Source organism: Ursus maritimus, unplaced genomic scaffold (genome assembly GCF_017311325.1).
Source record: "Ursus maritimus isolate PB19 unplaced genomic scaffold, ASM1731132v1 scaffold_3, whole genome shotgun sequence".
Lineage (NCBI taxonomy): Eukaryota > Metazoa > Chordata > Mammalia > Carnivora > Ursidae > Ursus > Ursus maritimus.
The window spans coordinates 57,592,485-57,664,573 of NW_024425563.1; the positions used below are offsets into that span (position 1 = coordinate 57,592,485).

General features: G+C 35.3%; 2 long non-coding RNA genes and 1 pseudogene across 2 annotated transcripts; 2 read left to right on the top strand and 1 right to left on the bottom strand.

Annotated features, from left to right (window-relative positions):
• The first annotated feature begins 10,242 nt into the window (after positions 1-10,242).
• Positions 10,243-36,753, top strand: LOC103658835. Its single transcript, XR_567288.1, has 4 exons — positions 10,243-10,850; positions 14,989-15,160; positions 19,347-19,486; positions 35,677-36,753. It is a non-coding gene; the product is annotated as an uncharacterized LOC103658835 (long non-coding RNA).
• Positions 36,754-55,965: 19,212 nt separating this feature from the next.
• Positions 55,966-56,662, bottom strand: LOC121105904 (annotated as a pseudogene).
• An 8,272-nt stretch (positions 56,663-64,934) lies between these two features.
• LOC121105837 lies at positions 64,935-69,423 on the top strand. The gene is made up of 3 exons (XR_005838583.1): positions 64,935-66,228; positions 67,747-67,818; positions 68,627-69,423. It is a non-coding gene; the product is annotated as an uncharacterized LOC121105837 (long non-coding RNA).
• Positions 69,424-72,089: the final 2,666 nt, after the last annotated feature.

A 72,089-nucleotide genomic window follows, 5' to 3' on the forward strand; every position in this document is an offset into this window, starting at 1 on the left:
ATATAAATATTCAAGGGCTATTGGATTTTTGTAAAGGGGAAGAGACTATTATTCATTGAACATCTTCTATCTGTCTAATGCTAACCTACTTAACCAATATATTTTTTTCACTTTTTTCCTCTTTTTCTTTTTTTTAGATCTTTATTTATTTATTTGACAGAGATAGAGACAGCCAGCCAGAGAGGGAACACAAGCAGGGGGAGTGGGAGAGGAAGAAGCAGGCTCACAGCAGAGGAGCCTGATGTGGGCCTCGATCCCATAATACCGGGATCACGCCCTGAGCTGAAGGCAGACGCTTAACGACTGCGCCACCCAGGCGCCCCTTTCCTCTTTTTTATACCATATGTGTCTATGCTCACTATTTGTAAAGAAAAATGTCATTATTGAAAGGTGTTAAAATGTAAGAATGGCCTCACAAGTGAAAATTGTGATATATCTCTTTGCATTGAGGAAGTTGACTGGCAACCATCCTGAATTATTTTCTTATCATTGGCTATATGACAGTATCATAAGACTTGATCCAAATGAGGATTTAAGGCCACTGTAGTTCTATTTTTATAACGTGTTATCTCCTTACCTCAGTTGCAGGATATGTAAATAACTGATATGCAAACCAGAAGAATGATCATCTGCACAAGGATTAACTCCATATTTTGAGGCTTTTTTCCATGAGTTGGTCTGGTTTTCCAAAAGAAAGTTGGATTCCAGTGTTTTCCTACTGCTTCCTGGTGCCTGTAACAGCACCAGGAACAGGGAGCTCATCTTTCATACACACAACATGGCTTTGGCAACAGAGGAAAAACGTCTGTCCAGCCAGGAAAAAACATTGACACACTCCCACATGTTCACGCTACCCACATCCAAAAGTCTGATCCTGGGAGCTGCCTTTAGAATTGTCATCATGCTCTGATATGGATTCTGAGGCTAAGAAATAGACATATTCTGCAGTGTCTCAAGCCTACTCAGCTGCTCTTCTATTGGTATCCTGTCACTTCCTTCTTCTTTCCTTCCCTGTTACTGTTTCTGTATCTCTCAATATGTCTGTGCTAGAGATGTTCGAAGATGATCATTTAATTACTTTAAAATGTGCAGAATGTGTTAAAGCCACAAAAGGCTTTGAAAATGAGATGTTTTAAATTTTGTTGGAGTACATTTCTCTCATTAACTGTAAAAGGGTATGGTTTCATTTAAATTTATATGTAATAATTTTTAATTTTTTCCAAAAAATATAAATACAAATAGAATTTTTATTTTAAGAATTTAAAATTTAAAAAATTTTTCGATTTAAAATTTTCAATTGATTTAAAATTTTTAATTTAAATATATCAATTCTTATCATATGAAGGGAAACTTATCTGTATCATACATCAATGGGTTTAGAAAATCAAATTATATGAATATAGGGCTCAAAGGGAACTGTGAAATGTAAATTTCATCCAGAAATACCTTAACCATTCCAAATAATATTGTTGAAAATCTGCAGAAAAGAGATATTTATGACTTTCTGTAGTAATGTGATATTTTCTTAAATCCCTCCTATTTCACGGGAAATAGAGGATTATCATTTCCCATTAATATCCCAAAAACCTTACACTAGCTCTGCAAAGAGGGCAGGTATCTTACATGAGATCTGACTGGCATTGTGAGTGAAGATGAATAAGAATAGAGATCAATAATCCCTGTCCATCTGGGTGTCGGTACAGTTTAGTAGCCAAGAGTGTGGGCTCTGGCCATATACAATATGAATTGTCTGGTGCTGCTTTGTTTTCTGTTTTTGTTTTTTTTAACTAAATGGTCTTGAAAAATTACTTATCTGTCTGTTTCCTATCTGTATTTGGGTAGTGATATTACTCAACTCATCAGATGAGTGAGAATTGATTAAATGAATTAATATATTTTAAGGAGATAGAAATATAATAAATAGCATTTTTATTATTTTCTGTGTAATAGACACTGCACTTCTAGAGAAATTTTAAATATTTAGTCTCCATTCAATTCTTGATATTAATGATATAATGGGCCATTATTATTTCCATTTGTGGATGAAGAAATGGGGTAAAGTGGAATTAGAAACCTACCCAAGAGGACAGTGGCAAAATGAGAGTTGAACCCAGAATTAATTTACTTCAAAGCCCACTTGACTGTTTTGTTTCCATGAGGAGGCAGTTATCTCTCCCTAAAAATGATACCATTGAAGGTCATTCTAAATACCCCGTGAATGTGTTCTAATTTTCTTTTATAACATTTTTAACTTTATTATGAAAACTATTGATTAAAATCTCTTTAACTCACTTGAACTTTTCAATGAGAATTTTAGGCTTTTTTCCAAGAATGTGTAAAGTACCTTAAAATGAAAGCAAATTACTAGGTTTTTTGTTTTGTTTTCTCTCTTTATTCATATATTTATACAGCAAGCACTTGGTAAGTACTGCAATATTAATGATGTTGGAGGTAAAATGAAGATTAAAAGTATTAATGCTAATGCCACTTATCCAGGTATTATCTAAGTGGAAGAGGTGAGACAACTCCTCATTGAAGGTATGATAAAATATTCAACATCATGTAATTACTAACATGAGTCACACAGGAAAGAAAATGCTATATAAGCTTGTGAAGGTTTTAGATAACTCAATAAAAGAAGTAATTCTTGAGCTAGGAATAAAATAGTGGAGAGAATTTACCTACAACATACAAGGCATTCCAGACCAATGATATAGTGTGAGGGAAAGTGTGCAGGTAGAATTGAGTATGGCTTATTTGGAAAAAATGAGGAAATAATCTCATTGGAGCAAAAAGCGAGTTGAGGAGATATACGAGCTGAGACTGGAAAAACTATTTAAAAAGCATACTATGACCAACCTTGGATGAGAAATTGCAGTGTTTCCATTTTATTCCATAGGCATTCTGGGTCCACTGACAGTTTTTGAGTCAGGAGAGATGTATGATGAAATCAATATTTAGAGAGATTTCAAAATGATTTGGATTTAATATTGAATTATTTTAATTCCTTTCCTTCCATCTAAACATAGTGGAGGAAGGAAAATAGGGATAGGATTATGCAAATGCCACCAGTCTCAGTGATGTAAGAGCATGTCAACATTCAGTCTGAAATATCTGTACATTGTGATACAGAGAAAGAGATATTGGAGACCACTAAAGTATCCCTGGTGACAGGTGATGGAAGACTAATCCATTGCGGGGGGATGGATAGAAATATCCTGAAGGAATAACAAGGACTTTAGAGGAAAGTGTCAAAAACAGTCACACAAATGTCTCCAAAAGACTACTTTCTGTACAGATGAGATTATTAGAAAAGAAGAGTCAGCTCATAGATGGGGCATTGGAAGGAAGCATAAATACAGAGAAATACTTTTGCCCATGCTAGAAAGTGGAGAATGGCAAGGCCCTTCTAGCAGAAACTGAAGAATTCCTTCTAAATTATTGAAACTATTACTAGTCTATTTCAAACATCATAGAAGCTGGGGCCAGTTGGTTAAGCATTCACCTCTTGATCTCAGCTCAGGTCTTGATCTCAAGGTCGTATGTTCAAGCCCAGCATGGAGCCTACTTAAGAGAGAGAGAGAGAGAGAGATTTTAAAAAATCACAGAAGCCACCACTTGATTTCCCTTTCTTCCTCCTCTCACAGTAATATTCTGCATACAAAGGAGAATTATGTGAAACTCAGCAGTATCTTATTAATAGTCTCTATTTTAGAAGAGTGAGATCCTCTCAGGCAAATTTGAGGAAGGTATAACTATGTAACTAGAGCTCGCAGACGTGAAGATAAAAATCCAATGTCAGAGAAAGATGTGTGGAAATGAAAAACATGGTCGCTGACTTTAACACTGTAAACACAATGGTGGATAACCTCTGACATTTTAGAAAATAGGATACATGAAATAGAAGTCAAACTCCAGTCTCTCACAACACAGAAGCAGAGGAATAAAATGTAGAAAATTAAGATAGACGGATGACAGACCAAAGAATTTGCATATAAAACAGAAATTAAGAAAATATAACAGAATTGATAAATCAGAAGTAAATGTTAAAGAGACAAAGATTTTTTGCATTGTAGAAAAAATATACTAAGGATATAGGAGATTGTCCAGTTTCAGGGAAAATAGAACTAGTAAGTTGTCATCTATACATAACCTCATGAGTTTTGAATTATAAGACCAACTGTTAAAAATTCCACAAGCATCAGACACAAAAATAGTTTAACTGCCAGAAAACAATGGAGTCATGTTTTCAAATGGTTGGCACAGTTCTATGGCCAGCCAAATTCATTGTGAAAGACAAGCTGGTGGACGTTTTTGGACATGCAAAGCTTAGGAGGGATGCTACCCACATACTTTTCTGGGAATGATGACTCAAATACATGCTGTAATAGATTGGAGAATAATCCAAATGCATATGGAAAATAATCGAATGAAAGAAAATTGTAGTGTACCAAAAAACCAAGAAACATAGAATTAAGTCTAAATAATTGTTTTTGGAGATTATACTATTTATGTCCAAAAGATGCTTACATTATTTTATGTATAATATAAATACAATAACTTAATATTAATATGCATACATTGGCAAAAACTTGGAAAAATAAGAGGGAGATAAGAAAGAAAATAAAACTGGGCAAAAATTGTCATTTTACAGAAGATATTATATGGTTTATTTTTCATTATTGACACAACATTAAAAAAACATCGGTTTAAAATATTTTTTCAGTAAAAAAGGTTAGGTGCCACAGCTATAAGCAGTCTTACTTGAATCTCGATGATGTGTATATAGGGCTTCCTTGAGCTCTTTTAATTTTGACTCTTGTGTTTGAAATTGTCATGCTAACCTAACACAGAAATGATCGCCAAAAACTCACCCAAGGAGTTCTTTCCTGATGGAATGCAACAACTGGATTGGTAATGCAACAGAGAAAAATTCAAGTGTTATAACTCGAATTAGGAAACAGATGCAAAGTAGATATTTTTGTGGTGATTGAAATGTATTTTAATATCTAAAAAATAACCACAACTTCTATAAGAAGCAAATCTTAAGTATCCATATTGTAGAACCACAAAAGACCCCAAATAGTCAAAAGAGTCTCAAGCAAGAAGAACAAAGCGAGAAGCATCACAACTTCCCGATTTCAAACTATTATGAAACCGTAGTAACAAAAACAGTATGGTTTGAGGGTCAAAACAGACACCAAGAGCAATGGAACAGAATAGTGAGCCCGGAAATAAATCCATACGTGTATGTTCAATTATTTTTGACAAAGGAATCAAGAATATACAACGAAGAAAAGATAGTCTCTTCATTAAATGGCAATAGGAAAACTGGACAGCCACATGCAAAAAGAATGAAACTGGATCCCTATCTTACACCACACACAAAAATCAACTCAAAATAGATTAAAGACTTGAAATTAAGTCCTGAAACCCTAAAACTTCCAGAAGAAAACATAAGGAGTAAGCTCCTTGACATTGGTCTTGGCAAGATTTTTTTTTTTTTAATTTGTCACCAAAAGCAAAATCAACAAAAGCAAAAACAAACAAGTGGGACTACAGCAAACCAAAAAGCTTCTGCACAGCAAAGGGAACCATCAATAAAATGAAAAGGCAGCTTATGAAATGGGAGAAAATATTTGCAAACCACATATTTGATAAGGAGTTAATATCCAAAATATACAAATAACTCATACAATTCAATAACAAAAAACCCCAAGTAATCCCATTAAAAACTGTGCAAAGGATAAGGAAGACACATGTAATGATGAGCACTGGATGTTGTATGCAAGTGATGAATCACTAAATTCTACTCCTGAAACTAATACTACACTATATGCTAAGCAACTGGAATTTAAATAAAAACTTGAAAAAAATTGGACAAAACACCCGAATAGACATTTTTCCAAGGAAGACATACAAATGGCTAATAGGTACATGAAAAAATGTTCAACATCACTAATCATCAGGGAAATACAAATCAAAACCACCATGAGATATTACCTCATATTCGTGTGGCTGTTTCCAAAAAGAAAAGAGATAAAAAATGCTGGTGAGGATGTGGGGGAAAAAAACCCGTGTGCACTTCTGGCGAGAATGTAAACTGGTACAGCCACTATGGAAAACAGTACAGAGGTTCCTCAAGAAATTAAAAATAAAACTACCATATGATCCAGCAATCCCATTTCTGGGTATATATCCAAAGGAAACAAAGCCATTATCTCAAAAAGATACCTGTAGTGCCATGTTCATTGCAGCACTGTTCACAATAGCCAATTTATGGAATTGATCTAAATGTACATCAGTGGATCAATCGATCAAGAAAACGAGGTGGATATATACAATAAAATATTATTCAGCCTTAAAAAAGAAGGAAATTCTGTCATTTGAGATGACATAGATGAACCCCAGAGGGCATTATGCAAGGTGAAATAAGCCAGGCAGAGAAAGACAAATGCTGTGTGATATCATTTGTGTGTGGAATCTGAAAAAAAAAAAAAAAAAAGGCTGACATAGAAGTAGAGTAGAAAAGTGGGTACCAAGAGCTGGGGGTGAAAGAAATAAAAAGAGGCTAGTGAAAGGATAAAAGTTTCGGTTAGAAAACGAATAAGGTGTAAGGATGTAATGTAGAGCACGGAGACTATAGTTGATACACTGAAGTGTATAATTGAAATCTGTTATGAGTAGAATCTAAACATCCTCACCAAAAAAAAAACACAAAAAAATAAAAGGTAAATACATGAAGTGATGGATTTGTTAGTTAACTCAATGGGAGGAACCATTTCACAGTGTAAACATAGGTCAAGTCATTGGATGGTACACTTTAAATACCTTACAATTCTGTTTGTCAATTAAACCTCAGTATGTCCAAGAAAAATAAAGTATCCATAATACTAAAGAAAAGTGCAAAAAAAAACCATGGTCTAAATAGGAAAAGACAGCAAGGGGAAAAGCTTACTAAAAAAATTAGAAACAGAAACTAAAGAGGATATGAGTTGTAAAAAAACTAGATACTAGTCGTAAAAATATGTGATTGGATTAAATATCTCTATTGAGATTTGACAAAAAATAAAAATCTGGCATCTGCTATTTTAAAAGACAGTCATAAAAGATTTATAGACAAAGTTTAAAAATAATTAAATGCAACCAAAAGCGAGAACAAGTAGGCATTATTAACGTTACTGAATTATAGTACAAATAATTAAAACAATGACAAGAGCCTTAACATGCAAATAATAAAATGGACAATAAACCTATATAGGATATTCACAGAAGATATCTAAATGACCATTTCATATGTGAAATAATGTTCACTCCAGCAGTTCTTGGAATGTCAATTTGTACAACTATTCTAGGAAATAACTTTGTGGGGGAGAAATCCCAAAACTTTAATAACATAGATCATCTTTAAGTCAAGAGTTTCCTTATAAGGAATTTGTTCTAAGGAAATAATCATGAATGGATACAAATACTTGGGTGAACAGGTGAAAAGATGTTCACTTAAGCTTATTGTTTATAACAATAAATTGGAAACATTTAAATGTTCAACAAGAGACTTTTTTTTTTTAAAGATTTTATTTATTTATTTGACAGAGACAGCCAGCGAGAGAGGGAACACAAGCAGGGGGAGTGGAAGAGGAAGAAGCAGGCTCCTAGCCGAGGAACCTGATGTGGGGCTCGATCCCAGAACGCCGGGATCATGCCCTGAGCCGAAGGCAGACGCTTAACGACTGTGCCACCCAGGCGCCCCTCAACAAGAGACTTCTTAAAGCAAGTATAATATGTCCTCAGGATGAAATATGATGAAATATTATTCAACCTTTAAAAATTATAATTTAGAGGAATATTTAATGACAAGAGAACATGTCTCCAACATATTAAGTTTATAAAACAGAGGTGGGGAAAAAGAAGATGGAGAGTTTATACATAAAACAATGTGGTGATGATAATATTTCAAAATTCTAATGCATATGCCTTTCATTTCTCTTTTCACATCATATTACAGTACTTGTTTCCCAGCACCCACCACGCACTTTTCAGGGAACCTCAAGTCCCAGCTATGCAGAACATCAGATGACACAGTACTGCATATGGGGTGCAGGAAGTGGCCTAAGTCTGAGGTCAAGGTTGAGAAGTTAACATTCCCTTGTGCCCCTGAGAGTTGTAGTGCTTGCACAGCCCATTTCCACTCTCCCTCTTTTCACCAAATTTAGGTGGGAAGAAAGGGAGTAAAATAATTTGAATTAGAGCTATAATCATAAAGAAATCCTTGAATTTAAATGAGATTATCAAGAATATATATACATTTCTTCGTCAGGCAAATAATTTACTTGGATTTGGAAAATAAATTTAAAGTTTATAAAGTTGTATTTCTTAGACACTCAGATTTTTCACGAAGAAATTTCTACTTGCTACATCAAAACATAATTACTGGCAGTTATTCTAAAAAATAACCATATATTCAAAAATTTGGTGACAAGAGTGGCACTGTTTTACTCTTGGAAATCTCTTTGATGTCTTAATTGAAGACAGTTGGATTCTTACATTTTTCTTCCTGCAATCTGTAGCATTATTTTGTCATTGAAGTGTATAGAGAAAAACTGTTTTTCCACAGACATGTAATTAGTAAGGGAAGGGAGATTTTTTTAAGATAATTGTAAATATTTCTTGATCCTACACCAAAACCTGACAAGAAGAAGTTAAAAGTTAGTTGAAATGTAGAATCTGAAATCATATTAATCAACTTTCTTTATCCTGTTATATTAAAATCCACTAGTTATTCTTACACTTTAAATGGCTATTTTACTCATGTAATTTTGTAACTTCATACATTCCTCATTTGGAAAACAGATCACTGATTTATGCAGTTCTTCCAAACGTTGACATATTTCTGTATACATTATCAAAAAGTCACAAACGTAAATGTCTTCACCAATTTCATCAGAAAAGTGTTTAAAGGATCAGGAAACTGCAAAACTAATGGTAGATAAAATTTTTTCCAAAATTGTCATTTTCTTTTGACAGCTCTAATTTTATCACAATTACTGTCAGTCGTTTTTCTCAAAGTGCCAGGTTCATTTTATTCCTTTTTGAGGAAATTTCTGCCCGGTACCCATCTGAAGAATCATAATTTGTCAGTCAATTTTTATTTCAAGTAAAGATAATGTTCCATGGTGGTATTTGAGGTCATTCTAGAAGGAATAATTGGATTACAATCAGCTTTAAAGAACGAAAAGAGCATTCTAAGTAGCAGGCTGAGAAAAGACACAAATGCATTGAAGTGTATGGCTTGCTAGGGACCCTGTAAGTACACTATTTTATCCAGAGCGTAAAACAAATAAGAGCAAAGCTGGTAGGAGCTGAAGGCAGAGGAGATTTTGTGAGCTGTTGTACAATCTTCAATATGTTAAAAATTTGATCTGCTAATTGATTTAGTTATGGATCACAATTACTCTATTAAAATCTGGATTATAGGTCATTAAAGATTGTAATACGTTTTTTACGTACTCAGCAGTATATCTCACTAGATCTGTATTTAGGATTACAACATATTTTCTTGAAAAAGTTTGCACAGAAATGTAAAACAAGGCATTATAACATTACGTCTGATCTACAAGCCTAGAAGTCTTTTTGATAATTAGAAACTTTTTTTTCACTTTTTGGCTAAGCTCTTAGATTCTCTAGAGATAAGTAAATCAGCACTCATTTCACCCAAAGTCTGAAAAGGATATTCTTGGAAATAACTATTAGACTCAACTTCTTTTAGTTACTTAAATGGAGCACTGAGTTTGGGCCTTTTCTGCCTATAGCTTGTTCTCAAAATCAGTGCTTGCATTTTCACTTAGATTCTAAAAAGCTTATTCAGTGGTTATTCAACAGTAATGTTTAGCCCTGCCGTTGTCTTAACAAGATGAGTTAAAGATAAAGAAAATATCAAAGTGTACCAAAAATTCTTTGCTGTTTAAAGTATTTCTAACTCAATTTAAACTTCAGCAATAGCTAAATGTTTTCTTTTTGTGATTGTTGGATCAGATAGGAGTTTTATCCAAACTATTTATCCTAATCAGCAGTTGGAGGAGAAGAATGTTAAATAAACGATCTTATTTTGATTCTTTCTCTGGATGTTTACCAGGCTGTTGACAAAACCCAGAGAATGTTTAATGACTTGGTGGGGAAACTTGAAACAGAAGTGGGAACTGCTCTCAAGGAGACTCATTTGCTTTTTTTTTTTTTTTTTTCAGTGCAACAAAAGGAAAATGATGACAGGCCACCTCTTGGTACCCAGTTTGAATTAGAAAATTCATCATGCTCCTTGTCGAGAGTTCAATTCTCTCACATTGAATTGAATAAACATTCTCAATGAAAGCCAGAAAGACACAGATAAAATTCAGATGTCTTTAAAAAGAAACTTTACACAGGGGATCGAAGAGGATAGGCTCTCCAAAGTCTCACACATTGACTTATGCAAGGTTGTTTGTGTTGTGCCAAGAAATAAGGCGTGTGGCCTCAGCGCCGCATGATGACTGAAGCCCTATGGTCACAAACTTAAGAGAGTTATCTCTTAGGAATGTGGTGATAAATAAGCCGTTATGATATTAACCAAGGAAACAGTTTGTATGCACATCCATTAAAGGAATTACTAGAGTTATTCAATTTTAAATCCTTATTAATCTTTTTATATCTTGGGTAATACCAATTCCCTAAAGTATGCTATTTAAAGCTAAGGGAAAATGCATCCTCAAGGACCTATTGCCAGCAAAGAAGCTGTTTTCAACATCTGGGAATAAAAATCACCACCAAATATAGATCATTGGGTCAACTTGCTTTGGGAAATGGTGAAATTCAAAAACGTGAGTTACAACATTTGCATGAACTTACTAGCTTCACGGTAACTAATTTAGAGTCTGTTCCCAGATCTGTATGCTGACTGAGAAAGTACAGATGTGATGGGAGCATCATTTTCCTAACTGCCAGCAGAAGTCTGGTAATGTATTAGTGGGCCAATCGTTTGCTTCAGTGTCTTCTTGATTTAATTCATTAATTTTTGGGTGATATCAGAATCCAGCCGAAGTAACTTATTTATTATTTTCTGTCTATATAACTTCAACGATTACTAGACAGAACTTGAAATTTGTATTTAGTTACTGCTCCCTCTTTAGAACAATTAAAGCCAAGATAAAATTTCTCAGGACCTAGGATGTGCTATCATCATTTTGGTACAGGTGTTAACTCTAAACTTCTTAGTCAATTATTTGATAATGACACTTTAATCCTCTTATTTTTTTTTCAGCTCTCACCATTTTCTTATCAAATTTTGCTGTCAATATTACTGAATGTTGCCTTTTACTTTCCATCTGAGCTTCTCTAAAGAATAGTCAACTATCATCACTTAACCATTCACTCCTAACTTCCTGTAGTATTTCCAGAACCAAGCAACTCAACCCACATCATTCCCATTTACAGTAATGACTTCCTCATTGCCCCTTCCAGTGGTAGTCTGCTCCACCGAGCACATTCTAGTATTCACTCTATCTTCAAATGACATTTCTTGGAATGATTCTTGAATATCTTTGTTCCTCACTCCCTTTTTCTTATCTGTCTCCTTTGGACACCTGTTTTCTTCCACCAAACCCTAAATTTTGAGGTTCCCCAGAACTTTATTATCTCTTCACTAATTTCTCCACTCTATCCTCTCTCTGGTTGATAATATTCTTTCTTAGCACACAACACAACACACACACACACCAGAATTCCTCTGGTAAGCAACAACAAGTCTTTTTATCCAGCTGCATCCTGCACATGTCCATTTGGATCTCACATAAATAACTCAAGCTCAAGATGTGCAAAGTTGAACTTTCCCACTGACATTTCTCCTCTCAGTGTTCACTAACGCTAATGGTTGCACCACCAGTTTTACAAACTGGAGAGTTTCTCGTACTTGCCCATTCCCTCCCCATCATCCCACTTCCAATCAATCTTTTAGTCTTGACAGTTTTATATCTGAAGTATTTATTCTCTTCATTTTCCCCCCATCCCAACCACAATTTTCCTAGATTGACTGAAGTCATCTTTTTCTTAGATGATTATAACCATCTCCAATATGGTGTTTGCCTCCAGTATTGTTCTTTTTTTCTATTTACCCTCAAATTGTAGTCAGAACAATCTGAAACAAAAAAATTGGATCCCATTCTACCCTGTTTAATAGCCATTAATGTCTCTGTAGAGCTTATGCTGAAACAAGGTACAAGCACCTAAATATATAGCATATTTATGTACTTACAGTTAGGAGCCTGGTTTAATTTCTATATAAGAGAAAAACCAAATGTGATATTAAAGTGGCTTATAAAAGAGAGAATTGTATTTCTATCTCATATAAAAACATTCTGAAGGTAGGCAGAGTGAGGATGATATGGAAGTTTCACAATGTATCAAGGACCAAGGATCTTTTTTCCCTTGCCTTGCCATGTTTAACACAAGATTTCCAGTCTCAGTATGACTTTATGATTCAAGATGGTTGCTGGAGCTCCAGCCATACTACCTGTTCCGGGCAGCAGAAAGAGAAGATACAGAGTGAGAGTCAAGAATGAAAAGCATCTCAACTTCTGAGGAATTTTTTCTCAAAGTCATATGAAATAGTAATAGGAAAAAAAAATGAGTATTTTATAAGATGGACCCCCAATAGAGAATCATTCTGTTTTATTAATTATTTTATATTATTTATATTCTATTACCTTATTATGTTTTGTATTCTAATCTCTTATATCCTAATCTATAATATTTATATTCTAGTCACAGATATTTTTAAGTTTTTATTTAAATTTTAGTTAGCTTATAGTGTAATATTGGTTTCAGGAGTAGAATTTCATGATTCATCACTTACGTATAACACCTAGTGCTCATCACAACAAGTACACTCCTTAATACACATCACCCACTCAGCCCATCCCCCACCTACCTCCCCTCCACCAACCCTCAATTTGTTCTCTATAGTTAACACTCTATAGTTTTGCATGGTTTACTTCCCTCTCTTATTTTCCCCCTTCCCCTAATCCACATATGAGTAAAATCATATGGTGGTTGTCTTTCTCTGACTGACTTATTTCACTTAGCGTAATAGACTCTAGTTCCATCCATGTCATTGCAAATGGTAAGATTTCATTCTTTTTTTATGGTTGAGTATATATGGACTATCACTCAGCCATAAAAAAGAATTATATATATAATTATATATATAGAATTATATAGATCTCTATATATAATGCTGCTATAAATATTAGGCTGCATGTGTCCCTTCCGATCAGTGTTTTTATATCCTTTGGGTAAATACCTAGAAGTGCAATTGCTGGGTCACAGGGTAGTTCTATTTTTAACTTTTTGAGGAACCTCCATTCTGTTTTCCAGAGTGGCTGCTTTAGTTTGTATTCCCACCAACAACATAAGAGGGCTCCCCTTTCTTGGCATCCTCGCCAACATCTGTTGTTTCGTGTTGTTAGTTTAGCCATTCTGACACTGTGAGGTAATAGTTCATTGTAGTTTGGATTTGTATTTCCCTCATGATGAGTGGTATTGAGCATCTTTTCATGTGTCTGTTGGCCATCTGGATGTCTTTGGAAAAATGTCTATTCATGTCTTCTGCCCATTTCTTAACTGGATTATTTGGTTTTTGGGTGTTGAGTTTGATAAGTTCTTTATAGATTTTAGATACTAGCTTTTTATTAGATATGTCACTTCCATTCTGTAGGTTGCCTTTTAATTTTGTTGATTCTTTCCTTCACAGTGCAGAAAATTTTATCTTGATGAAGTACCGGTGGTTTATTTTTGCTTTTGTTTCCCTTGCCTCTGGAGATGTGTCTAGTAAGACATTGCTATGACCAATGTCAAAGAGGTTACTACCTGTGTTTTACTCCTGGATTTTGATGGTTTCTTGTCTCACATTTAGGTCTTTCATCCATTTTGAATTTATTTTTGTGTATGGTGTAAGAAAGTGGTCCAGTTTCATTCTTTTGCAGGTAGCTGTCCAGTTTTCCTGAAACCATTTGTTGAAGAGATTGTCTTTTTTTCCATTGGACATTCTTTCCTGCTTTGTCAAAGATTAGTTGACCATGTAGTTGTGGGTCCATTTCTGGATTTTCTGCTCTGTTCCATTGATCTATGTGTCTGTGTTAGTGTCAATACTATACTGCCTTGATGACCACAGCTTTGTAATATAGCTTGAAGTCTGGAATTGTGATGCCTCCAAGTTTGCTTTTCTTTTTCAAGACTTTTTTGCTATTCAGGGTCTTTTGTGGTTCCATACAAATTTTAGGTTTGTTTGTTCTAGCTCTGTGAAAAATGCTAGTGGTATTTTGATAGGGATTGTATTAAATGTATATATTGCTTTGGTCAGTATAGACATTTTAACAATATTTGTTCTTCCAATCCATGAACATGGAATGTTTTTTCCATTCTTTGTGTCATCCTCAGTTTTTTTCATCAGTATTCTGTAATTTTCAGAGTACAGATCTTTACCTCTTTGGTTAGATTTATTCCTAGGTATCTTATGGTTTTTGGTACAATTATAAATTGGACCAATTCCTTGATTTCTTTTTCTCCTGTTTCATAATTGGTGTTTAGAAATGCAACAGATTTCTGTATGTTGATTTTGTACCCTGTGACTTTGCTGAATTCATTAATCAGCTCAAACAATTTTTTAGTGGACCTAGTCACAGATTTTTGAATAGAAATCTTTTCTTGGTTATTGATTACATTGCTCCTCGGAGCATGATTTTAAAGATTAAATTGCATTTTGCATAAAATAACAGAGCAGTTCATGGTACATAGAAGATGCTAAATGAACCATTTTATTTCTTACATTAATGACACTTAAAGGTGAGAAAAGAACTGGAAGGATTAAAGTTATTCTAAGAAGGATTTACCCTAGGCTATTTAAAAGATCTAATAATTTTGTAGCTATTTGACCCTGTATTGTTCTTTCTTCTCCTATCCTAGCTAGAACCAAAGACCTTCAGGCCTTCCCTGAGTAGGAAAAGAAAAACTACAGAAGAAAGGAATGAAAAGGAACATAAGGCCATCAGGAGAGAATTGAATAAGTAGTCAACTCTAAGGTCAAGAATAATGAACTACTCTGCTACCCCCTGAAGAAGGGTAGAATAAAGTAAAGGTAATATAAAATCAAAGCCACCCAAACTCCCTGCCCTAAGCTTTTTTAATAAGAGCTTAAAGGTCTATTTTGTACAGTCTTCTACAATTTGTGCATGTTCTTAGCACTTGATGTCATAATAGGATATAACATTCCTTTGTCTTAACAGATTATAACATTCATCCTTTCTGATATAAAGGGACATACATTAATAATTAGTCAAATATTAACTACTAAGAGTTTCTAGGTTTCCTTAGCTAATTAATATTTTGTGGCTATTTTTTTCAAATAGAAGCTACATTATAAGTTTATTGTGAAGAATAGCATGATTTTAAAAGCATGATGAGAACAGTAAATTATATATAAAATGACTAATTTTGTTGAGTGTATTTTGAAATCCTAATAAGCAGTTGTTATTATATAATGATGATGAATCTGTGTCCTGTTAATATTTATCAGTTTGCTTTCTAGGAAACTATGTTTCACGGAATGCTTTTTATAATAGAATATTAAGTGGTACTTTTTAGTTGCTCTGGATTTTGTCACTAGAATGGAAAATTAGGGACAAATTGCTGGTCCTGAAACATTCCAAAAAGAACCAGAGGTCTTAAAAAATACCCAGTGTAGTATTTATGGGTAAAGGGATTCACTGTCTCCAACTTTCAGATGATAGATGAGGTAGGTAGGTAGGTAGGTAGGTAGGTAGATAGATAGGAAGAATGATGAAATAAAATGCAAAACATAATGGTAAATGTGAACAGGTGGAGTTTTCTTCTGATATTCTTTAAAGTTTTCAGAAAGTTTGAAATTAAACCTAAATAAAAAGTCACCGGAAATTTAAAAAAGCATTACAATTTTAGGGATCATATCTCTTTACAACCTTCTTAGGAAGATAATCAAATTAGCTCTGCTACTCCCAAACAACCTTCATCACTACCTCCCCCACATGGGTAGGGGGTAGGAGTAGAAAGAGGAAAAAATCAGTGAAGTAATGATTCATTGGATCAGTGGGGAATTTTCAACAGTTCCTTCCTTTCTCTAGGGTGTAGGAGGTGAATAATGTGCTCCCTCCCTCCAATTTTGTGAGGAGACTACTATGCCATTCATGTTAGGTATCTGCTTCTGGAGAGGATTAGCCAGTCTTCAGACTGTACGTTTGTAGTTGGGGGGAAAGGAACTGGATGAAAAAGAGAGAGAGAGAGAATGAGTGAGGGTGAGAAGGGGTGGGAGAGGGAAAGAGAAAGCAGTCCATATGCTTAGCTTGAATTTTCTAAGTCAAATGGACACTGAAGAAGGCAGACAGTCTTGTACAATCTTTCCAGGACCACCCTTCCTTGAAATTCTGATTCTCTCATGAGACTTATAGATAAATTCTTTCCAAATCTTGCTGAAAGTCTCCTCTTGTACTTTCCCTGACCTGCGAGATATACTTCCAATTCTCTTCCAATACTCTTGTCAGCCTCTGTTCCTGGTGGTAAGGACTATCACCAGCAGCCAGCCCTCCTAGGCATGGTGTGTGGTGATGGTGGGAATAGCAGCCCTTCTTTAAACAACCTTCACTGTCTGGAGAGGCTGTCTCTGTCCCACATTGTGTACATCCTCTTTGTCTCCTGAGAGAAGCCAATTCCAGACAATCCAAAAATCTCACTAAATTTCTACTTTAACTTTCTTTTAAACATTATAAAGTAGGAACAAGCTAATCTGGCTGTAATCTAGTATGACAAATAAGTAACTTCACATTATCCTTGAGGAACAGAATTCCTAATTTATGGACTTAAGACTTCAGATCTTTAGGTTTTTATAATTATAACCTAGTGTTTTTGCTACAGAATGAGATAAGATATTTATTTCACTATTAATATTCTTCAAACATTCTTACTCTCATGCTCAAAAACATTCTTGGCTCTTCACTGCCTATAATATCCAAGACCCTGGGCTTGCGTTAAGAGCTCTGTGCAACCCAAGGCAGTCGTTCTTGCCTGATATTTCACTATTCCCCACATGAATTATCTACCCCAGCCTGTGATTTCCTTCTTCATACTGTCTCTGGTATTCGTTTTCTCCTTTACATTCCCACAGCTAACACTGTAGTCTATTCCATTATAAACTCACATCTGGATTATTACAACAGCTTACTTAGGTAGTCTTGTCAAAGCCATTTTCAAACTATGCTGAGGCTGCTACTGGATAATTCTTCCTCAAACATGACTTTTACCATGTCCCCAGTTCAAAACTCATCAGTGACTCCTAATTCTCAAGGATAGAATCATCATTTTAAGATTTTTCCATGCCTGACTCCAAAGCAACTTATAACTTTCTGTTTTCCAAGTAGACTCACTAGCTTTTGTTTCCCCTTTCACTTACAATGTACCTTACATATTCTCGACTGCTTTGTACTATTCCCCAGCTTACCTGACTCTTTGTTTTTACCTATATATATCCTCATTCTTCAAGGCCATTTCCCCCCGCTTTCTCTTTCTTTATGAAGACTTCTGAAGGAGAGATATTTACCTAGTAGCTTCTTTTTATGGAGTTGGTTAAATTTTATTATTTTTCTGGTCATTTTGAAGGTAGTACTTGTAAAAGGAATGTGGACTTTGGGATAACAGGAGTCCAGGTTTGAGTTCCAAGTCCACCACCTTACTAGTACCTGTGAAACTGGACATATTACCTCACCATTCTGAGGTTCATTTGCCTCTTATGTAAAAACAGAGTAGTGTATTTATATAGAGGTTAAGTATGTAATCTTGTATTTCCAAATTAAGTGTTGTTTTACAGAAAACAGAATTTTACATCTTATACTCTATATTGCACAATGACTAGAACTAGGCACAGTATATAGCCACGAGCAGTCTTCTATGGCTGTGATCCTCCAACCTGGACCAGTGACCCCAGGGTACACAAAGATTTTCCAAGAAATACATGGACATGGATAGCTTAAAAAACACGGCAAATTTCCAGATCTTTAATTTCTATCTACGTTCTTTCCTTAAGAGTCAACTACCTAAGAAAGTGCCTATAGCCAACAAATTGATAACTATTTTTCTGCTTTATGAAGAAAGTTTGAATCTTTCTTTTATTCATAACCCATGGTGTTCAAAACTTCGGAGAGCTAGAAAAAGGAATAATTCAAAATATTCTAAATGTTGTATTATGATATTAATGAAAATGATTAACACTTTTATTTTGTACATCAGTTGGCTTCAGATTCTTTGAAATAAGTAACATTGGAGTAGCCTGTCATTGATGTATGAATCATCAAAAATAGCTTTTAATGATAAATCACCATGTCATTTTTGGCATGTAACTCAGAGGGTTTACAAGGAATTGAATGACATGAGGAAAATAAAACTCCCTTCATTCCATTTTTCTTATTTATGAGTACATTATTCCTTAGGGCTTAGATCTATAAAAATGAAAAGTGGATAGCTAATAGGTGTTGAAACCTATCTTATTCTAGCAATAAAACATATTCATCTAAGGATACAAGGATGAACTAACTAAAAAAAGAAAAAAGAAAGAAAAGGAAAAGGCCCTATCCATCTCATTATGAAATGCATTTCATGAAAATCTTCAATTTAAAAGTTTAATAATTACCTAACAAAATGTGTAATATATGCTTCTAGGGTTGATATTTAAAATAATAACAATAATCACAATAATATGTAGAAGAAAACACTTTTTGAAATTTTGAACTTTGTGTTCTAGTAAATGAAGAAGAAACAACTTGTGATTTCAATGCCTATTATTGTGGCAGAGAAGTATAATACAGAAGCCAATAAAATACGGATTATAGATGACATCAAATAGCCATGACATTTATTAAGATATTAAACATTTAAAATAGTGGGGAGATTGCTTTAATGTCAATTTTTACAATATACTAGATATTATATCTCTCACAAAAAAGTATTTGAACATTTGAAAGCATATTTACATGTTAACTTGAGAATGTGCAAATATATGTATATATTATATATACTTTCACAAAATTATTTTAGAAGGTATTAAAGCAAAAATGTTTAAGGAGCACCATTTAATCAAGCATAGTATTTCTCACATATTAATCCTTGCAATTAGATGAGAATCTAGTATAGTCCTAAAAGAACAGACAAAAAAGAAAATAGCTTTTTTTGGTAAATCATATTGGTAATCTTTCAACATATAAATTATCACTAAAAACTAAAGAAAACAATATGCTTCCCAGGAAAACCAAGATGAGACTTATCTTCCTGCCATAAACAACTAGGAAACTGGACAAAATATTTGAAACAACTGTTTGCAGATATTGGACAACCATCATTCCAGGACTATTATCTTGATATTCAGAGAAGGTCAACAAATGTGGTGAGTTATGTCATCTTTGTGGCTTTCTCTCTAGAGGCACTTTCTAGCCCATGGTACAGGGAGGAGAATCCCAACTACAGAATGGTGCTCTATTTAAAGAGGCAGATATCAAATTTCAGGGAGGTGGAGGCAACTGGAAACTGAGGAGAGTAATATAATAAAAGAAGACAGCCATACAGGGAAATAGTCCCAGAAATCTGCATAGAATACCCTGGAATCTGTTGCTGAATTCTAAGTTCCCCATGCATAGAAAAAAATCCACTGGCCCAGGAAAAGAAAGACCAGAGACGTGTAACAAAAAATATGTAGAGTTTGCACAATTCTGGGAGACTTTTCAATTCGAGCCAGCCAGAATAGAGGAATTACACTGAATAGTGAGGACATTCAGGGGAGGTAGAAGGACCTAAGAGTAGGACCACAGGAAGAACAACAACAAAAAAACCTCCCTAGAATAAAAACTACCCTGGACTTGCACTAATAGCATTTGAAAGCAAGCCTCAAAATAAGTAACTTAACTATATGCCAGACCAAAATCCAACAGCCTTTAAAAGAATTTTAGAACTATGTTACTCAACAATATAAAATTAACAAATGTCCAACATCCAGTAAAAATGAGTAGACATATGAAGAAATGGGAAAATGTTACCTAGAACCAGTAATATAATAATATGTATTATTGATTTTAACACTTATAATCAATTTAATTCAGCACATTCACAAATTAAAAGAATACTACGTGACTACCTTCATAGATGAAACAATTCAACACGCATCTGTAGTGAAACATAGAATTTCCCTCACTCCTTATGTATTTGTTATTTAGAAATCTACTGAATGGAAGAGTTCTTTCTCCCCCATATATTTATTTTTAAAAATCATTTATTTATATTAGTGTGAATGTATAAATATTTATTCTATTTTGTGGATTAAAATTCAATATTATGATTATTTAATTTTTTCTCAAATTTTTCCTTGTTGGTCATTGAACATGACTTTCGGTTTGATCCTGTGTATTTCTTATCAAACCATAATTTTATAAAAGAAAAAAGTTGGAGGACTTATTCTACATGATTTCAAATATAAATAAATATATAAATAAAGGAAGAAAAAATAGAGTGCCCCCAAATGAACACACACATATACATGGTTAATCAATGTTAATAAATATGCCAAGGTAGTTAAATGGGAAAAGATTTTCTTTCCAACAAATAGTGCTGGTACAACTAGATATCCATTTGTAAAAATATACACCTCAATCCTTACCTTACACTATACATGCAAAATTAATTTTAGGTGGATCCTAGACATAGTGTAGATGCTAAAACTATAAGTGTTAGAAAAAAATAAGAAGAAAATCTCTGACCTTCAGTAGGCAAAGGTCAAATAGTATGACTCCTAAAAGAAAAAAATCAATAATTGGACTTTATTAAAAGTAAAAATTATGCCCTACAAAGACATGAATAAGAAAGACACAGACCTGGAGGGATGCCTGGGTGGTTCAGTCCCAGTCTTGATTTTGGCTCAGGTCATGATCTCAGGGTCCTGGGATCAAGCCCCCAATTGGGATCCCGCCTCAGTGGAGAGTCAGCTTGTCTCCCTCTCCCTCTGCCCCTCCCCCTGCACTCTCTCTCCCTGTCTCTCTCTCTCTAATAAATAAATAAATCTGAAAGAAAGAAGGAAAGAAAGAAAGAAAGAAAGAAAGAAAGAAAGAAAGAAAGAAAGAAAGAAAGAAAAGGGGAGGGGAGGGGAAGAGAGGAGAGGAGAGGAGAGAAGAAAGAAAATCAAAGACCTGGAGAAAATATTCACAATACATATTTCTTTTTTTTTTTTTTAAGATTTTATTTATTTATTTTATTACTTATTTTAGAGAGAGAATACAAACACATGCACACAAGCTGGGGGGAGGTGCAGAGAGGGAGGATGAGGGAGAGAGAATTTTGAGCCTACTTCACACTGAGCACAGAGCCCCACCCAGAGTTTGATCTCACCACTCTGAGATCATGACCTGAGCTAAAACCAAGAGCCGGATGATTAACCAACTGAGCCACCCAGGTGCCCCCATAATACATATTTCTGATAAAGGACTGGTTTCTAGAATATATGAGAATTCCTACAACTTAAAACAAACAACCTCATTTCAATGAACAATATATTTGATAAGGTTTTCGTAAGTAAAGGTATATGAAAGACTGAGAAGCCCATGACAAGTTGCTCAAAATCATGAGTCATTAAAAACACCATAAGACACACCGCACATCAACTAGAAGGACTACAATTAAAACGCCTGTCAGGAATTCTGCTTCTGCCCAGGAAGGATTAACTGCCACAGGCATTGGTTTCTCAATGTAAACATCAAACTGGACAAAATATTTGCAACAACTATTTCCAGACAAGGGCAGAGGCCTGGGATCACTGAGAGAAGGGAAACAAACAAGGTCAGTCCTATAAATGCTCCAGTGAACTTCCTGGAAGCAATTTCCAGGCCGCAGGGAAGGGAGGATGAGTCCAAAAGAAGCCGGTAGCGTCATGGAGTTGTGGATTTAAAGACAGACATTGGAGTTTGGGGAAGACAAGGTGGCTGGAATCTGAGTCAGAATAAGAAAGGAAAGGGAACTGTGTAAAGGGAGAGTCTTTTCTTTAGAAAGACTGTACAAGCTGCTCTAAAACTTACACGGCAATTCAAAGGACACAGAGGATGCTGATCAAATTTGAAATAGGTATAATAGCTCAAGTTAACATATTCCCAGAATTCAAGAATTTAATAAAGCTACAATAATCCAGTTACTGTGGTATTGGTATTAAGGATATCCAAATAGATCAGTGAAACAGAAGAGGAAGTCTAGACATACATATATAAACAATTAATGTATGTCAAAGTATTAAAATAAGTCAAAAGTTGAAGGACAGACTTTTCAACAACAAGTGCTGAAACAACTGAATATCCATGCAGATTACATAAATAAATAAACCTGAACCCTTACTTCACCCTTCAAAAAGAATAGAGACCTAGATCTGAGAGGTGAAACTCTACAACTTCTGAAAGCATAGTAGAAAATCATAATCTTGGGTTAAGCAAAGATTTCTTAGGATATGTAAAGCCAATCTTAGAGAAAAAAAAATCACCGAAGAATATCAAAGTAAAAGCTTTTACTTTTAGAAGAACACTATTTTAAAAAATGAAAAGGCAAGCCACATGCTGGAAAAAAATATTTGCAAAACAATGATCTGATAAATGTCTTGAATCTAGAATAAATAACATATAACTCAATAAGACAAAATGAAACATTAAAAATGGACTGAGGATTTGAACAGACACTTCACAGAATTTCTAAAAATAACAAGCCCAAGAAAAGATACTGAACCTCATAAGTCATTAGGGAAATGAAAATTAAAATCACAATGAAATACTATTAGCCATCCGATATAGCAGTGTCATATCTAAGACATCTTCGCCTAACCCTACGTCATAAATCTCTTCTGTTTTCTTCTCATATATGATTCTATATTTTTGGGTCCACATCCAGGTCCATGATCCATATAGTGTTAATTCATATATGTGAGGCAACATACGGAACGACATTTACATTTTGCATAATGATAGCCAATATTCCAGCACCACTTGTGTTTCCTTTTCCCATTGACTTGCTTTTGCATATTTGCCAAAAATCAATTGTCCCTGTACGTGTGGTTCTACCTCTGGACTCCATATTATATTTAGTTAATCTATTTGCTTATTTTGATGCCAGTGCCATACTGTCTTGATTAGTATAACTTTAAAAAGCCTTGAAATCAAGCGTTAGTCCTCCAACTATTTCATTCTTTTCAAAAGTTGTTTTGGCTATTCTAGATCATTTCCATATAAATTTTTTAATCAGTTTGACACTTTTCACAAAAATAGCCTCCTGAGATTTTGGTTGTAACGTTTTTGAATCTATAAATTAATGTGAGGAAAATTTACATATTATAATATGAGTTCTCCAACCACTGTTCAATGTAGGTCTCTTCATTTATTTAGGTCTTCTTTGTTTCCAGTACTATTTTATAGTTTTTGAACAGGTAGAGTATATCTTTTGTCTGATTTATCTCTAATCCTTTCATATCCTCTTGGTGTATATGGAGCATCATCAGTCTAAAATCCACACTAAATTTTGTTGAAGGTGCACCTGTTTCTGTGGGTGGCCACAACTGCAAGGAATGGGACCACTTTCTTCAGATAAAACATTAAAAAGAGTATCACCTTTCTAGCTCAAGTGAAAAAAACCTTGAGAAAGGATTTTAATTGGCCTGGCTTCTTTTTTTTTTTTTTTTTAAGATAGATAGATAGATAGATAGATAGATAGATAGATGATAGATAGATAGATAGATAGATAGATAGATAGATGTAACAGAAAGAGAGAGGGAGAGAGAGCACAAGCGGGGCTAACAGGAGAGGGAGAAGCAGGCTCCTCGCTGAGCAGGGAGCCCCATGTGGGACTCCATGCCAGGACCCCATCATGACCTGAGTGGCAGGCAGACACTTAACCAACTGAGCCACCCAGGTGCCCCATCCTGGCTTCTTTATATATGTGACTCTGACTTTATCTCTCAGGAGTGCTTTGTTAGTAAAACAGAAGGTAATAGTGGCTTCATTATAGTGGCTTAAACAATTGGAAGATTATTTTTCCTCCAATAGCAAAACTAAGGGAAACAGCAGAGTAGCTCGAAATCCAAGCTCTTTCCATTTTTCTGTTCCAACATCTTTGCTGTTGGCTATGTCCTCATGCTTACTGCATTACGGTTACTGAATGGGTACTGCATCTGTAGGTACTACATCTGAATTTCAGCTGGAAAGAGAACTGGCAAAAAGACAAGCCAACTGTGTCTGTTCATTCTTATCATGGAAGCAAAACCTATCCCAGAAGTACTATTCAGCAAACTTACATCTCATTGACCAGAAAAGGGCCACATGGCCACTCTTAGCCACATGGGATCTGGGAAATGGATTATTTTATCTTTTCCAACCTCTGTGATGGAGGCGAAGGATTATAGTTGAGCACTGGGTAAACCAAGCTATAATGTGTGCTGCACTGACAAACACTATGACTGGAAGCGAGAAAGGCATTATTATTCCAGCCTGGGTTATGAGCCTGTCTCTGCAGTTAGGGAAGGACGCAATCTATTTTAACAGGAGTAAGTTCAGGGTATGACTAGGTTGACAGAAATGATGGTTATCAATGACACTACGAGTTAAGGCAGAACTCTCTGGAATTTCTGTCTTGGGATAATAATGCAATTGGGTTGAATTCTCAGGAGCATTCTCTTTTATTTAAATTGGATTAAAAGCAGAGCTTGGATGGACACAACCTGTCTACTCCTAAGGCCTAGTAAGATTTCTCTAGAGAAGAAACACTGTAAATGAAAAAAAAAAAAAAATAAGAGCATGGGTCTGAAGCGAGAGTCCTGTGTTCAAATCCTAGCAAATTAGCTAGATTTGTCATAGTCAGTAAATTACTCAATTCCTGGAAGCCTCAGTTTCCACTTCTATCAAATGGAGATAACTATTCTGAATGGCCATAGTATTGGGGGGAAATTAAATGAGATAACTTATATTCTGCATCTAGTTTCTACTTGGCACTTAAAAATGTCCATTTTCTTCCCTATTGCTTCTTTCCTCTATTTTCCCCTTTTATTTCTTCTGATTAGATTTAAACCATCTCCAAAGCTCCTATTTGTGCTGTTCCCCAAAGGATTCCTTAAATGCCAAGTGAGGTCCAAATTTTGAGAAGTTTGCATAATATTTGTAAAAGAGCCATGGAAACATATATGTCTGGCCAAATGACCCTAACATTCCCAGGTCTAACCAGATGATAGTGTTGGGAAGCCCTTCTGTGCCTGGCTGTGTTCAGGATATGAACTTCCCTCATGATTCTGAGATTGATCTGCAGACAGTGTAGGTCAATTCCATCATATTTCTTTGGGAAAGCCTCCCCTGCTTTTCTAGTCAATTCATACATTTTCTGTGCCCCCATGTTAACATGTATCTCTTTGTTCTGGTACTCACAGCAATTCTAATCTTAGATCTGTGAGGCTGTTTTCAAATTTAGATTTGTATTTCTGAAGGAAGGGATAGTATTTTCTTCTGTTCTCTACTGTATCCTAAGTGCCTAGGCTAGAGATAAGAGATGGAGAACATTCCAGAGGGAATCAGTACCTTTCCTGAGTTTTCCCTGAAACACATCTTCACCCCTCCCCTTCCCACAGTTTATCAACTCGTACTTAGATTCTAGGATTTAGATGTTGCTTTGTGCCTAAGAGAGTATGTTATGTTTCTCTGTCACTAACAACTTAAGGTCTTCTTGCCGATGATTCACTCCCTAATTTATTCATTCACTTGCTGAAATAGTTTTATGGAAGAAAATAGTTCATTCAGCTCTCATTTTTATTTTCATAAATGACAGGATCCATTTGCAGAAAGTGGGGATTGGGATAAAAGGCTCTAAAAATGCATTTCCACTCAAACTGATGGGACTAGTACAATGTGCAGTTGAATGGACATTTCCTGTCCTACAGCCACAGAAGAATGGGAATGCAAGTTCATGATTGCATGTCAGGGCCTCAGATTCAGAGTTTAGCCCTTTTAAGAGTTGTGCTAAGAGGTTTCTTCACTGTCTACCACCTCCTATTTGGAAACCCATTCGACTTTTTCCATTAGTGTTTTTCTTCTTTTTGAAGTGTTGTAATTCAGTCTCAGTGTGTGGTCTGGCTTCATTCTCACAAGAGCAGAGACTAGAAGACCTGAGCCAAACTGTGGTGGGCCAATGATACAAATTGCCTCTATTTTCCATTTTAACAACAATTGTTTTTACTTTAACAACTCTGAGGCTGGAACTTTCCTTGTGGGGGGGGGGGTAAAGAGTGGAATTTTGAATATCCATGAATAAAAAAATAAAAATAAAGGGATAAATCTATGAAAAATAACCCACAAGAAGAAAAATGATTATATATCACTAATATTATTTATAAATCTTGAATTTTTTAAAAAAAATGCTTATATGTGATTTGTCAGGAGTCACCAAATTGGTATGTGCTACAACTTTGCCACCACAAACCCACTTTCTCTGTATCATAGTGTATTATACTTCCTTTAAGATCCTAATTTGGGCTGGAATCCATGTGTTTCCATAAGCCAGCCACTCTTGAACCTGAACCAACTCCTAACCTCACTTTTTTAATAAATTAGTAGGGGATATGTCCACATTTAATATCCAGTGCTGTATTCATTGCCTTTCTGGTTACCCATAATTGGATGATTACAGAAGAGCAATCTATTGTAGAGTACACAGTGTGATGCTTCTCTCACTATGTTGAAATTTATGTTCATAACATAAATTATGTAATAAATTATACAGGAAATGCAGGAACAAACACGTGGCTATGAACTCAAATCCAACATGACACTCTCAAATAAATGTTGAAACAGTAGACAAACCATTTGTTTTACTACCTCAACTTTTAAAGTCTGCTAAATGGGATAATGATTCCTGTCTCCACCTATATTGAAGCATTAAAGAGTTCTTGTCTATAATGTAATTCTAAAGTCATCTGGTTCCCAGATGCACTGGTTTTTATAATAAGATCAGACATAGATAATCAGCTTTATTCATTATTTACTGTATAGCTCAGTATTCGACTTAGCCTAAACTCAGAAGTTTTAAAACACTATCATTTATCCTATCATTTTGTAAGAACAATTTGTCCACAACTCACATTCACCCTATTTTTATTCATTATACCCACAAATATGAAGTTGTGTTATCTTCTTATATAGTTGATATATTACTTTGTCCCTTAGGATCTGAATTTATGTTTTCAATCCACTCTGAACATATACTTTGGATTAGAATTTTTTTCAATTATTATTGTCAGTGTTTACTTGTTCATTTTTTTATATATTTATTCAGTTCATATTTATTGAACACATTATATGTGCAAGCCTTGGAGATAAACAAAAAATAAGAAACTCAAAGTCCTTCCTTTGAGTAGTTTACATTTGGGGTAGGAGTAGGTAAAGTCACAGAGATAAACAAAAGAAAATATTGCATAGGACATGATAAGATAAATAAGATCTCTCTAAGGAGGTAACATTTGAAGAAAGATCTAAAATAAGTGAAAAGTTAGGCCTGGGGGAAGAATAAGGCTGAAGGCTGAGAATGAGCAGGGGTGGGGAAGAGCGCCAGAGAATTAGGTGAGGGTTAGGTCCCACGCACCTCGTGGCCCATGAAGTCCTTCGGATTTTATGCAGAGTGTGATGCCATGGAAGCATTGGAGTAAAGGAATGGTATTAGTTTTAATACTATAATGGCCTGTTTCTTTGAAAGAACCAGAAAAAAATCAGTTAATAAGTATATATTGAAAGTTTTCTTTGTGCAAGATTTAACTCCATTTGTGAGGAAATAAACAAGAATGCAATTAGAAGCCTGGCCTTCAGAATCTGCCATTGTATTAGAGCCCACGATCACAAACCGATAAAATGGGGGTGGTGGAATTGGAGGAAGGTGATTAAAAGGCACAAACTTCCAGTTATAAGATAAATAAGAACTAGGTGTATGTGCAACATGATGATTGTAGTTAACACTGCTCTATGGTTTATAGGAAACCTAAGAGCAGATCCTAGAGCCTTTTGTTTTGTTTCTTGGAATTTTTTTGTATCTGTATGAGATGATAGATCTTAACTAAACTTATTGTGGTAATCATTCACAATATACGTAAGGCAAATCATTATGTTGTACATTCTAAACTTATACAGTGCTATATGTCAATTATATCTTTTTTTTTTTAAGATTTTGTGTATTTATTTGAAAGAGAGAGTGATCTGGAGGGAGCAGGAGTGGGGGGAGGGGCAGAGAGAGAGGGAGAACCAGACTTCCCGCTGAGCAGGAAGCCCATGCAGGGCTCCGTTCCAGAGGCCAATCCCAGGAGTCCCAGGATCATGACCTGAGCTGAAGGTAGATGCTTAACCCACAGAGCCACCCAGGCATCCCTGATAATAAAACTGGAAGAAGTGCTTTACATCAGGAGACTGCACATGCCAAAGTAGTGGCATGTCATGCAAACCCATACTTCCTCTCCTTAAAGAGCTGATTCCTCATTGGGAAAATAGAAGGGCCACAGGTAAGGCAAATGTAGGATAGCAGAGGATTGCAACATGCTGTGTGCAAAGTATTTGACAATGGGCACATCAGTGAAGGGAAAAATAGTAGGATGATGTTGGTTGGAGAAAGAAGGCTTGAATGGGGACTTGAACAACTAGCAGACATCAAAGAGAGAGGGAGAAAAAGGAGATATAACAGAATTTAATATGTAGGACTCATAGGGCATTGAAGATTCTGGACAAATATGATAGGAGAAAGGAATGTTCTTGGGAGCTATAGGACATAAGATTGGACAGGCAGAAATTTTGCCTTCCAAGACAAGCAAAAAATTTAAATTTATTGATGAAGATACTGTCAGAATTTGTTCAGTGGAGTAGTGAAAACTATGCATGAGGAAGACTAGAGCTGCAGGGATATGAAGGAAGGTTCAAAAAAAACGAAAGTTTGAAGTAATGTAACCCAATCTTTATATTTTACATATGTAAAAACAGGAGCCCAAGAAGTGAACTTATTTTTTCAGGTTTTTATGGCCTGTGAGGATCAAGAAAGGGGAGAGAGAGAGATGTGAGTAGGTGGCTGAAACCCAAGACAGGATAACCTTATACAGTGATGGCAGTACAATGACCAAAAGGGAATGGTTTAAATGGCTGTACAATAAAATATTGAGAGGTTATTTACATTTTACACAAAGATATTTTCATTTGTTGAAATATAACTTGCATACAGTAAAGTATACATTTTTGAAATGCACAGTTTAATACATTTTTATAAAGGGAACATACTTATGTAACTAACAACCAGATGAAAAAATAGGACATGCAGAAGATATAGAACATCCATCCAAAAGTCTCTCTCCTAACAGTCTACAGTTAAAATGCCTTCAAATGGTAACCAATAGCCTCACTTCTATCAACTAGATTCATTTTGCTAGTTTTGAACTTTAAATAAATGAAGTTATACGATATAGGTATTCTTTTTTTATTATTTATTTTATTTTAAATCCCCGTGTGGTTAATATACAGTGTTATACCATTTCAGGTGTACAGTAGAGCAGTTCAACACTTCCATACAACACCCAGCGCTCCTTACGACTTAATCCCCATCACCTAATGTAGGTGTTGTTTAAGGCTGGCTTCTTTGAATCATCTGTCAGTGAGGTTCACCTAGTTGTTGCATACAGCAGTGGAGTTTTTCTTTATTATTACTGTATATCATCCCATCGTACAAATGTACAAATATTATTATTAATGGAGATTTATGTCTGGCTTTTTATTGTGACTAATACTGCTATGAATATTCTCACACCTTGAATTAGTATACAATGGCATGTGTTACTCTTGATTACATAGCTAGGAGTGGGGTTGTTGGGTCGTAAGGTGTGATACACAAAGCTTTATAGATATTGTCAGTTTACCAAAATTGTTATAAAAATATGTATTACCACTAGTGGTGTGCAGGGGTTTAGTGCCCCTCAAGCTCACCAACACTTAATGTTGTCTCATTGTGATTTTAATGCGTATTTCTCTGATCACTAATAAGTTTGAGCACCTTTGGACATGTGGATTGGACATCTGAATAGCCTCCTTTTTGGAATTTCTGTTCAAGCCTTTGATTATTAAAATTAAATGGGCTATCTTTTTCTTATTGCTTTTAGACATTTTTCATATATTATGGATACATGTGTTTTGCCAAATATACATATTGCTAATGTGTTCTCAAACTTTATGGCTTGTCGTTTTACTCTTTTTTTTTTTTCAAGATTTTATTTTTTTTTTTCAAGTAATCTTCACACCCAACATAGAGCTTGAACTTGCAACCCCATGATCAAGAGTCATATGCTCTACTGACTGAGCCAGCCAGGCACCCCATCTTTTTTACACTTTTGATGGTGTGTTTTTCTCTCAATTGTAATAAAATCAAATCTATTCTACCATTTCTTTCTGGATAGTGTTTTGTGATCTTAAAAAAAAAAAAACACTTTAAAAAATATTTTATACCAAATGGGCATCTTGATATTTTTGATCTTGTACAACCTTACCTTTTTGCTTTTCACATTTATGTCTGAAATCTATTGGGACTGAATTTTGTATATGAGGTCTTAGGTAGAAATAAATGACCACTTTTTCCATAAAAAATTCAGTTGATCCAGTACTATTTACCAAAGGATCATTCTTTATTTACTGAATTTTAACAATTTTGTTGTAATTGGATGTATATATGTGAATGGATTTGCTTCTGAATTCTATGTTCTAGTCTATCAAATTGTGTATCTATGTACCAATATCACATATTTTTCCTTATAGTAGATTTATTAAAAACTCGATAACTGATGATATAAATCTTCCAAATCTGTTCTTTCTCAAGATTATCATGGTTATTCTTGGCCCTTTGCCTTCTCATATAAATTTAGCTTTAGCCTGTCAATTAAAAAAAAAAAGTTGGTAATTTAACTGAAATTGTTTTGAAACTACAGATCAACTTAGAAAGAACTGGCATTTTAAGAATACTGAATCCTCCAGTCTCTGGCCATAGTGGTTTTTTTTTTTCCACTTATTACAGTTCTCTTTGATTTCTCTGATAATATTTTATGGATTACTGCTAGAGCTATTCCAATTTTCATTAGATTTATTCCTAGGTACGTTGTGATTTTCAAGCTATTATAAATTAATTTCTCTTTCAACTTTTACTTTCTAAATGTTTATAACTAGTAAAGTATAAATGTAATTAATCCATATAGAACATATAATCAGCAATATCGAAAATTTTAATATTTATCTGTATATTTCTTAGATTTGTGTATTTTCCATCCTTTTATTTATGCTTCATTCTGAATATTCTACTAATCTATAATCCAATCACTACTCCTGTCTTCTGCAGTTCTTAAATTGCCATTAAACCCATCTTTTAATTCTCAATTTCAATTATCTATATAATATTTGATTTCTGTTTTAAATGATGTTGCTATTTGGTGAGCTTTTTCAAATCATCATCTATTTTATTAAATACATTAATCTCGTTTATTTAAGAATCTATGTTTTCTCTTTATTCTAGTTATTTGATTGCTTTTTTTTTACATATTTCATCAGTTTTTATTTAATGCTGGAAAATATGTAGAAAAAAATTGTAAAGGCTCTAGATATCGTCCGTGAAGATTTAGTGTTTGTTTTTCCAATCCAATTTAAATATAGGCAGATTGCTTTCATCCAAGCAAAACTGGTCTATTTTTAGTTGGTTCTTACTCCTTGTATGCAATGCTTGCAGGAATCTCAATGTGAAATAATCTTATGTGTTTGAATAGGATCATTCTTACTTGGGGGAGCTGAACACTGCTTTTTGTCTCTCTAGCATCATGAGATTTACAAACTCTCTGCTAAAGTATTTAGCTTCCGAGAAGAGTTTCAGAGTTTCTCTGTCTCAGAATCAGTGAGTCCTTAGGGCAGAAATTATATGTAGACTGTCAGAGTCGCTTTCCCGAAATCCCCTGATTAGGAGTCCCTCAAATTATGCCTTTTCTGATAATGCTGAAGTCCAATTCTTTGTCTTCCAACAGTTTCTAGGCTGCTGCTTTGTGATCAGTTTCTATGTTCAGGGCTAGGAATTGGCAGTCAAGGTGAAAAAGTGGAGACAAATGGAGGGTTCATTTCAATGCACTTCCTTTCTTTTCAGGAATTTGATTCCTCAATTTCTTATTGCCTTAGTTATTGGAGAATAATTTTAAACAGTTGTTCCTTTTTATTTTATTTGTTTCATTTTGCTCAGCTCTAATAGTTGATCTCAGAGGGAGGTTTTGTCTAATACAATTACTGCATCACAGCAAGAATCTCAGAGATTCTGAGTTATAAATACAGTTTCAAATAGAAGGATATTGAAGAAAAAAATTGAAAAAGGAAAATCCTTCTTTTCATTATTGCATAATTTTAGGTTTGAGTTTTTTTGGGTTTTGTTTGTGTTGCATATTTATTATAATTTTGCAATCCCAATACATGGCATTTAAGAAACTTTATAACCAGACTCTGGAACAACTTCTCTAGTACCATCTCCTACCATATCTCCTAAACCAAGCTGAACTTCTCAAGGCTTCAAAAATATTTCATGCATTTCCTTGTATCTACATTTTTGCATGCTATTTTATATGTCCAGAACGAAGCTTCTCAATTGGTAAATCTGAAATATTTGTATGCGGCCATGGGATTAAAGTTGTGATAAGATATAGACCCCTTCAACTCACAGTGTAGCTGGTCAGAGTCAGGAATGGCCAGAGCACTCAGGGAAGTTGCCTCCAGCTGAGAATTACTTCCTCATTTCCCACAGCGTGCTATAAAAATAGTATATGCACTATGATACGAACAAATTTGGAAGCAGTGGCCAAGAATATTTCCCTCCACACTCTTCCACATTCCCATGTACAATTAATTTTGTTCCATGAAAGGTTTTGCTCACTATTTAAGACCCTGCACAAGTGTAATCTCCTTTCCACTACTTTATTCATTTCTATAACAACATAATGTTGTAATTTTGTGGCTTTCGATATTGTACCAAATGTATGGGTTTTGAAGTTAGAAAAACTAAATTTGAATCCTACATGAAGTCTTGCGGTCATGGGTAAGTTTTCTTTGAGTGTCAGTTGTCACATCTGTAAAATGAGGGAAATGCCTACCTACCTCATTATTTTAAAAATACTTACTGAATGCATATTTTATGCTAACCACTGAGTTGGTCATTAGATTAAGAGATAGAATGTCCATGAATGCATATAGCAATAGCACAGGAAACATCTTTTAATTGCTTAATTTTAAATTTTACTTTTCATTATTTTGGGGTGCCTGGGTGGCTCGGTCATTAAGCATCTGCCTTTGGCTCAGGGCGTGATCCCGGCGTTCTGGGATCGAGCCCCGCATCAGGCTCCTCCGCTGGGAGCCTGCTTCTTCCTCTCCCACTCCCCCTGCTTGTGTTCCCTCTCTCGCTGGCTGTCTCTCTGTGTCAAGTAAATAAAAAAATCTTTTTAAAAATAAATAAATTTATTTTACTTTTCATTATTTTAAGATCAATAAATTAGATTGAGAGAAGTTGGCCAAGGACTAGCACCAATTCATTGAGGTTCCAAATTTTAAAGCCTGAGTAAATATGCAGATTGTACCCTGCAGCAGTCTGTTCTCTAACCTCTTATTGTTCTACAGATAAATTCTAACAGTCTTCTTTGAAAGTCTGTTTGAGAGACTTCTTTAATTATGAGATTCATGAATTTGAGTACAGAATCATACAAATTATATGAATCTTAGGTTTGCTTCCCAACTCATGGTTGTCTTTCTTACAGTGGCTCATTTATTGAACCCAATAGGTTGTTAAGAATGCAGACCCTTAATCAGGCAAACCTGGCTTTATACTAGGTGTTCATTTCACGTTCATAGTATGTTCATTGATTAGATAGCCAATCTAGGCTCCAGCTTCCTCGTCTATAAAGACCGATGTAATAATTGCATTGACTTGTAGGAATTTTGTGTGGATAGGAGGGGATTCTACATGTAAAGCTATTATGGCATGGCACACAGTAAGTGCTCAATAACTGCTGGCTATTGTTATTTTCCCAACCTTAGGCTCTCTTCCAAGAGTCTCAATGCATTAGCCAAGGAGCAATTTACTCTATTTCCTTCTTCCACCACCGTTTTCCAGAGTCCTCAATCCCAGGTGAGAGTGTTGGAAAAGGTTTTCTTTCTAAAATGTATTTGGGCAGGCTAGTTATTCCACATAAATCAAGTACCCCCTTGAGGTTCCCCAGTTTTTAAAAGCATGAGAATGTGGGTTGTCTTGGCTTCACTGCTTTTGTCCGGTGTGTAGGATGTCCTGGCAGTCCATCCACTTGAGCCTGAAATTTGGCCTTGGGGCTGGGTTCTGTTCACTTCCTCCTAAGTAGGCTTTCAGGCCAGGAAAATGTTGTAATAGAGTTTCTTCTCTCCAGAAAATCCCTGGAGATTCCTCCTCTTGGACTTGAGGGTAGACATTCAAATACTGCCTTCCTTGGATGTTTTTTAGTTTAGCCAAGGATTAATTTTTCAAATCGTCTGCCTTAATAAATATGTCCAACCTTTCCATTCATTCTCTATTTGAACCCAAAGTCAGGGGGCTGTTTACATTTAAACCCCTTCCAGAAACCCATATTCTTTTCCTTTGTGACCTTTTAATTGCCTGCTCTTTGTGTGTGTGTGTGTGTGTGTGTGTGTGTGCGCACGCACGCGCGCATGTGTGTGTGTTAGGCTCTTAGTGGGCTGCTGACTTTTCCTCTTACACATTTAATCTGTTATTTTCCATTTTAATATATGCACTAGGGCACAATTAGGAGATAGATATAGATATAGATATAGATATATAGATAGATATATTTTTCCCCCTAACATGAAAGGCAGAGAAAAAATACTTTGTACCAAGAACAAAATATGGAGGAAATGGGTATGGAGAATACCTATTTTAAGTTTAGTTGGTAAAAGCACAAGCTCATTAGGGATGGAGAAAGCGCTTCTAGAGAACCCTAGTAAAAAGAAGAGACACCCCCATGGGGTGATTCAGAGTCTTTCTGTTTTCGGCTGTGATCCTGAGTGCCATGTGAAAAGTGGATGAAAAGTGATATTGGGCCAATTTATTGAAACCCATACGTCATGGAGTAGAAATCTTTAAATTCACTGAGGGATGCATACAATGGCACAAATGGCTGCATTGCCTTCCAAAAGGTAACCTATGCAAAGCACCATTGCTTATAAGCCCTTCACTTATCTGTACCCAGGATTTGTTATTTTCTCATTGAAAGCCCAGAGAAAGGTGGGGGCTATGCAAAGAAATACCCTGGGCACACAGAGATGACCTTGGAAGTTATATATACTTTATCTAGGAAAGTTCAAAAAAAGCTTTAGAACTAATGACTACAAAGGAGAATGTTTCTGTCTTTAGCTAAGTGAGGCACACATTTCTTATGGGAAAGGAAAAGTTCCATCTATATAATTCAGAGGTATTTTTCCTTCTCCTTTTTATAGGGAATATTCTAATATACTATTTCAATCACCTTTACAGATGCTGGTTCTAAAAAATAATGCAGTGAGAACTGAATTCCCTGGAGAGTGGTCAGCACCTTCTAGAATAAGGGCTTATGAAGAGTCATGAATAGACATCCACATCACCTTGGACTGTGAAGTTGGCAAGTTTTACTCTTCCTTCCTTTGTATGTGTCTCCATCCACCTTTCCAGTTACTACGTCTTACAAGAGGTATAGCATATATTCCATTCTTACAGAATGTGTGGGAAGGATTCCTTCATTACGTGATCCATGTCCAGGGGCAGTGGAAGATCAAAATACATCTGCCAGAACCTTTAGATCTAGCTTCGCCTACCACCCTTATCTTCACCTTCTACTTTCTCTTCCAGCTCTAATGTGTATAAAGAAAGGCCTGGTTTGTCATGTTGGAAGGTTACTGGATCCTTCTAAAATGTTTTTATGTGAGGTTTTATGTTCCCTGAAGTTTGACATTTCCTGAATTTTCATTAATTCTGATGACTGGGAAATTATCACCTAGTGAAATCTGTAAAATCAAAGTAGCCATAGGCCTCTCTTAAATACCAGCTTTAAAAAATGCTATGGAGACTGGCAGGCTAATTGGCTTTTCTAGATGTGTCTTCTTACAGAACAGTTGCAACCTAATTCTGGGAAGACTTCCAGGAGAATTTGATCCAATAATAAGCACATTATTCAGAGATCCATAATGATATCATCAGATTCAGGTACAGAGGCACTTTCGTGGAATGATTGCAATGGAAAAGAGATTCAAAACTGACAGTAAATATTTTCATAATTTTCAATAACAGTATCATGAATGTTATGTTGGCTAGTGAATGGTGTTTTATTGGTTTCAATATTTTGACTAATAAAATTTATGAATGCCTCATTTAAACATATTACAAATGTAATTACTATTGAAATATTTTTGCTAACCACAACTTTGACAGATAACATTGCTGTGTTTTTTTCTTAAAGCTAAGCCAACTTGGTGCTGAGTGAAATCTATTGTGTATCATGATTTTGTTTATCAATCCAAATCAAAGACTACTCCTAGAAGAATGGTATACAGTGTTTAATCACTGTTTACAGGACCCTGTATTTTTCTCTTGAATAGACTTGGGTTCATCTCTTCTGATGAAAATGGTTTTTAGGCTATGTTGTAACCAAGATGTCCCTTAGGAGCTAGAGAGAAAGAGCTTCTCCAGAGAATTCTAAGTAAGTATTACACCATATTGATGAAAGATTCATATTGTCAGTTACCAGAATTATAGAAGAAGCCTAAGCAGAAAAGTCAACCTTGAGCCCTCTGTGGAAAGAATCTGAAAGCAAGGAAAGTCTAAATAAAAGTCAGGTGTAGAAAGTATAAGGAAAGAAAAGATGCTCCAGTGGTTATATGGAGTTTGTGAAAACTAGGAGAGACAAAGACTGAAACAGAGGAGACAAAGTTCTGTTACAGGTACGTCTCCTGCTTCAACAAGCCAGGCTTTGTCTTAAAAATGGGCGAATTGACCAGAGCAGGCAAGAGGCTCTTAAAGAGAGGCTTTCCTCGTTTATGCCTTCTCTAAGATATCTCTCTTACCAAGGGGCCTGGAAACTTGAATCATAAAACCAAACTATAACATCAATTGTTTTCAAGTAACAAAAGACGTTAATGCAATTTTTATAGTGCAAAGGCTGTCACATGTTAGCACAGGCTAATGTTTCCTATTATAAGTCATAATTGCTCTCTGAAATTAATAAATATGTAATCTGGAAGTATGTTCTATCTTTTGGAATATACACAATAAATTATCTATTTTACTAGACTTAACATTTGACATTTTCTGGTGATCAAAGAGAAGAGAAAGAAAACATTTTCTTGAAATCAGAATTTTGAGAACCATGAATGCCTATATATCTTCTCACCTTTTTAAACTGGTGTGGGGTTCTCAGTTTTTCTACTTTCTTTTTGCCCACTCATGCCCCAATTAAATTCAACAAATAATTATTGAATGCAATGAGGCACTCAGCGCTCTGATCACAGGAATATTATCAACAATAACAACAAAAGTCATGGTGTCAATTAGGTATATAAAATTTTGTCAGAAAATACAAGCACAAGTTCAACAGATAACAGTACAAAACTGTACACCAAGCAGGGTCAAAGGAACATATATGGTATAATATTACCAGAGGTATTATTAGAGAAATTTTGCAGAACTGTTGAGGTGCCAGAGGATAGCAGAGAGGAAAAAAAGATAGATTTTAAACGGAATAATTTAAAAATTCACTTTAGTAAACTTGGCAACAATCACTGAATCCATTCTTGTACAGATTATTAAATATTTTTTTAATTATTACAAAAAATGTTTTAATTGCAAAAGTCTTGTCAAAAGTTTATTTAAAAGTAAGGCAACATCTCTACTCTCTGCTGAGTGGGAAGTAAGTACCTTTGGACCAGAAGCAGACTAATAGTCATATTTGTAACGTGTATTTGTGCTTCATAAGAGTCAGACTCTGTGCTCAGCATACTGCATACAACACTCTTATACTTCACATAACAGCTCTATAAAGTAGAAACTCTGTTATATCCATTTTACATATGAAGAAACTGAGGCCAAGAGTCAGGTGTCAGAGAAGTAGCAAAGCTGGTCTTCAAAGCATGATAATCTGACTTGTATACCTGTAATCTAACTTTTAAAATATAACAATAAAAAAAAAGTTTGACAGACATCTGCTTCTAACTATAACAAAGTAGGTCGTATAAGAGTAATACTGATGCTTAGGCTAACTACAGGAAAAAAAATTCATAAAATGTAAAACACAAAAACAAAAACAGCCAATTGGAGGGATTGGAGAATAGCCAAGAAGACCCTGGAAAGAAGAGAAATGCATTAAAACAAGTCATACATTTGCCACTGCTATTTTTTCCTTGGGACATTTGGTAATTCAAAGCACTGAGCATAGAGTCTAGCAAAAAAAAAAAATGAGGTTAAAAGTTTCAGCAAGCAAACTGTGTTCAAGAGATTAAACAATTGAAATTCAAGACCACCAAGATAGGCAAAATTTGAGATTCCAAGATTCCAGTGAATAAAGGCGAATCACAGAGAAATGAGACCAACATTCTCTGTACAATTTTCCCTTAAGGGATTTCCTAACTCCTAAGCTACTCTTGTGTGGGCCAGATTTAATAGAAAAAGAAAAATTAGAAAGGATCTGATAAGGAGTTAAAAAAATGAAACATATCTTATCAGTCTCATAATGTTACAGAAAAGAAAAAAATATTGGAATTTAGTGTTCACCAAGGAGAAAGGGACTTCATAAGCTGAGGACCTTGTGAAAGAACCTTCCTAGATTTAAAAGCACACCAGAAATAAACCAGCCTCCCAAATCACTGAAATATAAACAAAAATTATTTCAATTTTTAATTGAAACAATTTAACCCACACATATTTTAATTTACTGCCAAATGAAAATTAAATCTCTATTAAAAAAAAAGACTCCGTAGATTTTAATATAAAAGGTATAGCATACAATAAAAAATTACTAGGCAACCCAAAAGATAGAACCAAATCATTGAAAAGCAGGTGGAAAATCCAAGATTATAGAAACAGACACATAGATGACCCAGATATAGGACTTCCCAGATGAGAATATTAAAAGAATTATGATCACTGTATTCAAGAAAAATAGGGACAAAATGGAGAATTTCACTATAGAAGAGGAATCTATAAAATAGAATCAAATGGAAATTCTATAACTAAAAAAAAAAATGCAGTAATTGAAATTAGTAGTTAAATATTATGAACTCCAAGCAAGATAAATGCAATAAAAACCACACCTCATTATGGGATAGAAAAATTGTTGAAAACCAAAATCTAAAAGATTATTTTAAAAGCAGCAAGGGAAAATGACCACATTGCTTTTATGGGTGCAACAGTAGATAGAGAATCAACTTTTTAGCAGACCAAGGACAGCGGGATGTTGCCTTTAAAATTCTGAAAGCAATAGTAGCCACTTACAACTTTATAATTAACAAAAGTAAGCTCTGTAAATTAAAAAAAAAATTACAGTTTTCAGACCAAGAAAAATGCATTGACAAGAAATTATGAAAATTAATATTCAAGGGGATTTTTCTGGCAAAAGAGAAATGACTCATGATTAAACATAGTAATGAAAGCAGAAATGAAAAACAATAGAAAGATTTCTTCTTTCTTCTGGTGCCTTGGAAGTGGTAGGCTGCTGTAGGACGAAGCTGAATGTCGCTTTCCCAGCCACTGGCAGCTAGAAACTCATTGAAGTGGATGATGAACAGAAACTTCATACTTTTTATGAGAAGTGTATGGTCACAGAAGTTGCTGCTGATCTGGGTGAAGAATGGAGGGTTATATAGTCTGAATCAGTGGTGACAATGACAAACAGGGCTTCCCCATGAAGCAGGGCGTCTTGACCCATGGCTATGTCTCCCTGCTGCTGAGTAAGGGGCATTCCNGCTACAGACCAAGGCGACTGGAGAAAGAAAGCACATACCTGTTTGGGGTTGTGTTGGGGATGCCAATCTCAGCGTTCTCAACTTGGTTGTTGTAAAAAAAAAAAAGAAAAAAAAAGAGAGAGAGAGAAGGATATTCCTGAACTTACTGGTACTACTGTGTGCCTCATCACCTGGGGCCCAAAAGAGCCAGCAGAACCCACAAACTTTTCAGTCTTTCTTAAAAAGATGATGTCTGCTAATATGTTGTGAAAAAGCCTGTAAACAAAGAAGAACCAAAAGAACCTAGAACCAAAGCACTCAAGATTCAACGTCTGGTTAACTACTCCACGTACCCTCCAACACAAACTCTGGCATATTGCTCTGGAGAAACAGTGTACTAAGAAAAATAAGCCAGAAACTGCAGAAAATGCTAAATTTTTGGCCAAGAGAAGAAAGAGATCAAAGAAAAATGGCAGGAGCAGATTGCCAAAAGACAGGGGCTGTCTTCTGAGAGCTTCTACCTCCAAGTTTGAGTCCAGTCAAAAACGAGATAGAAATTTCTAAGAGTCACAAAGAAGATCAGACATCAAACAATAGAAAGATTAAATATAAGAATAAATATAAGTGAATACTAATACCTTAAAAAGCAACAGTAGCAATATTTTATATGATGTAAAATTTATGCAGATTTAAAATATGTTACCAAGGGGCACTTGGGTATCTCAATTGGTTGAGCTAGACTCTTGATCTCAGCTCAGCTCATATCTCTGGATCTTTAGAACAAGCCCTGCGTGGGGCTCTATGCTGGGTGTGGAGCCTGCTTAAGATTCTCTCTTNNNCCCTCTCTCTTTGCCCCTCCCCCACCTAGAAACAAAAGTTACCAAAACAAACAAAAATAAGATGCAGATAATTAAATGGACTTAAGTAAGATCTTTGGATTTCTGGAAATTGGTAAATTTTCTAATTTGAAATAAAATCTAATAAATCTAAGACAAATCTTGCAATCTGTAGGGTAACAACAAAAAGTAACCAGCAAACTAAGAGAGGGAAAATAAAACAGATTAAAAAATAAAAAAGATAAACGAAACTATTAGGAAAATAGAAAATATATAATAAAATGCTAATTCAAATACAAATAGAGCAGTAAAACGTTATTTTTTTTTAAGATTTTATTTATTTGAGAGAGAGAGAATGAGCACGAGCTAGAGAGCACAAGCAGCGGGAGCAGCAGAGGGAAAGGGAAAAACAGCCTCCTCACTGAGCGGGGAGCCAGAAGTGGGGCTTGATCTCAGGACTCTGAGCCAAAAGCAGTTGGTTACCTGACTGAGCCACCCAGGTGCCCAGCAGTAAAACTTTAAATGTAAATTAACGAAGTCATCCAGTTAGAATTCGGAATTGTTGGACTGGATAAAAAATAAAACTCATCTATAAGCTATATAAGACATACCCCTTGAATGTTTAAAAGTAAAAAGTTTCATAAAGATGAAGTTAGGGGCGCCTGGGTGGCTCAGTCAGTTAAGCATCTGCCTTCGGCTCAGGTCGTGATCCCAGAGACCTGGGATTGAGTCCTGCATCGGGTTCCTTGATCAGCGGAAGCCTGCTTCCCCCTCTGCCTGCCACTTCCTCTGCTTGTGCTCTCTCTATCTCTCTCTGACAACTAAATAAATAAAATCTTTTTTTAAAAAAGATGAAGTTATCAATCCAATACAAAAATACGACCATTCTAAATTCTTCGGCACTATCATATTGGGAGATTTTTAGCACTGGCCTCCAGAAACTGGTAGGAAAAAACAGGCAAAATATCTTAAAAATAGAGATGATTAAGAACATGATTATTAATTCACATTAGTATAAATTTAGTGTAAATTTTACCGCATACATAACCTTTCATAATACAGGCTTTTCAAGTGTGACATGAATGAGCCTGTCTCATTCTTTTTCTCCCTTCCTAATCGCCCGTATCCAATATGTCTATTGCTGTTACCTTCAAAATACATGCAGTACCCATTTCTCCACCATAGTGCCTGCTACCACCCTGCTCTGAGCCACCTCTGACGGAGCACTGAAGAAATCTTGCTGCTTCTATTCTTTCTCTTTTACAATTTAGTTCTGGTATGGTGGTGATTCCCTATTTCACGGAAATTATAACATAGAATCCTTACAGTGGCTTACAGAAGTGGCTCTCTCTATTTGCCCAGAGGAATTATTTCCCTTCTTCTGCTCTGTTCCATCCTCAATGGCCTTGTTGATATTCTTCCAACATCCCAGGCACACCCTAAAGTCATTTTTCAAGCCTTTCTTTCTGCCTAGAATTCCCTACCCCATATACCCACTTGGTTACAGTTCTCATTTCTTTCAACTATTTGCTTGAATTTCACCTTCTTTATAAAGACTACTATAACAGATTTTGTCATCAGCATCCTCTTCCTCTCCCTAGTGTAAGGTTAGACTTGGCCATCTGACTTGCATTGGCTAATGACACATAGAGAGAAAGAAGCTTTGGTAGGTTGCACTTTGTTATTTTCCCTCTTTCAACCAATATTATGACTAAGAAAATACTATTCTTGCTCAGGAAACAAGATGACGGTCATAAAGTCTGCTGCCACCCATTGGTTGTTGACATCTATTTTGAGTGAAACAAAAATATCTGTCATTATAAATCACCGAGATTTGGAGTTGTCACCCCAGCATAATTTTATCTACATTGACCAACCTCTTCAGCTGTGCAAATGGCGACCCTTCCTCCTGCCTCCTCTGTTCTATGTCCTTGATCTACTTGGTTCTCTATTCCATAGCAGTTATCACCGCCCATCTTTATGGAAATCACCTTCAAGGGTCACTTGTGCTTCTACCCATCTTGCTGGGTATGCCAAGAATGCAAAATCCTGATAGCTCTTTAACTGGGACATTCCTCAGAGTTGGATTGATAGCAAGCAATCTTGAAAGAGAAGTTAACGTTTCTCTCTCGAACCAAAGACAAGACTTGCTTACGGCTTGCTACAAAATAGTGATCTCTTCATATCCCGTGTTCCTCAGTTGTGATTCCGCTCTCCTGCAGGTGCAGCATCCATCCGGTCCCAACTGCATAATTCCCATGCAAAATAAGCTAATGTGCCTGCTGCCTGCTGTGCTGTGCGTAAGAGAGCTTTGTCTCTGATCCAGGAGTCTTATGTTTTCTGTCAGCAACCATGAAACATAACAGGGTATCTATCTAATCAACTAGCAAATAGGTAAAATCCCAGATTACACATTCACATTGTATTACCAACTTAATTATCATGTTTATTACTTATTTGTCTCTTCCCATTAAAACGTGATTTCTTTGAAAGTGCAGATGATTGATTTATGCCCAGCCATTAGATTAGTCTTGGGACATAGTAAAACACTCAGTAAATATTTGCTTCTTTTCTTTTTCTTTTCTTTCTTTTTCTTTTTCTTTTTCTTTCTTTCTTTCTTTCTTTCTTTCTTTCTTTCTTTCTTTCTTTTTTTTTTTTTCTTGAGAAAGAGAGAGTGGGCACAAGTAGGGTTGTGGGAGAGGGGCAGAGGGTGAGGGAGAGAGAATCTTAAGCAGGTTCCGTAGGCACTGCCCGTTGAGGGCCTCCATCTCATAACCCTGAGATCATGACCTGAGCCAAACATCAAGAGTTAGGAACTTGACGGCCTGAGCCACCCAGGCACCCCTCAATAAGTATTTCTTGATTAAATGAATGAATGATGAGCAAACTTTATCACAAAATAGTAATCACCTAAAATTAGATGTATTTCATACTGGGAGTGGGAGCTATTTAGATAATTTATATGTTCCCTTCTATAGTTAAGTGTATATAATTCTATGGCTGTTATAAGCAATCGATACTATAAGAAATTATAAAAAGGCATGTATGAGGAATACTGAGGAATTCTGCTTCCAAATAATTTAGGGACATGGTAGTATGATTTTTTTCCCCAGAAGTTAATATATATAAAAGGGCCATTTGGATACAATTTACCAGGAATATGGTATGTGTTTGCACATGTCTGTGTGTGCACTGAAGGAATTGTAAGAATGGTTGAGACTAAAATAAAATAAGCTCTTGTGTCCAAATTGATATATTCAGTAGAGTGGTGATAAGTTTGAAAAAGGCATATAATTTTTTCCAGTTGAAAATGGGTTCTTTTGACACTTGAAATGGAGATATGAAAATTCATTTTTACCTTGGTGAATGGTTGGCAGGGAAGTAAGATTGTTGCAGATATTTTATCTCAGGGGAGTAGGTGAGCTTGACATCTGGAAGGAAGAGGTTAGAGCTCATCACTTAGGTAGAGTGGGAGGAAATGAAAACTCAGAGGTGGGTCAGAACATCTTTAAGAAAGAGGAGGAATTTGGCAAGTGACTAGATAAAGTTCCAGATGGATTGGCTAGTGGGTGAAATACTGCAGAATGATGGACTGTGTAGGGGAGGAAGTTCAGTTCAGTAACTCATTGTGTGGAGTCATATTAGGTAAAATGAAAAAAAAAATTCTAAAGGCTTTTCTTTTTCCATGTCAGAGGAAGTGTAGAGGATAGGAAGGAACACATCTTATTTCCTGAAGTTCTTTCTAATTACCTAGAGAGCCATGTTTATGTTTCCTAAAACACTGTAGTAAGGATCAAACTATCTTCAGTACACAAGCCAGGTGAAATCTTTGATGTCAAACCAACCATTTCATACGTTAAAGTTTGACAAGCCACAGCTTTCTGAAAAGACTAAGAAAGTATAAATCCATTTCCTTTATTGCTTCTCATGAATAATGAGCTCTGTTAATATTAAGTAGGGCATATGTAGTGATGAGCACTGGGTGTTATACGTAACTAATCCTAAATTTTTAGAGAAAGCTAAAAGGACACAATCATTTGCTTGGAATTAACATATTTCACATTTCCCCAGAAAGTGTGGATTGGCATGATACACAAAAAAAGAGAGAAGAGGGAAAATGATATTTTCTGATTTCTTGTAATAATAATCTTATAATCATGAAAGACCATGATCTTTCTATAATACTAACAAAGAAAGAAAGAAAGAAAGAAAGAAAGAAAGAAAGAAAGAAAGAAAGAAAGAAAGAAAGAAAGAAAGAAAAAGAAGGGTTTTTGATTATGGCGCACAGATGACAGCAACAGGCAATGGGTCGATAAAGAGATCTGTTAGATGTCTGACTAATACAATACTTCTGGCTTACTTCCTGAATAAATCTTTTAAAAGAGAAGAAAAACTATTTTTAAATTGATAATCTCAACAGCATTGGAAAATGAGAACACTGCTTGCCTGGCCCAACACACAGAAACAGGCTACACAGGGCATGACTCACAATGTACCGTGCATATATTGCAATGCTGTACTGGAAGATTAGAAATTAGGAGGGATTCCTGTAAGACAGAAAGCAGGTAGAATCGGATTGACAGGGAAGCTGCAGAGTAACAAGGTACAAAGAACTTACAAACTATCATGAGAGATAGATCAAAGTAATTAAATGTAAGGAGCAGAATGTTACCCAGGGGATCTGTTTGGATGTCTATGAACTTCACAGGAACTAGACCTTCCTCTGTCTCCTGGTTTGGCTAATCAAGAGGATTAGCGAAAGTATTTGGACAATATCCCAGGTAGTTAGCAACTCTGTAAGAAGAGATAGAGCCCTATATCCAGAAGACAAGCTATAATTATACCTCATACAGGCATATTCTATTCATTTCACAACCAATCATGCAAACAGTTCTAATAAAACTTGAACAGCTGTTAGTAAATGAGACAATGAGCAGGCAATAATGAACCACCAGATATATAAAGAAAATCCAATAATCAGAGTAACATAGAAGAAAATTTCCCCCACAAAAATTAGCGTCTTCAAAGTAAGTGTACAAGCAACAAAATCCTAACATGAATGAAGAAAGAACTATATAATGAAATGTGTGGTAAAATGTAGGATCCAAGGATAAAAAGAAAAGATAAAAGCTTCTTAAGAGACAAAAACAACTTCCTTATAAAAGAACAAGAATTAGATTAGAATCAGGCTTCTTCCTCAATAGCAGATGCTACAGGACAAGAGGAGCTTCTCAAGTTTTTAAGAATTTAAGAATTCTTAAGAATTCTTAAGAATCTAAGAATTTAAATCTTAACCATATTTCTAGCTAAACCATTAATTGATAGAGTAAAATAAATTATGAAATAGCCACACTCATAAATTTCCCTAGTTACAGACCTTCCAAAAGAGCACTGGGTGTTATACGCAACTAATGAGTCATTGAACACTACATCAAAAACTAATGATGTACTATATGCTGGCTAATGCTAATTGAACATAATAATAAAAAAAATAATTTAAAGAAAAGATTATTTCCAGCAAAATTAGAAAAAAATCCGGTAGAGGTGCCTGGGTGGCTCAGTCAGTTAAGCGTCTGCCTTAGGCTCATGTCATGATCTTGGAGTCTGGATCAGCCCCACACCAGGCTTTCCTGCTCAGCAGGGAGTCTGCTACTACCTCTGCTCCTTCGCCCCCCACCCCCCTCTTGCGTTCTCTTCCCCTCGCTCTCTCTCTCTCTCAAATAAATAAAAATCTTAAAAAACAAAGAAAGAAATCCAATAAATAGGACTATATGTGGTAACAGACATATGGTAAGAAAAATGTTAAGTCTATATAATAGTTGGTTTCTAATGTAAAGTATAATAGTAAAACATGGACCTAACATCCAGATGCACTGAAACTCAGAGTAAAGGGAAATTTAGAAATGGAGGAACAAAAATAGGCAATTTTGAGAAAAAGGAAATTGGTTAGAGGGACAGGATATTACTTAATCCTGAACTTTGATAGCATAAGTTGTTAAATTAATGTCACTAACATATCACTAGTCAAAATTAACATGAGCAGAGTCAAATCTAACATGATCAAGATTTACAGATTGCTTAACATTATTCCAATAGTGTGGACTTACACAAGAGTTGTTTTTTCTATCAGAATTATTTTTGAAATGAGAGGTAATTTAACAGCTAAATACAAAAGAAAATAGGCAGAAAAAATAAAAAATAGAGCAATAAAAATAAATGAAATAGAATTTAGTGTGAAAACCAATAAATGGAACAAAGAGAAGTAATTCTTTTTGACAAAAGATGCACTCCATTAAGATGTCCCAGGCATTAACGTTTCTAATAGCTTTAAAAATTGCAAGGGTGTGGGGGGGTGCCTGGGTGGCTCAGCCGTGAAGCGTCTGTGTTTGGCTTAGGTCATGATCCCAGGGTCCTTGGATCGAGCCCTACAGCATCGGGCTCCCTGCTTGGCGGGAAGCCTGCTTCTCCCTCTCACACTCCCCTTGCTTGTGTTCCCTTCTCTCGCTGTCTCTGTCAAATAAATAAATAAAATCTTTTAAAAAATAAAAAAAATAATAAAAATTGTGATGGGAGTTAACAAATAAAAATGTCTAGAGAAATTTTGGGGCGTTAAGCACCCGACTCTTGATTTCTGTTCAGGTCATGATCTCAGGGTCCTGGGATAGAGCCCTGCAATCAGGCTCCACACTCATTAGTCTGCTTGAGGATTCTCCCCCTCCCTCTTCCTCTGCCCCTTGCCCTGCTTGCAGTCTCTCTCTTTCAAATAAATAAATCTTAAAAATATTTCTAGAGAAATTTAAAGACAAATGAAAAACATGATTATATCAGTATGTATGTTTATATATATATAACTTTATATGCATATATATAACTATGTTTTATAAACAAAACAATTTTTTTCAAAGAGTTGGAGAATTCACAAATTAGCTAAGCACTAAGCCATGGAGGAGAGTATATTCTCTACAGATACCAAAAGCAGAGGCCATATGACCCACATTATTATTTTTTTAAATCTCAGTCAAGATATCTACTTACTAATTTTAAAATAGATTTTTTTATGTCTTGGGATAAAAAAAAATCGAGATGAAAATGAGAATTTCTTCAGAAATAAACAAAGATAGAAATACTATTATTTTAAACCTCTTGAAGGTGACCCAAGTCATGCTCAAAAGATGTTTACCCATAAATTGATTTATTAAAATATAAGAAAATGTAAAAATGAATTATCTATGCTTCATATCAAGAAAGTAAATAAAAACATTATAAAGCAGAAGAAAGGAATAAATAGATAAGAACACAATTTTTAAGAAAACTTAGCCATGATCAAAATGCCAAAAGCTATCATTTAGAGAGTGTTAAATAGAGCGTGGCAAACTGATAAATTTTTGAAAGATCAAAATCACCCCTAAATATTATTAAGCATGAGAAATAAAGTACAATTACAAATACAGACTGTTATTAAGTAGATAAGAGAAAATATAGGGAGAACTAGGTTGTGGGTTGAACTGTGTCCCCTCAAAATTCACATGTTAAAGTCCTCAGCCCCCAGTACCTCAGAATATAACCTCATTTGGAGATAAACTCTTAGCTAATCAAGTTAAAATGAGGTCATTAAGGGGGCACCTAGGTGGCTTAGTTGTTGAGTGTCTAACTCTTGATTTCAGCTTGGGTCATGATCTCAGGATCATAGAAACGAGCCTCATGTCTGTCTCTGTGCTGGGTATGGAGCAGGCATAAGATTCTCTCTCTCCCCCCCTCCCCTCAAAAAAAAAATTAGGTCATTAAATTGGAACCTAATCCGATATAACTGGTGTCCAGGGGAAATCAGAGCATGGAGACAGGCACAGAGGAAAGATGACGTAGAAGACACAAGGAAGAGACAGCCATCTGTAAGTCAAAGAGAGAGGCCTGCACCAGATCCTTCCCTCACAGCCTTCATAAAATCCCAGCCTGGCCGACATCTTGATTTTGGACTTCCAGACTCCCGAACTGTGACATAGTGTTTGTGATACTTTTTTACTGTAACCCTACAAGCTAATAGAAGCTGTATATAAGTATATTTGAAAATGTGGACAGAATAGATGCTTTTCTATGAATATTTAAATTGTCATCTAAATCATCATCATACTGGCTTAAGAGTTAGAAAGAGTAGAAAAATCTCAACATACCAATAATCTTGAAGAAATAAAAAACTGCGGAAGATCAACATCCAAAAAAATATACCCAGATCACACAGTGTTTATCAATGAGTCCTATTCAAGAAACAGATAATTTCAACCTTTTAGATAATGTTTTAGATAGCAGAAATATAGCTGGAAATAAATTTAAAAATGTCCCAATTAACTTTACAAAATTAATGTAATCCTGAAACAAATCAAAAGAACACAAGCAAGATAAAAATAACTAGTGGTTGATTTTATTTATGAACCTGTGTGAAAAATCCTAAATAGAATGTTAATAAATTGAATCAAGCAATATATTAAAAGAACAATGAATCACCAAGAACACTTTCAGGAATATAAGAATGTTTCAGCCTCAGGAAATATTATAATGTAAATCACAGGAGGAAAAGTTTGAAGGAAAAAAAATGTGATTTTTCTCAGTAGATAACCCTAAAAATCTAAATTCAGTTTTAATGGAATTCACTAGACTGGCTTCAATAGAGGGAAACTTTCTTAACTTGATAAATATTATCTACTAGAAACCCCAGAGAGCAACATACTATTAGTAAGTTAATAAAATGAATCTTATTGAATTCAGAAATAAGATAAATGCACATTATCACCACTACTCTTTAATGTTTCAGGGAGATCCCAAGCAATGCAATCACGTAAGAAAAAAGGATTTAAGTATAAACATTAAAAAAAGGACAGTACTCTTCTTATTTATGGGTCATATGTCTTCATGAAAAGTATATCCATTTCCTAAAGCTATCATAAAAAAAGTACCGTAAACCAGACAGTATAACACAAGAATTTACTCTCTCACAGTTCTATAACCTAGAAGTGAAAAATCAAGGTATTATCAGGGACATGCTCCTTCTTAGGAGCTATACGGAAGAAACCTTTCTTTCCTCTTCCTAGCTTCTGGTCACTTTTGATCCTTGATTTCCTTCTCTGCCTCACTTCAGTGTTTTCCTTTGTAGTCCCATGGCATTCTCCCTGTGTGTCTCTGTCTTCACATAATGTTTTGCTCTTCTTATAAGGATATCAGTCATATTGGTTTAGGGCCCACGTGAATGCCTTCACCTCAGTTTGATCACATCTGCACAAGACCCTCTTTCTAAATAAGGGCACATTACGAAGTATGGGGGTTTAGACTTCAAAGTATCTTTTGGGGGGGTACATAATTCTATCCCTAAAATATGTCTACAAAGAATCAACTGAAAAACGACTAGAACTAATAAGTTGAAAAAGGTGACCATACAGCGTACGAACACCAATTATTTATTTCCCCTAACCAAAAACAAAAAAAAAATAAAAACTGTAATGAGCATGAAAATGAGAGAGGGAAGGGCTCCCATGAGTAAGAAAAATAATAACACAACAACAATACTAAAATAAGCATAAGAAAATTCACCACCATATAAAGTCACCAGTGGGCATAAAAATCTGCATAATAGGGAAGACATTCAATATTCCTGGATGAAGACACAATATAGTAACAGCACTCATTCAATATAAGTTTAAAACATTCCTTCAATGCAATTCATTATATATATTTAACAGTAATAAATCAAGACAGAGAATATTATTTTTCACGTAATGCAACAAGTTTATTTTCAAGATCATATGGAAGACAAAACTGCAAAATAGAATAAAAGATCAAGAGTTTATTGAAAAATAAAAACACTGAAGGGGAGTGTTTGCCCTACCACATGATAGTAACCATCATAGAATTAGTAAACGTGGCAATAGATCCGACTTAATGTGTCAAGCACTCCTCCAAAAGCTTTATATATATATATTATATTATTTAATATAGTTAGGAACTCTTCTATTTAATGTGACTGGTGAGGCACTAGGTGATAAAGTATATTGTCTAAGGTCACACCATTAGTAACTGTGTGGTTTTATTCTGGAGCCTCCATCCTTGACCAATACCCTATGCAGTATCATAATGAAATATATTATAAAGTCAAAGTGATTTAAATTATTTGGTATTGTCATAAGTATAGATATATAAGTAATGGAATAGTACAGAATCCAGATACTGACCCACTGATGGGGGAGTTTAAGGGTTTTTAGAGTCATTATGAAAATCAACCAATGGAAATTCCTTATCAATGTAGCAAAATTTGTTAGATCTTGCCTCATACTATGCTGCGTATAGGAATGCAAAACTATGAATAAATTAGAGGAAATATGAGAACTCATTTTATAATTTCCTTTCTAAAAAATACACTTTTTTAGATCACTTTCTGGTTCACCGCACCGTTGAGCTACCCCCACACTGGTGCAGCCTCCCCCACCCAGGTGGTGGCACATTTATTACAATGGATAAACCCACCTGTTGACACATGAGCCAAAGTCCAGACTTTATATTACTGTTTGCTCTTGCTGTTGTACATTTTGTGGGGTTTGACAAATGTGTAATGACATGTATCCACCACTATAGTATCACATAGAATAGTTTGCCCAAAAAATGTTCTGTGTTCTGCCTATTCACTCCTCCTTTCCCCAAGCCTGATTTTTCTATTGTCACCACAGTTTTGCCTTTTCTAGTATGTCTTATGGTTGGAATCACACAGTATGTCCAGTTTTCAGATTGACTTCTTTCATTTAATAATGTGCATTTAAGTTTCCTCCATGTTTTTTATTTTATGGCTTGATAGCCCATTTCTGTTTAGCACTGAATAACATCCACTATTTGGATGTGCCAGACTTTATGTATCCATTCACCAGTGAAGAACATCTTGGTTGCCTCCGAGTTTTGGCTGTTATGACTAGAGTTGCTATAAACATTCATGTGCAGGTTTACACCTCATTTCTATGTTAATGAGCATGATTGCTAAATAATATGTTTAGTTTTATATGTTTAGTTTTGTTAAAAAAAAAAAAAAAAAGCTGCCAAACTGTCTTCCGAGGTGGCTGTACCATTTTGTATTCCCAGAAGCAATGAAAGAGTTCTTGTTATAATTTTCCTTTATAATCTACTTTCCTCATAGCAATTATCTTATATATTCATTTGTTTATTTATTCTTCATCTGTCTTTCCTTACTAGGATGTCTTGTTTATTATTGTTTTCTTTAGACATAAAACAATGATCAATTTAAGTTACAATAAGTTTCTTTAGTAAATATACATTGAATAAATAAATCATTTAGTGTTGCTTTCCCAAGTTGAGACTTTTAAGAGAGCTGTGATAAAACCGAATAGAAAAATAAAAACAACCTAAAGGATACAAGTAGAGCATATAAAAAAGAAGTTAAAATAATATATAAATAGTCAATAGAGGTATGAAAAGAAGTTCAAATTCACTTTTTTTTAAAGATTTTATTTATTTATTTGATGGAGAGAGAGACAGCCAGCGAGAGAGGGAACACAGCCAGGGGGAGTGGGAGAGGAAGAAGCAGGCTCCCAGCGGAGCAGAGAGCCTGATGTGGGGCTCGATCCCAGGACCCTGGCAGCCAAAGGCAGATGCTTAATGACTGAGCCACCCCAGGCGCCCCTCAAATTCACTTTTAATAAGAGAAAGGCAACTTAAAAATACATGCATAATTTTTATATCCAAATATGCATACCTTACTAACTGGCTCAGTAAGTGCCTTAATTCCAGGGGCTGGCTAAAAAAAAAATTAAGCATAAGACACTATTTTGCCATTGGAGATGTAGTAAACACTATATATATAATATACATAGACATATATATAACACTGCATATAATATATATATATACATATATATACGTATATATACATATATATATTACACATATATTGTGTGTGTGTGTGTGTGTGATTTGAAAAGTTCTTCATATTGAATTTTCTGATATATTGTATATTAAAATGTCATTTTACATTAAAAAGTTATCCCTGGATGATAAATTATTTTCCTAAAGAACCATGTTCTCTTGTGAAGATCAATTACAAATTCTAAGTGCCTAAATCTTGTTCTTTTCAAGAATTATCTAATGTTATCTGACAAAAGACTTACTTAAGCATTAGAATGCCCCCCCCCCTTCTCTCTCTCTCACTTGTCTGAGGAAATAGGAAATGACAAAGAACACAGAGGATTTCCCTATCATTCTTCCAAACTAAGTTTCCTTAACTTACCATGCCAGTGTATATTTTGGAAGTTCCTAGAAAGCCCTGTTTTACATATTCCTTTCAGTCTCCAGAATGTGATATATTTAATTCAAACAGTGTGGGAAGATGTTCCCTAATGATAACAATATAGGTTTGTTAGTCTTTTTTATTAACAAAGACAATATTTGGGTTATATTGTTACAAAAGAATACAATGTGTTTTTTTAATTCACAATTGATTTATGCAATTGAGAGCAAAGTGAAAAAGGTCTTAGCAAAAGTCTACAATTCAATTAGATATTTCTGTTTCTTTTTTTCCAATAGGTCTAATAAAAGAAAATAACCCAGTGGATTAACCAAAATGCACATATTTAAATAATGAAATGGCATTGTTCTGAATGTATGGTAACTTTACTAAGATAAAAGACAAGGTTATGTCTTTCCAGCTATCCAAACAATTCACAAGTGCTCAGTTTTGTTATCCTGAGTTAGCTTCATAGCTAAAATAATTTCTGAAATCTGCTTTCTGAGATTAGCAGTGCCCTCTCCCCTAATTTGAACAAAAATAATTGGAAAGGCACATGTACCAGCTTCCAGTTTATACAAGTTCATTTATTTGAAATCCCTTGAGCTCCTCCAATTAAAAAACAAGTTTTTGAGTTAATATCCTTCAATTGTTAAAAACTTGCGTCACTGTGAGAGCACAGTGAAACGTAAAGGTCCCAGCACACTGGCAGTTGATTGTGAGGGGATGTGATTGTTCCACATTTAGACTGGAAAGGGTTAGGAACTCTGCTTCCCAATGTGGTTAATGAATGAAAGGAAAATTGGACCCCTGAGCCAGAGTAAATGACCTAAGGGAGTGAAAAATGTTCACAGGTTAACAAGGGCAACTGTTCCTTGCCATAATTCCCAGAGGAGGCAAATGACAAAGGGGCCAATGAACTTCTGTCTTTGTATTATTTATTAATCCATTTTCTTCCTAGGAAAAATAACTTGGCATAACTCTGGAAGACACTAGCATTGAATATCTTAAACTCTGTGCTGCTTTCTCCTTGCTCTGATTCACTTATTAATATAGTTTGTTTTAATAATTTATTTTGACATATTCAATTCAAATGTACTAAGAGATTAATCCATCATCCTATACAATTTTAAATATTGAGGCTATAATATGCCTTAACATAATAGGTAAAGTTGGAATCAAAACTAACTTTATAGTGACATAATAACAAATTCTAAGTTATCTAATTGGTACAAGTGGCTATGGAGATTTTTTTCCCAAAAGTGGGAATTATTTCAAAAATTTTTTTTAAATATTGTTTTCACTGAACTGAAGGGAGTTTTCATAACCATAGCCAAGCCACCTCCCCTGGTCATGTTCACAGATACAAAACCCCTGATTGGCTGTTGATGAGTCATTCCTGGTGAGGAATCTTATCTTAACACCTGCCTTATCTTTAACATCCTTTTCAACTTCTTCTAGAAAAACAATAACCAAAAAGGAAAAAAATATTTGGGATCAGTCCAGTTTTGAAACACCTGCCTTAGAGATAAAGACTGCAATTTTAGGCATTTGTAATGTCTTCACTTTTGGCCTGGAATTTGTTCTGCCTGTGGTGAGCATCCGCTGACTTTCTCAAACATGTGCTTTGCCTGGGAATTACTTCAGTCTAGTAAATTATAAAATGACAAGATCATCTCTGTTACCATGGAAAATCTGTATATCATAGTAAATGCACTTTATGAGTTGAAGAAACATTACAGCACCAGCTCTAATGAATCAGCCAGTAATGTTTTATGACATAATTCCAGTCTGATATTGATAATCTTTAACTTGCAGTTAAAGAGGATATCCCAGGTTTATGTGACCACTGTGAACCAAAATAGAACCATTAAAAAAAAAAAAATTACAGACAGGAACTACACAGCTGGAAACCAGAAGCACCAGTTTTGCTTGGGCTATTAAGAAAATTCACAGTTAACTAAATAAAAAATATTTATTCTACCTCATTTATTTTCCCCTTGGTATTTAGATGTGCCCCATATCGGTGCCTATGAAGAGGTTATTATAAGGGCATAAATTTGTTTTAAAACCATGAGTTAATTTGCTACATAAACAGCACAAATTACTGAGCAATTACATAATTTATGCTGTTATATTAATTAGTTATATTGATTTTTAAAGAATGTACTTTTCTCCTCATGCATAAATGTTCTGACATTAGACAGGCCTTGCCTAAGACTCACTTAGCTAAATTCTCAGCAACCAGAAACTATCTGGAAGGAAACAGTAAAGAGAGTGTCTCAGTAAAATTGACCAGCTTCAGAGAGCTTGCCTTGCAAAACCAAGTTAACCAAGTGATGGCAAATGTCATAAAGAAGTTTTTTTAATAAATAAAAACCCTAAATAACTTCATAAGGTCCCTTTTTTATTTTCCTTTCAGGGAGTCAGCTGGCACTACCTCGATGAGAAGGAACGATAGAGAAAGGCAAACAAGTCAGGAAAGAGCAGAGGAAAGAATGTGAGAGGCTGTGGTTAGACTATGATGGTGGCAAGTGTGCTCGAGTTCCTTTACAATGACAAGCCTCAAGCACTAACGAGTATCACTGAAGATGTGAGGAAATTGAATCCCTTATTCATTTCTAATGATCTAATATAGTTCAGCCATTTACATTTTTATTTTATTATTATTATTTTTGTTGCTGCAAAAAGATTTATTGTTTCCGTTTAGCTTGGGATAGGGCTCTAGGGTGGTTGAGAAGCTGCCTTGTGGCTGAAGGGAGAGGCTGAAGCAGAAGCCCTAGCACCAGGGGGAGTCCAGGGTGACCTTCAAAGGCTGCCCTACTCCAGAGGCTCCTAGTCACGCTTGAAGGTGAGCCTTTCAAAGAGATACTCACCCAGCCTGGGGGCCGCCAGCCTGCAGAGTTAGTCAGGTGGTTGCCATCTTCTTGATAAGTTCCATCTGCTCATCTAGTTAGTGTTTCTCCAGGAAGTTACAGAGATGGGCATCTGCATGGACAGAACCCAGGGCAGGCAGATCCCCAAGGGCCCGGGTCGGGTTCTTTTCCAGAACATGGTGATGGCATCCCAGGTTTTACCCCACGCATCTTGGGATGCCTTCTGCATGTCCTGGAAGAAGGCACAGCCATGGCTCTGGTTTTGCATCTTTAAGAGATGCTTGGGTCTTTCTTGCTTTTCCTTAACTAACTTGGGAAGAAGTGGCCCACAATCTCCAGGGCCACATCATTGTGGTCAAACTAGGAGCCCAGAGAAAGGTAGGTGTAGGAGGCCCACAGATGCGTGTTGACCATGTGGTTGGCCATGACCTTCACCTCAGTGGGATAATTCTGATGAATCTGGGAGGTCGTGTTAAACCCAATATATGGTGCTGGCTGGTCCCAGAGACCAAGGATGGCTGAGAAGATGGTTCTGAAAAGACAGTTGGTGAAGGCTGGAAGAAGGGACATCTCTGGGTCTGTTCCATCCCAATACTGTTAAAGCAAGAGACAGATCTCCAGGACCCCCTGGTGAACTGCTTGTTCAGCCATTTTGGACAAGACTCTGGCAGTTCCTCAATGATTTAAACACAGAATTACCAGAAGACCCAGTAATTTCCCTCCTAGGTATATACCTGTTATGAACTGAACTATAATTAATTTACTGCCACCACAGGCCAAGAAGTGATAGGCCTGAGGAACAAGGCTGCCTCCTCAGTTACAGAAAGCAGTGGCAACCTCCTTGGTTTCAGCAGGCCAGGCTGTTTCTGACCAAGGTTTTAAGGGGAGGGTCTCTGCCCATGGCTGAGAGGGCACAGTCACCTCCTAGAGCCAAAGGGATGGCTATGCTTTACTGTGGACCATGACAGTGTGGCCTCACTAGTGGGCCTGGAAGGAGTGGCCACCACCCTGGTGGGCCCACAGGACAGAGCACCTAGCCAGAGAGGATTATTCTGGAGTCATAACATCTAATGGAATTTGCTTTGCTAGGTTTTAGACTTGCTTGTGACCTCTCACCTCTTTCTTCTTTATAATTTCTCCCTTTTGGAAAAGGAATGTCTAGCCTCTGGCTGTCTCACCACTGTATTTGGGAAGCATGTAACTCATCTGGTTTTATAGGTTCACAGATGGAGAGGAATTTTGCCTCGGGATTATACCTTGAGCTTCACTTATACTTGAGTTAGATAGTATTTAGATGAGACTTTGAACTTCGTGTTGACGCTGGAGTAGGCTAAGACTTTTGGGGCTAAAGAGATAAGGTGAATGTAGTTTGCATGTAAAAAAGGATACGAATTTGATGGGAGGCTGGCAGAAGGTGAAATGTTATGGACTGAATTGTGCCGCTTCCAAATACATATGTTGAAGCCCTAACCCCCACTGTGACTCTACTTGGAGACAAAGTCTTTAATAAATTAAAGATTATAAGATATTTAATAAAATGAACATTAAATGAGTTCATAAAAATGAACCCAATCTAATTAAACTGGTGTCCTTACAAGAAGAGTAAAAGACCCCGGGAGTATGTGTGCACAGAAGGAAGGCCATGTGAGGATGAGCAAAGAGGCAGCTTCCTCCAAGCCAGGAGAGATTTCACCAGAAACCAACCCTGCCAGCACCTTGATTTTGTAATTCTTGCCTCTAGAAATGAGAAAATATATTGCTGTTGTTTAAGGACCCAGTTTGTGGTGTTATGGCATGGCAGCTTGAGCAGACCAATATAGTACTCAGAGAGTGAAAAGGTACGTCCACACAAAAATTTGCACATGAATTCTATAGAAACATTATTCATAGTAGTCAAAATGTGAAAACAACCAAAATCTCAATTGACTGATGAATGGATAAACAAAATGTGGTGTATTCCTACAATGGAATATTGCTTGGCAATAAAAAGAAATGCTGCACACTATGGCATGGGTGAGCCTTGTAAACTTTGAGCTAAATAAGAGGAACTAGTCACAAAACACCACATATTGTATGGTCCCATTTATATGAAATGTCTGGAAAAAGGAAATAGATTAGTTTAGTTATAGATGTAATTGCCTACTTCTGGGTGATGAATAAAATGAGTGACTGTTTAATGAGTACAGACTTTCTTTTTGGGGATGATGAAATTATGCTAAACTTGGATTGTTGTGATGGTTGCACAAAGTCTGTGAATATATTGAACATTATTGACTTGATTTTAGATTGGTGAATTTTATGTTATGTGAATTTTATCTAATACAGGGTTTTCTTTTTTTTTTTATTGATATTCTCCAAGGTCACACTAATTAAGGTTCTGATAGGTCTGGTTCACAGATAGTATATCTAATAACACTGTTTATTCAGGTATGAATCTGTCTGAAATGGAAACAGCACCTCTGATTCTTCCTTCTAGGACCAAAATGTTATGGCAAATGCTTCATTTTCCTTTTTTTTTTTTTTAATATCACTTCCACTCTGCCTCCTTCCTTTACCTTCTCTTTTCTTTACCTCTCTTACTGAATAATTTAGTCTTAAAAGCATTAGGTGAGGCAGAACAAGGTAAGTGTCTATGTCATGGGAGACATGAGTCTCTTAGAGGAGTGTCAGAGCCCAAGTGAGATAAGGAGTGTGCCTACATAGCAGGGATGCCTTGGAAAGGTTGTCCAATTTCTCCTTGGTTAAGGATTTTTCCATGGTCAGCCTTGCATGAGGTGTCAGCGTCTAAACAGGGTGAGAGGGCATCCCTGTAGAAGGGCTACCCCACACTGAATGTCAAGGTCTGAGGAGGATGAGGAGGAATGCACACAGAGCAAGTTTTGATGTAAGGATTCAGAGAAAGAGCCAAGTGAGGAGTGTGTTCCTGAGGAAGACAGCCTGGTGTGAGATATCAGAGGCTGAGAAGGGCAAGAAGGATATCCAGGCAAGTGGGACAGTCTACTGTGGGCAATTAGAATCCAGAAGGTTAAGGAAGGTGTTCATGGAAAAGGACAGCCACACATGAGTTGTTGGAGCACAAGTAGATTAAACAGGGTTTCTGTGCCAAAAGGTGGGTGGCCCTGAGTGGAGAGTCAGAGCCTGAGCAAGCTAAGGAAGGTGTCTAAGTGGAAGGGCTGTGTAATGTGGGGTTTTGAAGCGCAAGAAAGTTGAGAAGAACATCTATGTGGAGGATGGTAATAGAGGCATTGGGAGTCAAAAATCAAAGATGACAAGGTGTCCACAAGGATGATGTGATGGCAACAGGGATGAAAAATTGTTTATATCCAGGGAAGATTATCAAATAAGTACATATATGAAAGATAATGGGAGCCATGTTCTTCAATGTATGAGAAAGGATTTACAAATACTGAAAGGGAAAAAGCTAGCATAAACTTGTTGTGTTATATAGGAATTAGAGGTTTGGGTGTTAGCTTATGTTTTTATCTGTATATGGTATGGGTATGATAAAGGGTATGCAGTGTGTTACAGATTATATCACTTCTTAAATTTTAATGTGCTTAAGAATCACCTGGCATGATTTTTAAAATGTGATTCTCAAGCATCATTCCTGGAAATTCAGAAAATAGATCATAATCAAATAAATTTACCTCAGAAATGCAAGGTTGGTTAAACGTTTGAAAATCAACATATTTTCTACATAGAACTAAAGACAAAAAGACTATGTGATAATCTCGGTAGACACACAACAAATATGGAACTGATAAAATTAATTTCTTTCATGGTTAAAAAAAAGCGAACAGAATAAAAAGCAACATCACAAATCTGAGTAATGGCATTTACAATTACCCTACATTTAGCCTGGCCAAAACTTTCTTAGAATTGAACTGCAGCTTGATATTTTTCCTTAGAAATCATCCTTCCTTTCTCTTTTCCTTCAAAGTATCAGATTTGCGTCATGGTCTGAAAGCTGTTCCATCTTGTCTGATTCTTCCCTTCAGTCACTTCCACTAATGAATCTTTTGCACACCTCATCTCATCTTTATGTTTGATTTTCAGAGGACCTGGATTAGGAACATTTAATTCCACAAAACACTGCGTACGAATGTTCATGACCACTATATTCATGATAGCTTCTTAATGAAAGCCCTGATTCCTATTAATAGGAGAACTGATAAATTATGGTATATGTGATGGTAGGCAGGATTATTAATATCCCTTATCCTGAGTTTCCTTATCTATAAAATGGAGGTGTGATAACATGTTTCCTATGTCATAGGCTTTAAGAAAGATTGCATGTGTTTATGAGTGTGAGGCACTTAGTGTAATTCTTAGATTTGGTCATTCCAATATGGTCATACGAATTACCAGTTACCATTATGAGTATGATTATACAGTATTTTTTGGCTATTAAAGTTTTTGAATTAATTTTCCTTAAAAGACATGTTCATAATTTTTCTTCATGTTTAAAAACTTAGATTGACTTCAGATTTTGATCATGCCAGATTTGAGCTCATCATTCTTCTGTTATTGAGAATTTATTTGGGGTCAAAGAGCATATTTGTATGATTTTGATCCTTTTAAATATGTTGAAAAATTATAAGGGCCTAACATATTATCTATCCTGGAAGAGGTTTCACATGCACCAGAGAGCAATGTGTATTTTGCTGTTGTTGGTCAGTGGTCAATAGGTGTCTTTTAAGGTTAGCTGGTTTATATTGTTGTTCATCTTTTTTTTTTAATATTCTTTATAGTTATTCTACCCATATTGAAAGTAGGGTATTGAAGTCTCCAAATATTATTGTTGAATTATTTGTCTCTCCCTTTATTTCTGTTAGTTTTTGTTTCATTTATTTGGGGACTTTGTTCTTAAGTGGATATATGTTCATAACTGTTTTACCATCTTGATGAATTGACTCTTGAATCAATATAAAATGTTCTTCTTTGTCTTTAGTGACAATTTTTGTCTTAAAGTATGTTTTGTCTAATTTTAGTATAACCATTCAAGCTGTTTATAGTTACTGTTTGAGCAGTATGTATTTTTCCACCATTTTACTTCCAACTACTTCTTTAAATTTAATGTACGTATCTTATAGACAGCATAGAGTTGGATTTTTAAAATCCATTCTTCCACTAACTGCTTTTTGATTGGGGAGTTTAGCCTATTTACATATAAGATAGATACCAGTACATGTATTTGCACCTGCCGTTTTCCTATTTGTTTTCTACATGTCTCATGATGTTATTTATTTTTTGTTGCTGTTATTTCTCCTTTCCTCCATATGTGCTTTCTTTTGTGTTACATATTTTCTAATATAGTATTTTAAAACTTTTGTTATTATTATTTCACTATTTTTTAATTTATTTTCTGAGCGATCACCCTTGGGATTACAATTAACAACTAAAACAACCTCTTCAGATAAATATCTACTTAATTTTAATATTACAGAAGCTTTACTGCAACTTCATACTCCCCCCACACACACTTTGTGCTACTATGATCCTATAAATTACATCTTTATACATTACAATTCATCAACATAGTTTTATAATTACTGACTTATACACCTGTCATCTATACTAAATAGAAGAAAAGATTCACAAACAAAATGATGTGTATATTGTGATTCTTATTAATTTGTGTAGTTACTTATACCAGTGCATTTATTTCTTCATGTTGAAGTAAGTTATGACCTAGTGCCTTTTCATTTCAACCTGAAGGACTCCCTTTAATATTTCTTCTAGGGGAGGTTTGATAATGATAAAGTCTTAGTTTCAGTATCTGAGAATGAATTATTTCATCTTTTATTTTGGGGAATGTTTTTGTAAGATATAGAATTCTTGGTTAAGGCTTTTTCAGCACTTTGAAAATGCCATCCTATTGCTTTCTAGTCTCCATGATTTCTGGTGAAAAGTCAGCCATTGATACTACGGAGATTTGCCAAAGGTTGTAAAGCTCAAGTTTGTGTTTTTTTTCCTGGGACACAGTTTCAGGCCAGTTTTCTGCACTTGCTCACTAGTCCTCTACCAAAACTCACTCTCGCCACTATAAGGAGCATATACAAGGAGATGGCCACAGGGTGTGTGGGTGAGGTACACAGAACCCAGGCGACTTGGGGTGATCTGCAGGTGAGGCATCCCCAGAGTATCATGGCAGCTTCTAGATGAAGTCCACAATATGGTTATTAGGATCCACGTCCCTTTAATACCCTCCAAGAGTCCTATCTACCACTCTCTCAGACTTTTTGTATCCCCAACAACCAAGACCAAGGTCTATATGTCTGTTACCTGATGACAGGTGGGCAAAACTCTTCTCAGATTCCTTGGACTATGGTGCCAGATCCCATCACTCCCACAAAGGCACTTATGTCTGTGGGTGGATGCCAAGTGGTTGTTATCAAGGTGGGGATACATTGAGTAAAATTTTCATCAGACATTTTGCTGATATCAGTCCCACATCATCCATTCTTTTCTTGAATAAATACTCCTACTATTGTTATAGGCCTTTGGTCAATTTCCAGAGTTCTGAAAAAGTTGATTTAGACTATTTCTATTCTCAATGTTTCTAAGGAAGCAAGAATTTTCAGAAGTCCTTCCCTTACTATTCCAAAAGTGCTTCTCCTGTTTTTGTTTTTAATATAGTTTATGGTTATCCACCATCTAGATTAAATATTAAAAACTTAAAATATTTTTGCAGAATATCTATACCAATAAGATGAATAAACTTTCAGGAACATAAACCTGATAATATAGGCATTATTAAGGTCTTCAAATTTTCAGGTTAGATCTTTCTGAATAAAAATCAAAGATCTTATGGCATCTAGCTCTAAATTCACTATTTTCATGTCTTTTCATACTTCCATTGTACTGTGTGTATTCCTTTTAACATAGTATAGGATTATTGTTTGCCATCTTTTCCCCCACCACTTAGATGGCTGGGATTACAGAATTTCAATTTTTTAAACCCTATGCTTAGAAAAATGCCTGCCACATAGTATGAACTATTGAATACATACTTGCTTAATAATTGGGTGAGAGAGTTAAGAATCATAGACAAAGAAGTTTTGAGAGGGAAGATATTAATAGGGAGATCATGGTGCTAGCTGTTTTTAATCAGAGAAAAATACATTTGGATGATTTTCCTGTCTTCCTTCTCCAGCAAATGATAAATGGCTTTTTTCCTTTTTCTTCCGTGGTAAGGAAAATCCTCTTAGCTTAGTAATGCCTCCAAGTGCACTAAGAGTTAATGGTTCAGAGCTCAAAGGAAAAGACTTGGCATGGGCAGGGATGGGAGGAGAATTATGCAGCCAAAATATTTCTCTTCATTTTTTCCTCCAACTCTGGGAAGGAAGAAAACATAAAACAGAATATTATATTAAGCATTAAACAAGCATAACATTCTCACTCTATGATTAAAGGATAGTGGTGGTATTGTGATGATGTCAAGTATAATAAAATAAATAAATTATAAGGAGTAATCCTGTTTGTAGGAAGTTATACTGGTTGACATGTCATATCTTTTCCATTTGTAGTTTCCCTACGTTTCTGATTTGTTTCCAACAAAAATCGGTGTTGGTAAGATGAATAAAAACCTAAGCATGGGAAGAAGTTGATGGATAGCTTTGTGTGGTGTGCATGGAAAAATCCTCTTCAGGAAAGAATCCAAATTACTAACTGGAAAAGGGTGGGAAGAATAACTCATGTCAGTAAAAAAAAATTTATGAAAAATCAAAAGGTCAGAACTTTGGATATTTGTAAGTTAAGGTGTATTTTGACTTATCCTGGGGAAATTCAAAAACTACAACTGAACTGAATTACTTCCAGTGAAGTTACTTGGCTCGAATAATTTCCTATTTCATTACCTTGCTTGCCATGAGGACAAGTGAAATAGACCAGTGCAACTAGTGAGCCAAATTACACAATATTTTTGGGAGACCTTGAATCATTACAGTGTAAACTATATTGCATCCATATTTCTCTTAATGTAAAATTATTATAATCAACAATTAGCCATTCAAAGTAACTAAAACTTACCTTAAACTTTTTTATACTCTTTCTTCTATATTTAGAAATGTATAATTTCTTGTACAAGAAGAGATATTTATGTGTGACAGATAGCAATTCTATTGATTAGTTTAAAATCCAGAATTTAAAAAAAACTACAGATAATAAAAGCTGGCTTTTCTATCACTTTATTTAAAATACTTTTAATTGACTAAAATAATTAATACTAATATAATACTTTGGGCAAGTTATTATCTATCAGTTATCTTGTATTTAGGAAAACAAATGTTCCAAAAAACATTAATCTGAAACATATTACATCCCTCTTCCCTTTGGTATCCCAGTTATTATAAATATATATAATTATTATATATGATATGACATATTATTTTTAGTTCAGTTTATTTACTTTGAATGTTATATATATACACATATATACATACATACCTTTTCAATTTGAACTATAATATATTTTGTTAAACATAAATGTTCAATGAAAAAGTATAATAAAGCTGCAACATAGAGGTAATTATTGGTACCTCTTTAACAAAAATATGCTTTTATTCTTTTTCCTTTGTGTAGATTATCATACCAAAATAATTGTATACAAACTCCTTATAACCTTTTATTAACTTAAAGTATTAATAACATTTTTCTAAGTCACTAAATTGTTTATATTATTCTTTTTTATATTATTATAATTATACTATTTTTATATTATTCTTTTTTGTTCCAGTACTTAAAATAGTCTACCTTGTCCCTAGAGGCAAAATTCCTAACCCTTCTCCATCTATATGACAAGTATTATTACTAGTCCCCCTTTATAGTGAGGAAAGTGAGTTACACAGACCTTAATTTACTTTCCACTTTCACACAGCTAGTAAGAAGTTAAGCTGAAGTTAGAACACAAGAATGCTTGACTTCATGTTCAGCCCACCTCTTTTCTTCCCCTTCCTATACATATTTTTGATCAGGGACTTAACAATAAGAAGATCCCCTCCCACAAGGAAAGGAAATGAGTATCTCTGACCCCTTGGAGCTTAATGCCTATTGGTCTTCAAATCAAACAATGTGCCACTGTTGACTGAAAATAGAGTTGTATTTCTCATAGCACTGTAGAGAAGCATAAAAACAAGGACTGTCAGAAAAGGAATTCGCTGTTGTAGGGAGGACTCTTGGCCTGGGGACAGGGCAGGAGATGCCTATTGTCAACCAAGTTATGGAGCAGAAGAACTCCTATAGAGAAAGGTTGTGGATTAAAAATAAACAAATCATAATAGAAGGCAAGTAGTAGTTGAAATAGCCGTCAGCATCAGGACATTCTGGTCAGATGTAAGATGGGGAATAAGTGCAAAAGTAGGTTTAGAAAGACAGTTTTTCTAGAACAGATTAATGTCTGAAATAGGTGGAAGTTTAAATCCTTAGGTTACAAGAATTAGATTAAAAAGGTGGAACTCCAGTTGGTTTTAGTTCAAAGAAAAGACATATTACTGCCCTAGATGATGGCTACAGTAGTGGCTAAGCTTATAAAAACATTAAGACTTAGGAGCACGTATCTAGGGTATTGTTAGAATGCAAGCAGAGAGAAGCCCCAGGGTACAGCAGGACTGAGTTAACTTCTCTGGTTTATGTCTCCTTATATCATTACTGACCAACCTCAGGATTGGTTCTGTACCCAGGAAATGCCTGAACATACTGATGTCCCCTGAGTCATCTTAGCTATATGAGGGGAGGATGATGTATCCAAAAATTAGACAGATCACTACAATAAACAGGAAAAACTGAAAAAAAGAAAATTAAGATTTTGAGAGACACCCATGGGGCTTTTCTTCCTTTCTTAAATTTCTGAATGACTAATTTGTCCCTGGACACCATGTACATCAATTACTCATTCCAAAACTGCTTAGAACATTTTTTTGAGTTTTTTTTAAAACATTTTTCAATCATTAGTCCCAGTTTATATAAGCAGATTTTAGATATAGCTCCTCTGAGCTTTCTTATTTTATGATATACAGGATGCTGTGTTTTTGAATTGGGTAAATTTCCATTTGCTTTATGTTTAGGCCTCCGAGGATCTTGTTCTGTAATATTGAAGAAAAGCAACTTGATTCCATAGAGGCTTCATGTAAGTTATGGTAAGTTATAGCATTCTCATAAATGTTGACTTGCGCTACCCTAGACAAGAAGCAAAAAAGAGATACTCCACAGAATAGTCAGCAATAGTGGATAAGAAATCTCCAGTTAGATACAAGAGGGAGAGTGTAGCATGTACTAGAGCAAAGAGGTTTCAATACAGCTGTCATAGTTTATAGTATATTGTTGTGGTTAAGGGCATAGACTCTCAAAGGTAGGACAACTGGGTTTCAATTTCTGCTCTGCTATTTACTAGCTGTGTGCAATCTAGTGAAGTTCCTTAACTTCTCTGCATCTCTGCTTATTTATTAGAAAAATGAATATATAACTAAAGGACCTATTTCAAAAGCTATTATGACACAGGAATGAATATATGTAAAGTGCTTTGAACAGAACATTGCAATAATAATAATTATAATTATATACTATATTATACATTATAAATATTATGTTATTATTAGTATTGTTATTTGTGGTTGATGACACACTACACAGGTTTTGGCATTAAGTAATCCTAGCATGGCCAAACCAGGAGTGTGCCCATTTTCTGCTCATGTAACTAGAATTTTACAGAAACTAAATTGAGACTCCTAAAACTCATTGACTAGTCTGTACTAAAAATTACTTAGAGGTAGAAGTCATATAACTGACATTTTGATTAACCCTAATACCAGTTTGATTAATACGAGCCTTGAACAAGACGGCTCCTACTATGCCTTCTATACTGTAAGTGTTCTCCTGACACACCCTGCTTTGCCACGTTATGCAAAGTGTGGAGTACAGATCCAAAGCTATCTCATCAAGTTGGATCTAATCAGGGTAGGAATTAGGTTTTGGCTCTTCTTCTCCAGACATCATATTTGACATCAGTTTTTCTCATAGTCATATCATACTTCCACTCATACTGTTTGAATTGAGGGTGAACCAAACCCCTATGCTGCCCCAATATTTTGCAAGCTTTTTAGTTGATAGGCAAGATGAACACCACTTCTTTGCTTCTCTTACTTAGTAAACTACCTATTTTACTTGTATTTCTTCCAGTTAAAAAGTGACCTCATGCTTGCTGACACATGTTCAGTGATTGTACAAGAAATGTTGATATTTTGTCTTTCGTGCGTCGTCAGTTTCCTTTTCTCGCTCTCTCGCACTTCCACCCTCCAATGTCTTTGAAGCCACTGTCCATTTGACATGAAAAATGTACTTATAGTCTTGTGGCTAATTATTTCAAGGAGAGGGGAAAAATTCTTGAATATGGCATGATGAATTCCATCTGCTTCAGCTAAAGCTTTTGCACACTTCAGAATTTCTTTGCAATGACAACTTTTCAGCAATTTACTTTTGTTAAACATCGCGTTCTGTTCCTCCACTGCTGGACTGATCTTTGTCTGTCTCTTGAGAGAATTAACCCTATCCCACAGCACATTTTTAAAAATCATAAGCTTTTCCTGTGAAATTTTGTGGAACTGAATTGTCTTTGTTAGTTTTACCAAATTATTATCACCTCTCCTGTCATTACTCAGGTCAGCTCTCTCACTTTCCATCACAAAAGTGAATAATCCCACAGCGGTTGACTGTCTCATTCAAGAGTTGAGGTAAAGTGCTATAGCTGGTGCTTGAGGCCAGACAGAGAACTACTCGTATCATTGGTATATGATTATTATTTCTGCTACTCTGTTCCGTATCAGGAATGTTTCTCCTGTTGCTATCAGATAGGATTATTTGCAGTAAAACTCTTAAAGAGTTTTGTGACTAACCCCAAGGCTGAGACTGGATCCTACACATGCTATCTAGTATTTATATCATCTCAGACAGGTTATCTAGACTCCCTACCCTCAGATTTCTCATATGTTAATGAGGATAATTAATATTGGATTATTCCTGGTAGGGTTGTTATAAGGATTGATTGAGATAATTTAAAGTGTTCCATATAATGCCTGACACATAGAAATATCAATAAATAATAACTATTATTATTTTTGAAAATAAGCCCTCTTCAAAAGTCTTTGTGAAACTAGTGATTTAGATTAAATTATCTTGTATTAGACTATTATTAAACATTCAAGAACTGGAATTAGTGAATATCTAGAAGTAAATAAAATTTTAAGAGTAAATATATTACCTTACAACCTTTTTGCTTATACCCTAAAGTTAAAGCACCTGAGGAAAAAAAAGATAAATAGCAATAGTATTATTTAATTTTTACTTGGTCTAAGAATTTATAAGATGGCAACTGCCTGGGTCAGAATGCCTTCACTTCTTGGTGATTTGTTCTACTACATTCTTGTTGCATTTTCTGAATTTTTATATATAGTCTATACCTAATAATTTAGCAGTAAAATATTATACTCATGAGTTGTTTTTTTTATAATTGTTCACATATGTTATTTTTACCTATGTTAGGTAATAGAGCCCCACTGACTTCGTTAAGATCCTTCGGAAAACAGGTGTGTATCTTAAGCTTTAAAACAAGACACTCTCACCTCCTCATCTGGTTTGACTCTAGTGGGACTTAAACACTAATGTGGAGATTACGTAAACCACTACTGAATGACTCATTCTGGTTATTCTGTAGTTTGAGAATATTGATGACATGGTGGACCTGGATCTCTCTTCAGAGAAGGACTTGTTGCCATTGTGACTGGGAGTGCTGTTGGTGAACAATGTTTATCTGTCAACCATTGTAGGGATGCCTCAAATACAGAGAATTGCCTTACCCAAGGTCATGACCCTTCCTAGAATGGCCTACCTTCTGTTTGAGGCATCCCTGACCACCCTACTAAAATTGCAACTTTTTTTTCCCCATAGCACTACCCATGCCCTTCTGTTTGTTTCTCTCTATAGCATTGCTAAATGACATACTTGATATTTTCTTTGTGTTATTGTTTCTCTTTCCCCTTTAGAATGTCAGCTCAATGAAGACAATATTTGTAGGCTATTTTGTATCCCAGTTCTCAGAAAACTACTTGAAACATAATACTTGCTCAATAATTGTTTATTAAATAGTTATGAACTATAGAGTGAATATACCACCCTCCATTGAGAGAGAAGGGTGAAATAGACAATATCCAATAAAATAAAGTTGTGCTTATATTTTAAATGTTCTCCAAGTTCAGGTTCCGTAATAAAAGATGGTTTTCTATAATAATGAAGCTCTACTTTGTTTTCCCCTTGGTTATGGATCCATGAATATTTATTTAGTCAAAATCTAGGAGAAGAGAAAATATGTGTGGCAATCATTATAGCTCCTTTTTTATATGGAGCTGTCCAAGGCCACTCAGCTATCGCTATCATTTAGAAAAAAATGTGTCCACTTTCTGCTTCCTAAATTAGGCTTCAAATCTCCTTATGCATATTTGACTCTCTCTCATCTCCCAATGTGACTTCACACTCAGGACTGCCTTTTTAATAAAAACCTTTTTTTTTTTTTTTTCCAATAGGTTTTTCATTCAAAGGCTCCCAAAGACACAGCTTTATAAATTCTACTCTCTATCCCTGTTCTCACTACTGGTCATAGCAAATTATTAGCAAATGAGACTCTCTCTGTCCAATCAGGCTTCTAGGTCATTGATCCCAGAAAATGCCCAGCAAAGTATTCCCTGACTGTTAGGAGTTAGTTTAAAATATTCTTGTAAAAAATTTTTATTGGGGTATTTTTTAAATATAAAATACATCCAAATCAAGTATACAGTGTAATGATTACTAATGTTATTGAGTGGTGTAACCACCACCATAAATCCATTATAGACCATTTTTATTCCTCCAATAAGATCGCTTTTGCCCATTTACAGTTAATCCCCATTCTTATTTCCAGCTTCAGGCAGTCATTTCTGGGAATATTTCTCTAAAAATTTGCCTTTTTCTAGATATTTCCTAAAGAATAGAATCCTACCATATGTGGTGTTTTGTGCCTGGCTTCTTGCACTTAGCATAATGTCTCGAAGTGTATCCATGACATCGCATATGTCAATAGTTTCTACTGCTGAATAGTATTTCATTGCATGTATATGCCGCATTTTGTCTATCCATCTATTTTTTCTATCAAATGGATGGGCAGGTTTTTAGTTTTCAGATATGATGAATAAGATAACTATGAACAGGTTCTTGTGGAGATATATGTTCTCAGTTCTCTTGTGCAGATATTTAGGAGTGAAATTGCTCAATCATATGGTAGTTTTATGCGTAACTCCTCGAGAAACTGCCAAACACTGTCCAAAGTGGGTGTTCCAGTGCCATTCTCACGGCATGCTTCTTCACGTTCCCAACCGCATTTGTTATGGTCTGTCTTATTTATTGTCATCCTTGTAGATATGAAATGGTACCTTACTGTGGGTTTAAATTGCATTGCTGCGGACAGGGAGATGGGAGTAAGCCAAGTTAAATATCAAAGACCCTGCTGTTTTTACTGATGTTCAGTAGTTTTTTTCTGGAATAATCACTCTTTAGGTTATGAGAAGCCTTTGGTTAATTTCCAGAGTTCTGAAAGAATGGATTTTGCCAATACAATGTTGCTTTTGTGGAGATTTACCAAGGTTCTTACTCTATGATACCACAAGTCCTGTCTGAAATCTAAAATATTATTGTGATTAGTTTTAACCTTATAAAATCTGTCCTTATATAGAGGTTTCTTATTTCTCCCCATGCATCATCTCTCTTTTATATTATTTAACTTCTCAAAATATAAATTTTTCTTCATTAGAAATTTATTTTGATTAAAGTGTTTCTTAGCCAATCGTCTAGCCACCATTTGTTAAATAATAGTTCTCTTCTCCACATGCTTGTCATTACTATTTATCAGTATCTTTTATGATATATTTTTCTAGTTTATATTTATGTTAAAAATGACATTTATTTATACATTTTTTTAAACACAGAAAGTTAGAAGAGCAAATAATAGCCCACTGAAATGTTGAAATGCCACTCAAGTACTGTTATCTGTTTACTACATTTCTTACTTATTTCCTTATTACTTATGTTTCTAAAGTCTCATGTGTGTGTAATTTTTACACGCTCACACTAGCCAGTGAATGCAGAGACATTCAATAATCACATGCAAACCATTTCAGCGTTCTGTTATTGGGGAAATGCCATGATGATAATGATAATAGTAATAGAGATAGTAATAAAGACATATTGTTTCATTATGTAGCAGGTTCTGTCTTAAGTACTATATATATATATATATATTAACTTATTCAATCTTTATATCCACTCTCTGAGGTAGGAACTACTGTGATCTACATTTTGTAGATAAAGAAACTGAGGTACAGAAGGGTTAAGTAACTTGTCTGTGTCACTCAGCTAGAAAATACTGGAGCTGGAGTTTTAGCTCCAGAATCTTTATTGTCAAATTCTATTGATTTTTTGATCGTATGAGTTAACTAGGACACAGAGGGGTTAAAAGAATTGTTCAACAAATTACTAGTAAAACTGAGACTTTGGTTCACTCAGATTCTAGAGGTGACAGAGGGCAACTATTGGGCAACCCACATACCTGTGGGTTTAGATGGTTCTTACTGGGAAGAGAGTTTGGGGAAGAAGAGACTCCTATTGTCCAGATTATCTGGACTTCAGCTATGTTCCAGAGATTGTTTTCCCTGCCTACTTGCCTATAGGGGAGGGTCATAGACAGTTCAGACATACCCAGCCAGATGAACATCACTGTAGCAACAGGAGTTTGAATTCCAGGATGAGGTATTAAAACATCTCACCTCAGCAGCAATCTGCCTATGGCAACATCCTAGCTATAGAGGCAGGACCACTCCAAGCCAACAGAGAGATGCTAGAAAAAGTATCCCTATCAACAACCTGCTTGGGCATCTGTGCCTTTCTGGGTAAACTGGCAGTCCAGTCTGACTGATATGGT